Source organism: Silurus meridionalis, chromosome 26, assembly GCF_014805685.1.
Source record: "Silurus meridionalis isolate SWU-2019-XX chromosome 26, ASM1480568v1, whole genome shotgun sequence".
Taxonomy (NCBI): Eukaryota; Metazoa; Chordata; class Actinopteri; order Siluriformes; family Siluridae; genus Silurus; species Silurus meridionalis.
Window position 1 is genome coordinate 2,896,330 of NC_060909.1, and position 72,089 is coordinate 2,968,418.

Sequence of the window (72,089 nt, forward strand, 5' to 3'; positions counted from 1 at the left end):
ACACACACACACACACACACACACACACACACACACACACACACACACACACACACACAGAGACAGACACCGAGAGAGAGAGAGAGACAGACAGACAGACAGACAGACGTACAGCTAGAGAGACAGGGTGATGATGCGAGGTAACATGGAGTCCCTCACGACAATGCCTAACAATCAGAGACTGCTTTTTGTGTACAATGTATAAGATGTGCAACATCTTAGAAAAGAATCTGAGAGCATGTCTGATGTTTCAATACTGTATTTTGCACTTGAGGGTGTTGAAATCTGGATCCAGGGTTTGATTTCAAAATGCTCTTCATCTCTGGCATTCTTCTGCAGTCGTGCACGAAGCTCTGCAAGGACTCTATGTACAAAAGGGGCACAGCTATTATGCAGTCTGGATCCCAGGAAGTGTTTGCTACCTGCTGCTCACACGCAAATAATTGGTTTGGGTAATACTGGGAGAATTTCCCAAACTTTTTTTATTTTTGCAGAAAAAGCACAACTGCTTTTCTATAATTATATGCAAAAAAAAAAAAATCTTTAATTTTTTGGGGATTTGTTATATGCATGCAATCTTTTTCCTTTTTTTCTTTTGTTATTTGCATGCAATCAAATATTGTTTGTTCTTTTAAATTTGTTATATGCATGCAACTTTTTTTTTTTGGCTACATTTCTCGCCTACCCATTGAAAATCCAACCCTTCACTTTTTTTTTTTTAAACCACCCCCCCCTCCCCTCCACCCCAAGCTGAATTAATTTGATGCTATTTTTGAACCTCTGTGTTTCTAAGGGATACCTAATGACGCAGTGACGTCAATGCGGGCCAGCCGCGCGTCGATTGGTTAACAATCCCGGAGAGGGCGGGGCTTACAAAAAAAAACACGGAGAAGGAAGGCAACACCACTGAGGCTTAAGACTGTGAATAGCTGGTGAATCGTGTATAAAAAAACACACACACACACACACACACACACACACACACACACTGCTGCTAATAATAATTCAACCGAATAAAAATGTCTGTATAGAAGCAGAGTTCACTCAGACAAGAAATCCTTGAAATAAGAACCAAGACAGCCCATAATATAATGTATTATAATGTAATATAATATAACAAAATGACATTCTATAAATAGAATCCCTGTGCATGTGGGTTATGACGAGCCATTTCGAGCATCACGATGAGTTTTTTCTGACGTTCAGAAATCAAGTATTGTAGAATGATATCCCTCCTTCATCCCTTCTTCATAAGCCCCCCCACCCCCTTTTCGTGCCTTCCTAAAAGCACACACACACGCACACACACACACACACACACACACACACACACACACACACACACACACACACACACACACACTCAATGGGGATGTCGGGCTTCCCGTTCAAAGTGTCTGCCTCATTGAGAAAAGCGAGCAGAGCTCAGAGCTCATTCACGCAGTGAAGCTCCACACTGGCTGAACTTCTCCAGCCTTGTGCTTGGTCTGATTTCAGTTGAATAACTAAAACATGGACATACCGCGGGTCCTCCAGACAACTCTGTGCGTGAGAAAGGTGAGTACTGAGGATTTCCTTAAGACTTTGATTACACTTAAACCACATTGCAACTTTACACACACACACACACACACACACAGAGTGAGTCTCTGGAATGGTACCTATGCTGTAGCTTTGGTATGACGATTTAAGGTAGTTTTGAGATGTTAAAAAGTGCACGCGCATGTTTCCAGGTAAATGTGTCGCACCAGCAGTGAGCATCGGTACAGATAGTTCAGGAACTGTGTCCTCTTACCCATGTGTTTCTTCTTTTCTAAACTTGTGTTTATCAGAAACAAAATAAAAACAATTTGTTTGTTTAATTATAGCAACTGCGTCTAAAAGAAAAAAGAAAACACCATACGCACACCACAGACTTCTTGCAGACCTTTGTGTCAGCAGGAAACACATAGAGCTTTAATGCACAGTCTTGTTTTGGCTCTACCTCCCCACCCCCACCCCTCCACGCAGCCTGAAGAACACGCAGTTCCAGTCCAGTGTAGATGCTTCAGTCACGACTCGAGTAGAAAACTCAATCACCCCCAAAAAGTCGGATTGGTTGGTTTCATTCGTTCACCAATCATCACTAGGATCTTTACCACTTAAGTCGGATTTAGAGAGTTTCCCGAAAATATTGGCTGAGATCCTGGGAATTCACCGTGAACGGAACTCCACTAACTCCATCTCGCGCGCGCATACACACACACAACACGGGCAATTCGTTGTCACCAATCTATGATTTTGGGGATGAGGGAGGAAACCAAACAGCATTTTTACTTCTAAAAGAGAGAAAGAAAGACCAGAGAGCCTCAGTACCACAATAGCAATGCACACACACTTCAGATTATTTACTATGCTTGTGGAAAACGAAAAAGGAAACAATCATCATCAGGCTGGGTTCCCAAGAAGAGCCCAGTTAGGATGCCAAGATCTACCTGAAGAACCCCAATTGGGAACCTATTTGTAACTGTGTCATGTATATATACATATCCTTGTCTTGTCACGTTGACATCTACACTCTGAGAGTATTTCTTTTGTACCTTTAGTACATCATAATGTGAATGTAGGGTGCCTTTAAAATGATTGAAACAGCCCAAGAGATTTCTTTAATTGTAACATACCTGCTATAATAAGTATAAAAAATTGGCAAAATAGAGATCCTGGAATATACCATACCAAGTGACAGAAATGTGCATTAATTTGTATTTAATGATCAAATATTAGCAAGTCAACATAACGTGCAATGAAAAAGCTGTCTCGGGTTCAGCACCATGGACAGCTCGTGCGTGCTTCCTCCGAACACCATACTAGCCCCAAATCTGCTGTTGCGGGGTTTACAAATGAGTAAATTGTGACTAAGCTGCCATTTTGATTCGTAAAAGAGTCACAAATGCTGAATTTCTGATCAGTCAACTTGTCAACTCTATCGTTGTATGTTCATTTGGCTTTGGCTGTAATATTACATGGTGCACAGTTTATTATGCCTTTATAGAAACCCCTTTAGAACCCTAAATGGTTGTTCTTCTTTGGGGAAACCCTCAAACGTTTCATGTAGAACTCTCTGGGGTGAATGGTAAGAACCATTAACTATTAACCATCCTCAAAAAATGATGTAAAGTCAAACTATTCAGGCTACTGATTGTTTATCATTTAATGGATTATTTCTTTTGCCAGAACCTTAGACTAGATGGGTTTGGCTGACCAGTTACCAGATAGTGACCAACGTAGGCAAGCAACAATCCTATTTAAGCAAATTATTGGTCAAGTACAATTCATGGAATCATTGATAAGTTTTTAAAATTGGAGACAAAGGTCCCAAATGGAGAAAAGATGAGCAGGGGGAATGGGGACTGGAATGGGGGGGTGGGGGGTCCTCATCTGAACGTGACGTCAATGCCTGGTAATGATGCACCCTTGTACAAATAGAAGAGGAAAAATATAGAGAAAAGTGTATTACTTTTGTCTTTTTTGAAACACAACAGCTATCTAGGTTGATTAGACAGATGAATGGATGAATGGAATGGTGTATGTGTGTGTATACATATGTGTAGGGTGCAATAGTCAAATGAACCCTCAAATGTGATTTACTGGGCGTCTGCTCCGTGATTTTCTCAAACCATCCCTGCATTCACATAGCCAAGCATCACGAATATTTAATGCACACAGCTTGTGGGGGAGCCTTTTCCCTTTTTCCTTTTCTCCTACTGGGCTCTAAAACTGTAACAGTGTTTGATCGTGAGCTAAAAATAGCCTCGGATATCACCCGTATGGTGGAAAAAAACTAATACACCTGAAATGTTTCACCTTCTTGCTTTCCAATCCGGATTATAATGCTTTATGATAATTGAATTGGATATATTTCAAACACATACTCTTGCCATAAATACAATATCCCTGGGATAGTGTACTATAGGTGTTGTAGACAGCAGATGGGTTCCGATTGACTGGTTATCCGATCATGACGTGACTGCTCAGTAGGACCATTGAAACTGTGATGCCATTGCCGTTTGTCATTTGCTTCTCCTGTGGATATCTCGTGATTTTATATACCAATATATTTTAGATATATATTTGTGCCCACGTTTCAGAGGAGAAACTGACATTCTGAACACATTTTGCACACTGAAAACCCAGCAAACTTACGAAATCAATGAAGGGTTCTACATGGTTTACAGATTTCTGTAGGGGTTCTACTCAGGTTCTACTCCTCTTAGAGGAGAAACCCTTTAAAGGACAAATCGATGAATATTTTAGGAGGTTTGTGAATGAATGCGGATCGTGTTTGCTGCTTTTGAGTCTTTATTTAACCTCCTTTCAAATCTAAGTATAGATACGTGCGCAGATAAAAATAGAAATTGCAAAAATGATGCAGTGACCGGGTGTCCTATCAAGAGTACGCTTCTGTCTTTTGCCCTTTTAAGGTAGGCTCTGGATCCACCATAACCCTGACCTTACCCTCTCCAGAAACAAGGGGTTACTAAACATGGATGACTAAATGAATTATAGGCAGGTAGATGCAGTTTACAATACAGGTAGTCAGGAACAGGGAAACCGAATGCAATTTTAGGGAACTCAGACTAATTAATGCAATGTTATTAATGCAATTCTAACTCGGTTGTATCTTTTAGGGTAAGTGGCATCATAGGAACCTTTATCCAAACGTCGTTCCTACAGTTCATCCTACAGTTTTTATTCTGCAGATATTCTTATTCTCATAGACAAATGAATATGGATAGCGTCCGATTAAGATAAAAGAGAACATCCTTAATGGTCCAACAATGCCAGTCTTTAGATTTGGTGTCATACACATATTGCTCAGAAAAGCAACACTATGTTTAAATACTAAAACCATAATTGCATATATTTTGGTTTGCTGAGACATAAACCCACATTGATGCAGTTCCTCACCCCAGAGCGTTAGACTTGACAATACAATACCTTGTGGGAAAATCCTATGATTTCCGTTATAAGGGAAACCCGTATGATTCATGGGACGTTGGGATTGAAACACGAGTCCTAGAAGAAAATGTCAGACATGGGTGGGCTGGGTGGCTTTTCCTCGATGCTTTTCAGGCTCTTCTCTCGCTCCTCTGTTTGAGTGCCTCAAGAATTCAAAATGGTTGCTATGTTTTTTGTGTGTGAAGCAATAGACTGTAGTGACGTAAGGTGAAAATATATCACCAGTATTGGATTTATTTGCCCTGATTTTAACGAGAGAAATCGTGTTTGAAGCCGAGTGATACAGTACATGCTTTTTTTCCCCCTCTTGGCTTGCGTAATTTGGCATTTCAATAAACTTTTCATCTTTCGAAAATCATCAAAGATCTTCTAAGAACAGAGATGATAATGAATTTGTAGGAGTATAGAAATCACATAGCCATGTCTGAAATGTAAGAAAACTTTGGATTTATAGGCTTGACTAGGATAAGATTTACAGAGTGGTACATTTCGGTGCACTATTTGAGTGAACCCAATAATCCTGATCACTTTACTCCTGTTTGGGAACTTCTCAGTGCAGCATCCAAACCCAAAACCTGGTTCCATGACTGCTCAACTTCTTAAACCAACAAACGTTTACTGTAAAAACACGAGATTTCAGCTGCAGCATGACTCCAAAGCGGCCTTTCTTCTAACCACACCTTAGTCACAGTGCATGTGTTTTTTTTTTAATGTCAGATGGTCAAGTGATGAAGGAGCATTGACCTGAACTGAGCATTGAGCTTTGTGTTGCGTGCTGAAGTGTGTTTTATGAGCATTACCGACATCCACCTGCAGTAAACCAAGCAGCACGTCTGTGTGCATCTGAAGACTGAACGACATTTTAATGCACAAGATCATTAGATATGAAGCAGCAGCACTTTTGGAGGCAATGCATTTAATCATATACGAGTATATAACGAATTATATATATATATATGTATATATAGTTCATATATATTAATGTGTGTGTAAATATATATACATATACATATATATAGGAAGAGTATTGTATCTGCTTTATGTATAAAGCGCGAGGGCTCGCCATGGGTAGATGGATCAGCCATGCGTTTGGTCTGAGCCACACACGCGTACACGCACGCGCAAGCACGCGCGCACGCACGCACGCACACACACACACACACGCGGGCACGCACATACACCCAAAAAGAAGCGTGTTTAACACGCGAAAGATCCCCGTTTACACGTTTTTCGGGTGGAGGCGGTCATGCCGGTGGCGTGCGACGCGTTCTCGGCGTGCCGTTCGGTCGGAAACGATGTGTCTCGGCGAGTCGTGACTGCGAAAGTGAGTAACGGAGTGCGCGCGCGAGGAGGGGCGCCGGAGACAGATGGAGGGGGAGATCGTGACTGACTGACTTTCACCGGAGGAAAAAAAAAAAAAAGAGAAAAGAAATGAAATGAAATGAAAAAAAAAACACAGCATAAACATGACACAACCTGTGGAGAATAAGAGACGCTTTTTCTCCTCCTTTTTTTTTTTTTTGCATGGCACCTTGGAATCAGGAGAGAGTTAGGATAAGAAGAAAAAAGAAGAGGAAGAGGAAGAAGAAAACGAGAAAAGGGATTGTGAGGGGAAAAGAACAAGATAACTGGATTATTCGTATGGGCTTTGTGGTGAGGTAAAGAGAGAGAGAGAGAGAGAGAGAGAAAGAGATAGAGAGAGAGTTTGTTCTGTGTCTTTCGTGTGTATCCATGTGCTCGCGCGCCTGTAGAAGGTGGGCTTGCTCGTGCATCTATCTATATCTATCTATCTATATATATATATATATATATATATATATATATATATATATATATATATATATATATATATATATGAGATTTTGTGTGTTTGGATGGGGGTGGGTGGGGGTGGTTTGATGTTGGGGGTGGAGCTCTCCAAATATAGCCCGATGTTTCTATTGCATGAGACCTGGAACCTCAGGGGTGTTTTATTTGCGTTCAGAGTGAGAGCAGAACCTATCGGAGGAGCTGCGGTGGTTTTTGGGGAGGTTGTGCATCTCAGATCTTTTGGTCTGTATGCATTTAGGACATTTCCAAGAACATTTTGGAAACCGGATTGTATGAAGCTATCCTGGCAGTGTGCACGCTACATCTTATTAATACTCGACTTCTGCGTCTTTGTTGGGGATTCGTCCAGACCCACCATGAGCGCATGATCAGGACGCACCATCCAGGTAGTGCACTTGGAAAGGTGATGCCTTTTTTTTTTTTTTTTTTTTTGTTAAAGGCTTTAGAATTAAGCTATGTAAGATTTTTTTTTCATCTTTTTTTTTCAAAAAGGGGGGTTCCTGTGTGAGAACGACACCGATTGGTCGAATTTTTTTTTTCTTCACCGGGTTTTGCGCCAATCAGATCGCGCACTGCTCTCTTATTTACTGTGAAGTCTCCTCCTTGGACACATCCATCCATCCAGCCATCCACCGAGTGACAGGAGCACATCCATCCATCGGCTTTTCTCTTCTTCATCCCCCAGCAGGAGAACCTGAGTTACAGTAGGATACGGGAAATGATGATGATGATGATGAAGATGATGATGATGCTGGACATGGTCACGCACTGGGATTTTTTTTCTTCTTGTTATAAAAATGTGTTGCTTTCAAGACCGAACGCAATTGCAATTGTGCACATTTTGGACTGTGTGTGTGTGTGTGTGTGTGTGTGTGTGTGTGTTTGGGGGGGATGTCAGATGCACAAGGCGAGCTCGTGCTCAACACGGATGGATTGCCACTCTTAATTATTATCAACCTGCATATAATTTTCAATTGTTTATTTTTTTTGGACACAAACTGGACATTGACTATTTGATTATCAGTCCTTCACGAATCTTTTTGCGGTCTGGGCTTGCTGTTTATCACAATTCCTGGGAAGCCCTTACCCCAAAAAGCATTTGCGGAGGGCACGAGCGACGAGGAGGCTGCATCACAGTCTCATTCCTACTTCTTCAAACCCTTTGCATCCACAAGGAAAAACCTAAAACATCTGCTCTTGCTTTTTTTTTTCCTTCCTCCACCTTTCCGTCCCTGTTCTCACGCTTCACGACGGTGTGCTTGGCGTGTCAAACCCCGCCTTTGAATGCACGTGAAATCTAATTGCATATGTCCGAAGCGCGCGGGTCTTTGTTCATTAGACGGTATCGTTTCTGGACTGCACGTGGCATAGCTATAAAAGTGCACAAACACACACACACAGACACACACACACACACACACACACACACACACGCGAAAGGACGAACGCAATGCAAAAAGGAAACCGCAGCCTGGTCGTGACACCTGGAGGGTTTTTTTTATGTGTGTATGTATTTTTTCTTTTTTTTTTTCATCCTTTTTTTTTTGCACAGGTTTTATTGCACTCAACATACCCAGCCTGAAACAAGCTTCTTTCCTTCTTGGTCCTGATGGCTGCATTTTGTGCATTTCTGTAAAGTTGGATACTGATTGAACACTTCACTTAGGATTTTCCCAGAGCTTTTCTATCACTGCACACTTGTGTGTCCTGCTCAAACACACCCATTCGGTCATCACAAAAGGCTTAATGAAGTGGTTCATGTTGATGCAGGTGGGACACAGGGAAGTGTGCAGTGGAGGAACCCGAGCTGGGAAAATACTGGCTTCCTGTAAAACTTGTTGCTTAAAAAAACAAAACAAAAAACCCCAAAAAGATTCTATAAGTTTTACTCTAATTTCACCTCTTGTATTATTATTATTATTATTATTATTATTATTATTATTATTATTATTATTATTATTATTATTACTATTATTATTATATATTAAATATCAATTTCTTTTACTCTTTTATATTGTATTATCATAAACACCAAGTTACCAGTTTTTTAGTTACACAGGTAACAACTTTAGATTGCAAATATATATTTATATCGTATATATATATATATATATATATATATATATATATATATATATATATATATATATATATATATATATATATATATAATATACTCACTGAACTGCCCCTTCATTAGATATTCATCAATTAAGTCACACAAACTAAATCACATAAACTTTCTACAAATACACCTTTTGCATGATGTCATAGTTCTCGTACATTTCTTCATTTTCTCGATCTTGAGTGCTAAGTCAAATATTTGTTACACTCTGTGTAATTATTGTTACCCTCTGTTACACTCTCATTGAGCAAATAAAGCAATTCTGATCTGATGTATGGAAACATATGCGTTTGTTTATTTTTTCTCCTCCAAATCCACGTCCTGTTCCTGTTGAAATTTACAGCACTGCTTCGCAGGATGTCGACTTTCACAAAACTTCCAGAATGCAACATTTTCTCTCTTCGTCTTAAAACAAGAGTCAAAGCTTAAAGTTCTACATGCTGTTTAAGATTGTAAAGGATTTTTTTGTTAAATGTTTTTGCTTGATTTTGTGCACAAATAAGTGTAATAACAGGATACAATGTAAGCTGAAGACATCCGACGTCTGCACATGTGTAATACTCTTTTCTAGACTTTTCCCTCCTTTATACAGCAACAGTATTTACTGCTTTAGGAAATATTTTAATACTTAAAAAATCATTTTACATATCCTCTGATCAACACACTTCTCCTCATTCTTACACACCTGGTAGATGAGGTATATACGTAGGTCATGCAAGTACAAATTTATTAATAATAAAGATCATAATTTGATTAATATATAAAGATGGATATTCTCCAAAGACTTAATTTCTTGTTAGAAAAAGCAACAGCATTCCACCCAATTTGAGAGTCATGAACTTTGTTGTGTTCTCTCATGTCTCAAATGTCTCATGCTTATTAGTAACAGAGAAGAAACTTATTTATGTCTTCCAAGATTTTTTTATTTGTTATAAAGACATCCCCAAAACAATGGGGTCTTGGGGCATTTTGAATATTCCAGCTTCCAGCTACGGCGTCTCCTGTTCAGGAGAAAAGTGATGCAAAAAGCAAAACTAAATCTAAAGAAAAGAAAAGAAACGAGTGGTAACCCAACGTTTTTGATTTGTGTGCAGGTTATTCCAGCCCTGTTGTCTGAGCTAGTGGCCATGATGAGGGAGAGAGAGCTTGGAGAGATAGAAGGAGAGAGAGAGAGATAGAGGGAGGGATGCCTGAGCGGACAGACGACAGGAGTTGTCTCTTTTATACCACAAATATAAACCTTAATGCTGAGTATTTCTGTTTGTGATTTCATTTTTGCTTTTTTTTTATTATTACATTTTAATGTCGTTTTTATGTGTCGGTTTATACTGAAGTTTTTATACATCACGTATATTCACATACATACCATTTAATCCAGTGTATAAAACTGTTTTCAGTTTGAACACAACTCAATTAAAGATTTCATGTAAATTATTATTATAGATATGCACTCTGTAGGTGTTTATTAATGCTACTATATGCTATTAATCCTAATGTTACGTTCTTGAAGGATTTTTTTTAACACCAGGAACCATGGCAGATGAAACAGTGAGCTGTTACAGGCATGAACGTTCCACTGAAACCTGAACGTCCTGCTTCTTTTTGGGTGTGTTGCATTCCTTACTCTTTATCAAATCCGTATAAAAAAAAAACGTTATTCGTGCATGTTCGACCTGCGCTGCAGCAACCATGCATTTATCTCATCACGCTTTACAAGACGTGATGCTTCACACGACGACGTGCTGAGAAACCAAAAACAACATTTCCTTTTTATACAGTCTCTTTCTTTCACTTCCAAAAGAACCAGAAATGTTAATTTGAAACTAATTCACTTTTTTAGAGGTTTCATCAGTTCTTTTTAGAAGAATTAGAGTAAAAAAATGAAATGGAGCATTGGGTTTTTCCCTCCGAAGGAACTGAGGAGTTTGTTTATGTCCGAGCTCACGAACATCCCACCTGGTCGTGCAGAAACCATCTGTGCTGAAGCTGTGTGATAAACCACTGCATCACACCACATCACTCCCATTCCACTGATATCCCTCCTCCAAACTAACAAACCACTATATGGATAAAAGTATTTGGACACCTGACTTTTCCAGCCATATGTGACTTTTCCTCAAACTCGTACCACAAACCACATAATTGGATAAAAATATAAAATGCATGAAATCTTCCCTTCAATTGAACTACAAGACTCAAACCTGTTTCAACATGACAATGCTCTTGTGCACATCTCCATGAAGATATGCATCACATAGGTTAGACTGGAAGATCTCCTATAGACCTATAGAGCTCAACCCTATTGAACACCCTTGAAGAACCGGAACGCTGACTGCACCCCGGACCTTCTCACGTCACCTACATGAGCAACCGATTTTACTGGCTGAATGAGCACAAACCTCCAAAAGCACACTACAGAATCTAGTGGAACTTCTTCTCGGAAGAGTGGAGGATATTATAAGAGGAAATATGGAATGGAATTTGTGATTTTATGGTCAGGTGTCCAACCAACTTTTGTCCATAGCGTGTATGTTCAGTGTGAAGATATTTTACCTGCACATTTTGCTAATGAATGGAAATGAAAGAACGTTAGACGTTCTTCTACTGTATTGTTGTGTTTCTTCAAATACAGGCCACTTTTGAATTTGGCTTCAATTAGACGCTCTGAGTGTGTGTGTGTGTGTGTGTGTGTGTGTGTGTGTATTTCAGCACATTACTTATCTTAGTGATTGCTATTGAGTGAATCACTGTATTGTGTCAATGCCTCCTGGGGTAAGACAAAATAAAAACGTATAAATGCAATTATGTTCTCGTTCTCGTCAATGTTGTGACGTGGAATAAATGGAAATGCTCCGACAGAGAAACCGATTCGGTATAAAAATTTATAAATAAAAGCGTCCTTTTGAGTCATGAGACGACGCCTCGATCCGGCGTTCACACGATTGTCGATTGTCGAAACAGGAGCATCGCTGCTACACAATTAACACCAAACCAAACTCACAGAAAAGAAAGTCACAGGAACATTATATATGTTCTACCTTTTAATTCAACATTATATTTATATATAAATAATATATATTTATTACATTTATATATACATATAGACAAAACGATTCGTTCAATGATATACACTGAAGTTTCATATTTTATTGTTGATCTGTATTGTTTTTATATCTACACTCCCTCAAAGTCCCACACGGAAAAACTGAGCTTTTTCAAGCTTTTTGCACACGACAGCTTCAGATCTCATCTGGACTTCTGCTATCATAGTTCTGCCGTTTCAAGCTTTAAGATTTGGTGCATGCTGGAGATGCTTCTCTGATCACTCTTTACAAATTTGAGTTTTGAGACAAATGTGTGCGAAACTGCTGTGTGTGGAAGTCCGACAGGATCAGAAGTTTCTCAAAGCCGGTCATTTGTTACTTAAATAGACGTCACTGTTAAAGTCAGTGAGATCTTGATGGTCTTTTAAGTTCATGTTCAAGTCTGTTTATTTCTCAAGAGCTTTTCACAATGGAAATCAGCTTTACAGAAATTAAGAATGAAAGAGAACGCTGTGTGTTTATCGCTGATGAAGCCTGGGGCGATTGTGTTGAGGAAAAACTCCCTTAGATGTTATGAGGAAGAAACCTAGAGAGGAACCAGACTCGAAAAGAAAACCCATCCTCATTTGGGTGACATCAAGAGTGTGATTATAAATCTTAAAACAATAGAAAACACCGGAGAACCACCGTGAGCACCGGAGTGTGTGATTATTAGTAACGTCCTTTTCTACAGTCTTATACCGTTAATTGATGTTGTGGAACCAGAAGCTACTGAGCAACTCATAAACCACCTGACACTATCAGCTGAGGCTCTTGACCTTTATCTGCTTCTGCTATTCGATCAGCTGATTGCATTTACATTAATGGCATTTGTGGCACTTATTAATTTAATGGCACTTATCCAAAGCGACTTACAGATGAGCAGGTGAGGGTTGAGGGCCTTGCTCAAGGGCCCAGCAATGACTTAGTGGTGCTGGGATTTAAAATTGTGACCTTCTGATCCAAAGTCTAATGCCTTAACATCTGAACAACCCCCTGATTAGGTATCTAATGCGTGGAACTGTAATGGTTAGACATTTTGTGCCAACCAGATGAGAATGGGTTCCATTATAAGTCTGGTTCCTCTCAAGGGTTCTTCCTCATGGGTGTTTTTTGCTCTCCACAGTCTCCACTGGCTCAATCATTCAGGGACAAACTGAGAATTATAAGGAACAAACTTCTATTCTTTATGAGCTCTTTATCTGTGTAAAGCTGTTGAGACAACGTCCATTGTTAAGAGAGCTAAACAAATGAAAATAAATTAATTTGAATTGACGTGTTCCTAATAAATTGTACATATATAAGATCTAAGCTCACTTAATTGGTGAATTCAAATTGCAGGGTTAATTATTTGTCCGGATTTGATTTTGAGAACGTCCGAATCAGCGTCACTCGTCGTCAGCTTTCATGTCTGAACAAGGATTTTGAATCAGATTCATTCCATCGAAATATATGCACATGACCTCACAGATTTGTACCTCAGAGATCACGTGTACCCCTGAAACACTCAGCATTGCACCCGTATCAAATCTTACTTCCTCTGCATTAAAAGGATGATTATTATATATTTATTATTCTATAATAAACATTGCTTTTTTGCGTAAGCATGCACCTTCAACCACGTTATGCCGTATGCAATCCAGAGCAGCAAAACAACCCAAAAATGATGACATACGAGCTTTATAATGATCTCAACAACACGTAGCTCGTAGATCTCTACTTTCCCTATCCATTATCCACTGCTTTCATGTATGAGTTTATTAAGCTCTTGATGAGCTGCGTCAGGTGTGGCACATACCCAAATAATGTCTGATCTTTTAACAAAAAAAAAATCAAACCACAAGATATTTTTTTGGGAAAATGTCACACGTATAAGGTGATGATTTAAGACCCGTCATGATTAAATCTCTGTGTCCTCAGTTTTATTTCCTGCCTGATGATTTTTTTAATATGACTATTAAATGCTTTTGGTTTGCTACATGATTGTATGTGTGTGCTTAAAACAACAACAACAACAACAACAACAACAACAACAACAACAACAACAACAACAACAACAATAATTTATGCGTATGCCTTCAATCATTGACATTTTGACCCCCAAATAGAGCAATATTCTTTTTTATATTTTGTTTGAGCCAAACACTGTAATTAATATGAAATAAACACATTGATATTGTATAAATTATACTTAAATATATTCTAATATATGATCCTGAAGTTTTCTATCTGTGTATTACTTGCTACTTCACTCCATTATCACATGATGATGTTTTACTTTTCATCTCTCTTGCATGCGTAACGCTGTGTTCGGTCGGTGATCCTGTTTCCGCCGAGGCGAACGCCCCTCATCCGTAACATGCTATTTTAAGTGATGCGTTGAACTGAAGAGCTCGCATTGCACATAATGCAATTGTTCCGAGATCGTTGCTTGTGTTTTTACAGTGAGTCAGAAGTGCTAGAAAGCCAGCATGTGTCTGCAGGACGCGCGGCATCAATGACTTTTAAATGCTGCACTCAGATTTCATTTCCTTCAATCACTTCCTACTTCACTCGTTAGATCTCAGGCAGAGAGATTACTCTTATTACACCCTGGTCTCTATGTTCATGGCGTTATTTCGTAGATTACAGGTTCTCCACATGCACACACACACACACACACACACACACTCACAGGTGAGACGCTTGGGGCTTCGTCCATGAGTTTGAGTGAATCAGCTGCTCAGGAGAATTTCCTGTAGTTAAGCTATGACTTGTATTTACTTGCATTCATATAAAATAAGTGCAATTCTATTTTATTCTCTTTAATACTATTCTGTTCTGTTTAACTCTATTTTGTTCTATTATGTTTACTTTTGTTCTGTTCTAGTTTATTCTATTTAGAAAATCCCATTGTGTTTGATTCTATTGTCTTTGATTTCTATTCTATTCCATTTTAATCTATTTTGATCATAATCAAATTCTATTCTATTCTGATCTATTCCATTCCAATTATAATCAATTTCTATTCTATTCTATTCTATTCTATTCTATTCTATTCTATTCTATTCTATTCTATTAAAATCCCATTTTGTTTGATTCTATTTTATTTGATTTATATTCTATTCCAATTATAATAAATTTCTATTCTATTCTATTCTATTCTATTCTATTCTATTCTATTCTATTCTATTCTATTTGTACAGTGTGCCACTCTAAAAAAAAAAAAACCCAGAAAGACGAAAGTTTCAGAAGCTTCATTTATTTCTTTTTACATACGTGACTTTTTAATAATCAATAAATCAAAAAGACAAAAAAAAAAGATACAGCAAAATATTTCGAACATGTAAGACAATTGCTCGACTTATTTTTTAATCGACGTAGACCACATTTTATAGCTGAAGTTCAGTGTTCGGCTATTTAAAAGGCAGATGAATAACTCCACATAAAGTACACTCAGTTTTTAGTGCCCTGAAAATACACAAAAATTTAATCTTACATACTGAAAGAAAAAAAAAAAAGAAAGAATTCTTGAGAGGGTTTCGTGTCTGTAGATCAGGGGTGTCAAACTTAAATTCACAGTGGGCCAAAATTAAAAACTGGGACGAAGTCGCGGGCCAAACTCAATATTTATTGAAAAATTGACTGCAATTGTGCATGTTTTCCGTCTCACCAGATGTGTAATGTTGAACCTTTTTTTTATATGGAAACAAACTTTAGTTTTGCATAAACATTGAATCTGGAACAACCAAAGTTTAATATTATAAACACATGAGAAATTAAATTTGAAATAAAAGACACATCAGTGGTATTCGTTTCATATTATGTCTCTCTCTCTCTCTCTCTCTCTCTCTCTCTAGCGTTTTGAATTCCTTTTTAATGTAAAACATTTTTCACAGGCCAACAACAAAACCAATTGGGCCTGAGTTTGACACCTCTGCTGTAAAGCAACACGACATTGACCTCGGGCTCGAGGCGCGTGAAGGAGAACGTCATCAGGAAGCATATATATTTAATATGTTCATGATAAAAAATGACAGCATAGTTTAGATAGATTTAGCATAGTTTAAATGATTCTAGAAGATTAACTTTATATTTAAAAAAAAGTATAAAATATTGAGCTACTAGTTGGTAGATAATAGTGTGTGTGAACACAGGTGAACACATGTTCAGAAAGTGTATGCAACCTCATTAGACCCATCTGCATCTGAACACACTCCAAAGGAAAAGTCTATCTGCCCTCTTACTCATACACCAACTCTCAGATGTCTGTGATTGGCTAGTCTTGCTCTAATTGACAAGGAGAAAAGCCTATGATGTCCCTTCAATCCAAAGATGGAGCAGATGAACACAGGTGTACACACAGAGAACGTATGTAAACCCTATGGACCCACTTCATTCAGCAGCTGAACACACTGAGAAAAAGTGACCTCTACCTCATACATAAGCTCTTTGATGCCTGTGGTTGAATTGTGTTTCTTTGAATGGCAGGAAGGAGATCTTATGCCATCCCTCAAATCCAAAGATGGAGCAGATGAACACAGGTAAGCACACAGGAAGCAGATGCAACCTCCTTTTAGACCAGTGGCATTCAGCATCAGAACATGTTTAGAGAAAAAGAGGACTATGAGCCCATACACCAACTCATACACCAACTCTCGGATGCATGGGATTGGCTAGTCTTGCTTTGATTGACAGGTAGGAGAGTCTATGACATCCCTCACACCCAAAGTTCATAACTAATTTTGTTCTCTTTGGATTTTAAATAAAAAAACGTTCTTTTGGCTTCTCACATTAGGATCCGCATGTTTGATTTGGCACATGTTTTTACGATGGATGCCCTTCATAATGCAACCCTCCCCATTTATCCGGGCTTGGAACCGGCACTAAGAGTGGCTGGGGTTGGTTCCCTGACCACTAGACCACCAGGGATCTCTTTGGATTTTAAATGACTCTGTTTTTTTTGTTTTTTTTTAACAGGATTCGAACCATGACTGTAACGTAAATGCTTTTTTGTTTGTTTGTTTTGTGTTTGCGTAGTTTGAGAGCGTTTGGCTGCACACAAAACAAAATATTTTGGTACAGATTTACAGTAAAATATTGGCACTCACTGTACTGTGTTTTTACAGTTTATAATTATTATAAACTATATTTTAAATGTATTACCCAATTCAGTATCCTACTATAATATTGTCATTGTATTGTATTAAACTGTATTATCTACTACAATATACTGTATATTTTATTTATAAACAGCATCATTTTAACATTTAAAACATGAGATATTTCGCAGAATAACATAAGAAATAAAAAAATAAAATGAGTTTTAAAACATTAGGTTTTTAATAACAAAGCACGGATTATTTTATGGAGGTTTAAGCAGAAAAAAACTGTATTTTCTGGGTAGATTTGTAATGAGTGCCCCCCTCAATCCCATAATGCAATGTGTTCTATAGTGTTATACTGTATTAGTAAAACTTTCTTTTGTTTTTTTTTAAATATCTTTTTTTTCTGTTATTCCTTTGGGTTGCTTGTTCTACAGGGTGTCCCAAAAGTCTGAAAAAAACAGCTTGATCTTGGTTTTCAACACTTACGATTTTTGATTTTGCCAACTCTGTGTGTGTGTGTGTGTGTGTGTGTGTGTGTGTGTGTGTGCCATCTCAATCATCCCCAGCTTCCTATTTCAGCTATGAGAATAATTAAAATTTTGTTAAAGTCACTCATAAAATGATATCTGAAATGTTGAAAGGCATTTTGCTTCAAAATGTTAATTTCTTTGTATGTTTGGAAACGTTTGGGGACATCCATCATGTTTATAGATACACGTCTATCATTTATTTGCTTTATTTTTTAAGAATCCATTTTGGGGTATTTGAGTGATCAATATCACACTGCAGAATATTAATCTAAAGACCAGTAAAACACCGGTACTGTAATGCACAGACCCAATAAGTGACATAAAAAAAATCTTCTCCAACAGGAAAAAAAGGCAGGAAACACTGGGCATTTTGAGACTGACGAATTATTTGAATGTCTACATTTAATGAACGCTAGAAACGGCATGTCGAGCTTTAATTACAGGGTATTATCTTAATTACCCTGAGGGAAAATAAAAGAGTACTTGCTTTACTTGTATGTGTATGCATGTGTGTGTGTGTGTGTGTGTGTGTGTGTGTGTGTGTTGTATTTCATACTACATTTACTACATCATTTTTGCCACACTACTATTTGACAGCTTTTATATATATATATATATATATATATATATATATATATATATATATATATATATATATATATATATATATACATACATACATATACATACACACGTTTTTTGGAATATGGAAATAGGCATGCAACAGAATGAAAAAAAAAAGAATTCAGGAAAAACAAAACAATGTTTTTCTGAAAGATTGACACGACTGAAACACCATCTCTCTCCAATATCCTAAAAACAGTACAAAACCATTGTTTCATTGTTTTCTAATGTTTTTTCGTGCTATAAGATAAACCGAGAGACAAATATTAGGTGTAAAATTTGTGTTTTTGTGGGAAAAAAATAAATAAAAAATTCATCTCTTGATCAATAGTTCGGTACAATAACAAAATGATTAAATAGAATCATAAGAAATAAACGATAACAAGTACAAACAAACAATAAAGAAAAAATGAAAGAAAAGAAAAGAGTGGTAGTGAATAATATAGTAATAAATATATTACTATACATAGTTAAGCGTATTGACTAAGGAATTACAAACTGGTTAACAATCTTTTACAGAAATATATCTGAAATCATGATGAAATATGAGCACAGATGCTGTTATAATTACAATATGTGTATATGAGTATAATTGAATCCATGCATATTTCTCTCATTGTGTTGTATCTGTTATATGTATCATTAATTTACTGTCATGAATAATCAAACAGGGGTTTCTTCTGAATTGTTCTAAAGAAAGATATTGAAATATGATTTAGAAATAAAAACTTTTTTTTTTCTCTTTATAGAATCTGCTATTTGACCAAAATTGCTGTAATATTAATAATATTTATTCTGGTATTCATTCCAGCTTTGTCTAATTTAAAATAGTGTCTGTAAACATTTGAATGGACTCTGTTTTAGATTTACCTGGGTGTTTTTTTCTTTTGTCTGGTTTGTGCCGATGTGGTAAACAAGTCTGGCCACAGTCTCAGACTGCTACAAAACAGTTCGCTCTTGTTAATTATGAACTCAGTGCTGTACGTGCGCAAAAGTGTGCCGTTCGTGTCTTACAAACAATTTTCTCCCGTTTTTATCTCAAAAATCATGAATATTTTGTTAACTAGTGGTAAAGCTGGACGAGAGAGATGCTGCAAGACTACAGAGAAAAGAGGTAAAAAAGATCAGTAGTTGATCTGATCTTTATTTTATTGCATGCTTTCAATATATTTAGCAAATATATTTTTATTTAGAAACATGAATTAAAGTAAGGATCATTAAAAAAATATCATCATATCATTATATATATATATATATATATATGTATATATGTGACATATAATAAAATAGATAATAAAATAAGCATCAGAAGTAAAATTAGACTGTTAAAAAAGATTGATTGAATTGTTGAATTATAATATATACATTATAATATTAAAGAACGAATGTACTTTATGGTGTAATTGAATATACATCATTTTGATATATTCTGAAATAAATTAAAAATAAAATAAATATTATATATTATTGAATTAAACATTTAGTAGAGTATCAAATCCCTTTGTTTGTTTTTTTTGTGTTTTTTTTGTAAACCATTGTTTTTGATGTTGTTATTAATATAATATATTAACTATAAATCTTGACTGAATCCCTACAATAAAAATACAATAAAATTTAATTGTTGCAATGCTTTTGGGAAAGATTTAAAATGCAGTGAATATTTATACAGTAAATATAAGAGATATAACACGTTTTAATAAATACTAAATGAAATGTGTGTATGTACATACTGTATGCTGTCGATGCACTCACGTGTAAACATATTAACTATATAGTAAAACTAAGCACAATTTTGCAGAGACGCAGACAAAATCTGCAGCCTCTCAACATGCTTTTCTCCACCGATTAACTCTTTAATTACTAATCAAATATAAATATAGGAGTTAAATATTTTTGTGAACATATTAATCAGTTATTTCTGTAGACTGAATAAAAGCTTAATGGTTTCTTCCAACCCATGTGGACTTTTTAATTTATTATCGCAAAATAATATATTAAGCATAAAAGTAAAAATAAATACACAAATAAATAAACAAATGAATTTCATTGTCATTTAATTTACAGCAGAAATACTCCAATATTAAAATGCTTTTTATTAATAATTGTGTTTTTTGTTTACACTAAATATATGACTGTGTCCTGTACTACTTGTATATGGCAATAAAATGACAATAAAAGCCACTTGACTTGATTTAAAAGATCTAAAACAGAGGTTAAGGCTGAAGTTGACCTGTGATGACCTTTGATTTAATGCAACATGATATATATATGAGAAGAGGAAAAAATGGAAATACGTCATTGCTCTAGATTTCTATTTTTATTAACAATTAACATACTATTTTTTTGTTTTATTTTCAAGTCGTTAAAAAATGTCAATTGAAAGGAAATGTAGAAAACATAAGCGAATCCCAATTTGGGAAAGAAATTGTGAAGAAAAAGTAGCAGCTTCATTTCTTTTTCATTCGAGCTCAATGATATTACAAGCCTAATGCTTTACTGCTTATAGTTTGAACAACTGTATAAATCTATTGTACTATAAAAAGGATTGTTTCTATGTTTTCACTGTCTGTAAAACTGTATTGGTTAAGTTTTATAGTGATATATTTCTAAATATTAAAAAATCATAAATTAGAGGGAAAAATCTTTACCTTTAATTTTAATATAATACAAGTTGGTGTTATGCAAATTTTACTTTTGGCCCTCAATCAACCTCGATTTGTGTCCCATTACAATATAACATAGCAAAAAGCTTGGACACATCTGGTCTAGTAGATCATTTAAATAAATCTGACACCCATGTGAAAGCATTAAAGTTCATTTTTAAACCAAAAATATATAAATCTCATAAGCACAGACACACAGAAGAAGCTTTGCTCTTTCACAACAGGCTTAAAAGTGCAGGTGTGACGTTACAATGCTTGTAACACGCATTTATTGCATTTAATGATTAATGGATGATTTTTGGACAAAACACACACACACACACACACACACACACATACATGCATAGGTGTTCAATAGGTACAGTAGGCTCTATAGCAGACCACTGATATACTGTATATTATATATATATATATATATATATACAGTACAGACCAAAAGTTTGGACACACCTTCTCATTCAAAGAGTTTTCTTTATTTTCATGACTATGAAAATTGTAGATTCACACTGAAGGCATCAAAACTATGAATGAACACATGTGGAATTATATATGGAATTATATACATAACAAAAAAGTGTGAAACAACTGAAAAATGTCATATTGTAGGTTCTTCAAAGTAGCCACCTTTTGCTTTGATTACTGCTTTGCACACTCTTGGCATTCTCTTGATGAGCTTCAAGAGGTAGTCACCTGAAATGGTCTTCCAACAGTCTTGAAGGAGTTCCCCAAGAGATGCTTGGCACTTGTTGGCCCTTTTGCCTTCACTCTGCGGTCCAGCTCACCCCTAAACCATCTCGATTGGGTTCAGGTCCGGTGACTGTGGAGGCCAGGTCATCTGGCGCAGCACCCCATCACTCTCCTTCTTGGTCAAATAGCCCTTGATGCCTTCAGTGTGACTCTACAATTTTCATAGTCATGAAAATAAAGAAAACTCTTTGAATGAGAAGGTGTGTCCAAACTTTTGGTCTGTACTGTATAGTCTGTTGGATGTTGCATGAGTCTAATAAAATATAACAGTCTTACATTGTAAAAGTTTCTGGTGAGATATATGTTTTTTCCCCCCTCTCTATAATAGAGATTTAATTCTACCACAATTTGGACCGTGTGTGAAAACGTCAGACTCGTTACCTGTTTCCTCTTCAATCACATATAAAAAAATAAACACGTGTGCTGTGTTATATGTCTGATTTATTCTGTTATACTGAGATTTGAGATGTGATTATGTAATTAAAGGATCATATCTCCAGTCTGCTCCTTGTACACATAAACCAAAGGTTGTCTTATTACCTCCTTCTTCACCGTCTCTTCTCTCAGCCCCTGATCTTCATTCAGACTGTTTGTATCTTGTGTAATTTGGATATATATTTGTTATAATTCGTTTTTAAGGCCTCACAGGTTCAGTCTGCTTGTGTTTAAATACTGATTTAAATACTGGGGAAAGTGTTTTAGACGACAAGAGAGAGAGATTTGTGTTGTGAATGAAATACAGAAGATACCTGCACATCTTACTGGTGGAAAATTACCATTTAAATCCCTGCTGTTATTCACTAAACACTGTGGAAATAACATGTTCCTTTCTTTCTTTCTTTCTTTCTTTCTTTCTTTCTTTCTTTCTTTCTTTCTTTCTTTCTTTTTCTTAATATGCATTTGTTTTCTTTTCTTTCTTTTCTTTCTTTCTTTCTTTCTTTCTTTCTTAATATGCATTTGTTTTCTTTTCTTTCTCTCTTTCTCTTTCTTTCTTTCTTTCTTTCTTTTTCTTAATATGCATTTGTTTTCTTTTCTTCTTTCTTTCTTTCTTTCTTTCTTTCTTTCTTTCTTTCTTTCTTTTTACTTAATATGCATTTGTTTTCTTTCCTTCTTTTATATTTTTTTATCCTTTCTTTCTTTCTTTCTTTCTTTCTTTCTTTCTCTAATATGCATTTGTTTTCTTTCTCTCTCTCTTTCTTTCTTTCTTTCTTCTTTCTTTCTTTCTTTCTTTCTTTCTTTCTTTCTTTCTGTCTTAACATGAATTCCTTTTCCTTTCTTTCTTTCTCTTTCTTTCTCTCTTTCTTTCTTTCTTTCTTCTTTCTTTCTTTCTTTCTTTCTTTCTTCTTTCTTTCTTTCTTTCTTTCTTTCTTTCTTTCTTTGTCTTAACATAAATTTTTCTTTCTTTCTTTCTTTCTTTCTTTCTTTCTTTCTTTCTTTCTTTCTTTCTTTCTTTCTTTCTTTCTTCCTAACATGCATCTTTCTTCTTTCTTCTGTACTTTACGTGATTCTGCACATTTAATTTTTAAGGCCCGCCTTCTACTCAGACCCGCCTGTAAAAATCTATTTTGAATGACATAACTATCATCCAATCAGAGCTCGAGAACGGCACCACGCCACTCAGTAACGCGTGCTAACGCGGAAGTAAGAGGCGAGAAGTTTGATGGCTGAATCCCAATCACATTCCTGGCACATATATAAGTGCACTACGTAGGGAACAAATACCCTTCGCTATTGAGGACTATATAGGGCACATATATAGGGAATAAAGCGGTGTTTGGGATTCAGCCACACGGACAATCTGAGCTCTTGTTGCTTACATTGCCTGCTTGAACGGAAATTAGCTGGTAGCTGGAGTTTCTTCGAGGCGCACAGACGCTCAGGTTGTAATCATGGAGGCTGCAGATCTTCTCAAGCAGGTTCAGGTGCCCTTGTTTTGGGTCGGGGCTGTGACAGTGGCCTGGGTGTCCGTGTGCACCCTGTACCGACTCCTTTACGGCCTCCGCGTGTGGGTCCTAGGAAACGGGAACCTCATCAAGTCTTCCAGACTCGGGAAATGGGCAGGTAAGGAGGCAGGTGGACTGATCCACATACCTGCAGCACAAGGCAGCATGGTGTTCCTTCACTCTGTAGTGAGGTCATGCTGACTAGAAGTGTACCATCAAAGTGGAATCATTCACAGCAACAACAAAACTCTAAAACAATAAATGTTCCATCATTTCTTTTGCAAAAACGTGTTCAGTATTAAAAAGTGGTCCAGAATGAGACCCTTGAATGCATAAAAAAAAATATAAACTACTTCTTCCTTTTCACACACGCATCTGTCTGTATTCGGTTTATCAGTCGATTCAAATATTTTAATATCGCATAATTGTCATCAGTTAACTCGTGATTGATCGCACATTTTTATTAAATTAATACTTTTCAGATTTTTAATACTCAACCCTGAGCGTGAAGACAAAATATTAAATGTTTTAAAGTAATTACGGCGTTTTAAATTACTTTAAATCATCAGGACACCGAACGTCAATTTTGCTGTGTTTCTACACGGACGGTTTTAATTGCCGGATGTGTGCATCACGGCGGATTTTGGTGCTGGATTTAAGACGTCAGTAAAACAAATAAGTGATTAAAAATTCGGAGAGTTTATTTATTATTTTTATATCTAAGTAAAGGAAGGACGTCAGAATAAAAATTTTTGTGTTGAAGGTTTTTATTTTGCCTCGTTTATATTAATTTATTTTAATTTTAATATAATGAAAAGAATTAGTGCCGTTAAAATGAGTTTGCGTTAATATATATATATATATATATATATATATATATATATATATATATATATATAATATAAATAAATATATATAAATAAATAAAATTAGGGTTGCATTATTTTTTGATAATTGATTAATTGGATGAATATTTTTTCCCGATTGTTTGAATAAAAAAAATAAATAAAAAAATAGATTTTTTTTATTGGAATGTTTTGCTTAGTATAACTATATAAAACCCAAGTTCAAGGTTCAAGTTAAAAGTGTACTTTTGAAAAATGCAAAAGCCACAGAAGTTCTTTATTATAGACATTATAAAGTTTATAGTGGCTGCTAGTTGAGGAGGGTATGAAGGATTTCTCCTTCCAACTGATTCACTCATGCTGGTTGTTTCTTTCTGTAAACAAACAAAAGATAAAACAGTGTTTGTGTATTACAGGGTGAACCCCCCTCGCGGGGGGGTTACGCTCTGTGACCACTTACGAGTAACAAAAAATGTCGAGGTTTTGACTCTTATTTTAATGGTTCCTTTTTCGAAGAAATTTGAATGATTTGTCATAAATGTTTTATTTACTACTTTAAATGAATAATACAATAATACATAGTTTTTCAAGCATTTTTTAAAAATGTATTAGTGCAAACTCTGTTTTGGAATGTTACACCGAACTTTCGAGCCACTCGCGGCTTCTCGTGAACTATCAGATTTTTTGCGAGTTACTCTTGAACTTGAATGAAAAGTCGGCAACTATCGAGGTCGCGAGTGTCAAGGTCGCGAGTATCGAGGTTCCGCTGTGTATATATATATACATACCGACCAGACATTATCTATCTATCTATCTATCTATCTATCTATCTATCTATCTATCTATCTATCTATCTATCTATCTATCTATCTATTAATTAGAGCTGCAACAACTTGGTGACAATGAAACTCGTTGTTAATGAATGCGAAATGCCGGACAGTAAAGGGGCCAGTTAGCAGCAGGAAGTGTGCGTCCCAAGTCATCCAAAACCTTAAAAGCATTTCATTTTAAACGCAACAAAGAAAACTGTACCTGGAAGTTATGTAAAGTGGAGTTTGTGTGTATGGAATCACCACAGTGATGCACGAGCACATGAAAAGAAAACACACTGGTGTGTTTCTATTCTCTTTTTATAGTATTTGTTTATTATAGCAGTGACTTCAATGTTTGTATATTTTAATTTCTGCATATACCATTTAATTATAAAACATTATATAAACATTCAATTAATTATTCTAGATGCTGATATCACCGCAAATGAAAGTGTATTTTTTTTAACAAAAATTGTGAAAACAATGTTGTATGATATTTTATATAGGTTTTTGTAAGCATGGTTGTCAACTTGCCATCTACAAAAAAAAACAATACAAAAGTTGATTTACACAAATTGCTTCATCCTCGCTCACTTTTTCTTCATGGAAACAACCAGCATGAGTGAATTTGTTGAAAGAAGAAATCCCCCCCCCCCCATACGCTTCTCAACTAGCAGCCGCTAAAAACGTTAAGATGTCCAATAAACTCAATATGTGGCTGTTGCATTATCGTTTAATAAAGTTATAATAAGCAAAACATCGAATTAAAAAAGCTCATTATCCGATTTATCGAAAAAAATTAATTAATAATAATAAAAAATAATTGGCAGATTATTAAATTTTTTCAAAATAATATTTATTTGCAGCCCTTATATAGGTGTGTGTGTGTGTGTGTGTGTGTGTGTGTATATATATATATATTTATTTATTTTTTTTCCCCACACACAATTATATATATTGTCACTATGCACCATCTTTCTTCTTTCTCTCGCAGTCTGTCTACACTGACATTGCATGTAGACGAAATCTGATTCATTGTTCTAATTCCACGAGATCAGTAGGATCACCTCATGATCTCCCTTCACCGAGGTTCAACAAAGTGCAGCAGTGAAGTTCAAAAGTCCGCTTCACCTTGCCGTCCTCTGGCGTCACGATCATTAATTATGTTTGCGTAAGAGTTGTTTATTTGTACGCTGTCTGATCATATCTTCAACTCGTCCGTCCGGTGCAGACACCGGTTTAGTTATTCGAGCTAAAATGAATCAGATCCCTGGTGACTGATTGGTCACTGATGTCTCGGCGGGTTTAATCGTGAGATGATTAGTGGCTTTTAATTAGTAAATTGTAAACTTTGCAAAGCTTTACAAAGGAGTCGGAGGAACACGAGTCCCAATCAGGACCTTATTTCTCGTTCTTTTCTTTTGCTTCGAAGGATTTTAACATCGGGCAGATTTGATTACACGTCACGAGTTCTTTTTGAAGAAAGTAATCTAATTCTGCTCAGAAATGAGGGGTATATGACAGGAAAATGACTGCAGCCATCATTCACGACTAAGGAAGAAATCCTCCGTAATAAATGGAAGGAAATGATATTGAGGTAAAAGGGTTTTTTTTTCCCTTGCCAATTGTACAGTGCAGCACAATTCTGTCTTCGAATATTCCATTGATATTTCTGGACTAGAGAGGTTTAAGGACCTTGCTTAAGGGCCCAACAGTGGCAGCTTGGCAATACCGGGACTCGAACCCCATTCTGTGTGGTGTTTCTCTTCCTGTGTTACTCCATGTGTCTGCTTTCTCTGGTTTCTTGCCGCCTCCTGAAAGCTAACGGAACCTCAGGAAGGTAAAAGGCGATTCTAAATCGCTTTATTTGTGTATGAGGGTGTGAAGGTGTGTGTACATGGTGCATCTACCACACCCTTGACCAGGATATAGCTGTTACTAAAGATAAGTGTATGAACAAATATGGTAATAATAGATATTATAAATATGTTAATATTTGCTTGTGTCCAATCACATCAAATCAAATTCCCTTCTGTACTGTAGTGCTGAGATATTTGGAGCTTCCACTATAATGGGTTGGGACTGAGCAGTTAGGGGCCGTGCTCAAGGGCCCAGCAGTGACAGATTGGCAGTGCTGGGATTAGAACCCATGGCCTTCTAAATAACTTATAACTGAGCAGTTAAGCTTTTAAGGGCCTTGTTCAATGGACCAGGTGTTGGAGATTTTGATTGCTGGGATCAGAACCCATGACCTTCAAAATGATGTGGTTATTTATACAATTTAGCAGTTGAAAGTTAAGGGCCTTGCTCAAGGGCCCAGGAGGGGTAGATTGGCAGTGCTGGTATTAGCACTCACAACCTCCTGAGCATTCAGACTTGCCAACCAAGACTTGACTCACTTACGTTTTTCACATTTTGAGCCTTAAGGGGACTTGCTCAGGGGCCCAGGAGCAAGGAATCGGCACTGCTTGGATTTGAACTCATGATTTTCTGATCAGAAGTACATCTTTACCACCGAGCTACTACTTCTCCTAGCATTACCATTTATGGCATTTGGCAGATGCCCTTATCCCGAGTGACCTTGCAGTTATCTGAGTTAGACAGCTGAGCATTTGAAGGTTAAGGCCCTTGCTTTAAGGGCACAGAAGTGGCAGCTTGGTGGTACTGGGATTGAACCCATGACCTTCCATACTAAAGTCCAACATCTTATCCATTCAGCTGCCACTTCTCCTACCAGCACTACCCACAGTACATGTTCCGTAATACTGTATCCTCTTGTACATGTGTTTTCAGTTTGACATGTGCATGCGTTATGAACATATGGCCTGTTACATGGAGACCCCTGGCTGTGGGATTGAGTAGCACTTGTGAAAATCAGTAAGCGTTTACACTTGGCTAAAAAAACCAATCCTAAACAGCTCTATTTTCAGCTCGTTCCTGACAGGTTCTCGTGATGTGTGAATTCCCTTTCCGTTTATGTTTCTGCTTTTGTGAATGAAGGCATCTGAAATCACAGCCTGTAATTGGTTGGTTGGAGGCAGCGACGCGATTGGCCGTGTGAATCCGTGTGCGTGCGTTTGTTTATATCGCTCTCGTGATGTGCACCCTCGCTGCCATGTGCCCCATCACCCCGTTCTTGCACATCGTCCCATTCAGCTGAGCTGCTTTATTCTCCATCTGTCCTCCCAGTCATAAAATAATGTGTGCTTCTCCCCTGCTGTCCCTGCATGAACACACCACACACACACACACACACACACACACACACACACACACACAGTTCTCTGTCTTCAGCTCTTCTCCATGCTCCGTCATCAAAAGCCTTATTTATTAGGCACAAACGTGACCATGGGCCTCAAGGCCTTAACTGTTGGAGTAAAAGATTAGTGGGAACTGAACACTTCTTGATTTTTATACTTTCTGAATTATTACACTGTTCCAGGACCAAACTCAAGGAATTGCATATGGAAAGAGATTTATTGATCTACAGTAGTCACTCTAGGGGATTTGAGAACTCAGAGTTTAAGGCATTGGACTCCAACCCCAGCACCACTAAGCTGCTGGGCCCTTCAGCAAGTCCTTGAACCCTCAACTGCTCAGTTGTAAGTCACTTAAGATAATGGCGTCTACCAAATGCCATAAATGTTCATGGAACTCCGGTCAGGGTTGTGGTGGATCTGTAGTTTATATTAGAACTATTCTATACTAAACTGGGTGATCATTCACCCAAAATGAATGCTGGCTCCATCACCATACACACGCAATCAGTGTAGCTGAGAGACAAGCTGGGAACCAGGAGAAAAACTAAACTTCTCATCTTATCAATCCTCTGTATATTCTTTACCCACCAGCTCTACCCTTCTTACAGGAAATTTTCCATTGTCTTGCTTAAACATATTTCCTCAGGTGTAGGAGATCTATACGAGGTGGTATCAAAAAGTTCAGAGACTAGTTTTGTAATAAGTCTGCACGCACAGTCACAGGTAGCACCGACCTTCATAAGATAATTTGCCAAAAGGCACCGTCCTGTGTACATAGGGAGCTGTGCAACTGGTGCTATTCGGACCACGTGCTCATCGAGCTCTCGTCACACGACAGTTTCTCACTGGAAACGACATGTACCCACCCTACTCGCCAGATTTGGCGCTTGTGGCCTTCGCCCTCTTCCCTAAGATGAAGTTCTAGATCAAAGGTCACCGTTTTGACACTGTTGCGGAGTTAGTGGTTAGTGGGCTGGAATTTCGACCTTCTGACCAGAAGACCAACTTTGAGAGAAAGGGTCTTTCTCAAGGACCCAGAGTGGCAGCTTAGTGGGCTGGGATTTGAGCTCATCGCCCCTCGCTGTTTTTTCCTCGTTTCTCCACTTTTTTATTCTGTAGCGTGCATTAACCTGTACAGATTACTCCAGAGTTTAGCAGGTGGTGCGTCAGTAATAATTGTCCGTGGTGAAACACAATGCTCCGTGTTTATTTAAATGGACAAAATTTTTTTTTTGTATGCAGGTTACTCAGGGAATCGTTTCAGCCCTAGATTTGAGCTCACGACCTCCTGATCAGAAGTCTAAAATTGAGGGTGGCTGGCTCCAAGTGGCAGCTTAATAAGCTGGGATTTGTGCTCATGACCTTCTGACAAGAAGTCCAACATTCGAGGGTTAAGGGTCCTGTGCAAGGGTTCCAAGTGGCAGCTTTGGGAGCTGGGATTTGAGCTCATGACCTTCTGACCAGAAGTTAGTTTTAATCACTGAGCTACTACTCCAACTCAAGATCTTCGACTCCAAACCATGTGAAGCATATTTTCATGGAGGTAGGTAGCAAAGCTGCTGGAACAGTCCGAGTCCCCTCGTTCAAGTGAAACGTTCTCATCGGTCATCACTGATCGGTATTTAGGAACCTTTCTGAAAGCATCAAACGCATCTCGAGCTATTTTTAGAGAAGTGAATAAAGCGGTCGAGAAAGGCACATGGCATCCCATGCTATTTAAAGCACGCACGGCCCAGGGGACCCTTTCAAGCCTCGTTCGCGCCATCCAATGAAGAGCTCCCTTTATTATGTAACGCTGCAGACATCCAGGGACAGAGAAAGGCTGGCACTTCCAACACCCATTCACACACACGCACACACCCGAAAAAGTTATTTGAGTTGTTTGAAAGGAGCATGGTTGCATCGGAGGAGAAAAAGCACAATCCACGTGGACGCCACATGTACCCCCTCCTGTGAACGAGGCTATGTTTATCCCAGCACTGTTTTCTGTGGAACGGACTGCTATCTTTCATGCACCAGAGGACAGTGAACATTCATTAAAACAATCAGCAGCTGGACACCTGATGCATGAGCCCGTTTTTACGGTTTCCTCTGTAGCCTGCGTTCTCTGCGCTAGGGGAAGATGTGACACTGATCCTTGTTGGTATTCAAGTGCCGCAGCCGATCCATACGAGGCTGCAGCGCCGGCCTGGTATTTTTAATCTCGTGTTCTTTTTTTAGCCCTCAGACTATTTTGCAGCAGCAGCAGCAGCGGCGATGCGCGCTCAGAGGGGGCATCCTCACTCTTCACAGATCATACTAGAATAGATTCCTCCTTTTTTTTTTTTTTTTTTTTTTTTGAGGAGAGTGAAATCTTTTACTCACCTGCTGTTGGTTTCAGACAATGCATTAATCTGCCCAATGCCATAAATGTGGTAAACGTATTATTTTATTGCCTGGTAGAAACCTGCATTCTGAGTGCTCTTTAGTTGGGACCAACAAAGGCTCAACAGAGGTTGTAGTCACGAAGCTCCCCCTGCTGGGGCCCTCGAGCAAGGCCCTTAACCCTGCTCAGTTGTATGAAGGAAATGATGAAAGGTGCTTTATACTTGCCACATGTACATTACAGCACAGTGAAATTCTTTTTTCGCATATCCCAGAGATGTTGGGAAGCCGGGGTCAGAGCACAGCGTCGGCCGTGATACATCAGACCTGAAGCACTGAGGGATAAGGGCCTTGTTTAAGGGCCCCAAGAGTGGCAGCTTGGAGATACTGCAGCTTGAATCCCTGACTTTTTGATCAGTAACTCAGAGCCTTAAACACGGAGCTACCACTTCGATGGCTGGAATGGATGGCTTGGTTTTGGGAATGAGTGCAGTTCAGGGCTGGGCAATTACATTTATTATACCAATATCGTGATTCCACTTTTCTGAGATTGTGTGGACACAACAACATCTCAATGTTCTTACATCATGTTAAGAGTTCACTCAAGTTACAGTACTGAGCATGGATTTAGACTGTAATATCAACAGTTTACTACAATGGCTGAGGACCACAGGTTATTTTATCACCTGTTCCTGCAAGGCAGTGATGGAACTGTCATGAACGGACTTTCGATGATGAGGACGGTTTCTGTTTTGAGTCTGGTTCTTCTCAAGGTTTCTTCCTCGTGCGGTTTCGGGGAGTTTTTCCTCACCACAGTCGCCACTGGCTCGCTCGTTAGGGACAAACGTATGATTATAAGGAATAAACTCGTACATCCTTTTATAACCGCTGCATCTCTGTAAAGCAGTTTTGATTGTGTTAATTGTTTAAAGACCAATACAAATAAAAATGAGATGAATCCATTTGTCTGTTTGGTTTTTCGACTCTTCTGCTTATGTGCATCGACGTGAACGTGCGTCTTCACCCTTTGGATCTTTGATCTTGGTTCGATCGTTGAATATTCGGCCCAAATTTACGCGGTGACGTTACAGCAACGAGGCATTTGCACGAGATCGTGATCTCACATTTTTTTTCCGTAATGAAAATGATCTGAACGCATGCAGAAATTTCCCTCGCCTCTAGCTGTGTGCCACCTCCCCTTCTCGACTGTACTCTGTAGTTGCCGCTTGCCTTTCACTCTTCGTTCTATTTTTAGCTGCCCCCAGCATCAGTCCTCACTCACCCCACCCTTGTCTTGTTGTTCGTCAGCCCTCCTTCCTCCCTCCTTTTCCACACACTCTTCTCCGCTACTCCAGTGGAAGGCAGAGCACTCATGTGAATCTTTAATCAGAGCTCTGCCTCCTATGACACGAACCATGGCAAGGTCAAGGAGGGTGACGCGAGGGCCGTGCCCCCCCGACGGCAAGGCGAGGCTCGGTCACGAATCTGAGCTCTTCTCGCTCTTTTTGTGTCAAGGCAGTGCTTCTTCAGCCTGTCTCTTTCCATGGCTTCGCTTTCAGCTATTTATTTATTTATTTATTTATTTTTACAGAGGTGAGCAGCGAGAGGGGGTGATGGAGCAAATGGCTTAAAATAGCCCGTGTTGTCTTGGTAAAGCAAGGACGACCGAGCAAGAACGGCCGAGGAGCGCTCTCGCACTCGACATCCTGTTAGCACTTCATTCCCCCAATTCCATTTCCAGCTCTCCATTTCGGGGGACTTTGCCCAACCAACGTGGCACGTCATGCTGACGTCAGAGATACGCATCCACGTGTGGGTGTGCGCCGTAATTGATTACATCCATAAATGTAGTAATATAATATTCTTTTCCTCATCACATTAAAATGCCATTTACGATAGGTTCAGGAAAGGAAACCATGCTGTTAGTGGATTTTTCCATGCCGCTACCGTTTGTGGTTCTGTGTCACGCTACAAGTAGTTAATGTGTCATTTCTCGAACTAACTGTTTCCTCTCATTTTTTTTTTCCGACACGCAGTCGTAACCGGAGCCACTGATGGAATCGGAAAAGCCTATGCGGAGGAGGTAAGATTCCAGTATTTCATTTAAAAAAAAAAATTTCTTTCACAGGAAACACAATGAGTCATGAGTGGAGAGGTCTTAGTGGAGGACTTCATTCTAAAACACAGCATATAAAGCGCACACCCTTTCGACATCGCTGCTCATTTGTAGATCTCGCATCCTGCTTACTTCTTACCATCAAGTTTCGTCTCTGTCTGTCTATCAGGTGGTACCAAAGTTTCAAAGGAATAGCTCTGTTTATTTATCTACGTTTACACTATCACCTTCAAAATATTCCCCTTACACCACAATACCGAGCTCCCAGCGTACCTGCCACTTCTATGTTCTGAAAGTTGTTTTTCTTCAAAGCATCTCGAGCACCTTGTGTGTTTCACGGTGGATCTCTGCAGTGGTGTCAAAACGGCGACCTTTGATCTAGATCTTCATCTTCAGGAATAGGGTGAAGTCCTCAGGAGCCGAATCTGGCGGTAGGGTGGGTGCAGAAGTGAGATAGTGTTGTGTCCGGCAAGAAGAATCTCTGTGACCGGGTGCAAATGTGGTCTGAAAAGCAGACGTGGGTAACGTACGTGAATAGAACAGCACCAGCTGCACAGCTCCCGATGAACACAGGACGATGTTTTTTGGCAAACTGACTTATGAAGGTCGGTGCTTCCTGTGACTGTGCGTGCAGACTTGTGCTGCCATCTGTTGGTGTGTTACGAAACTAGACTTTAAAATATTATATACTAATATTTATTGAAATTCTATTAAAAAAATATAAATTATATATATATAATATATTTAGTAACGTGCGATTAATTCAGCACACATTTTTGTTAATAAAAATAAAATGCAATACATTTATTTACGACGTCTTCGAAAACCTCCATCGAAAATGTATTTCAATCACTAAACATTTTTTTTTTTTTTTACTGATGCGCCAAATCTCAAATCAAGCACCGAAAACTGCCCTGATCCTCCTTCTTCCCTTCTTCTTTTTCGTCGTCATTATTGATTCGCATTCTTAAATAGAGCGTTACTGCCATCTACTGTGGTGATGGATCAGAAACATATCCCTATTCCCCAGACCAAAAAAAAACCCCCGCTATGATCCACACATCCGGCAATTAAAAACGTCCGTGTGGAAACAAAGCAAAAGCTCCGTTTGGTGTCCTGATGATTTACGCAATTTAAAACACCATAATTACTGTAAAATGTTTACAGTACAGGAGTGCCGAATTATTAGGCAAGTTGTATTTTTGAGGATTAATTTTATTTGAGGATTTAATTTGAACAACCATGTTCTCAATGAACACAAAAAACTCATTAATATCAAAGCTGAATATTTTTGGAAGTAGTTTTTAGTTTTAGCTATTTTAGGGGGATATCTGTGTGTGCAGGTGACTATTACTGTGCATAATTATTAGGCAACTTAACAAAAAACAAATTCATACCCATTTCAATTATTTATTTTTACCAGTGAAACCAATATAACATCTCAACATTCACAAATATACATTTCTGACATTCAAAACCAAACAAAACAAATCAGTGACCAATATAGCCACCTTTCTTTGCAAGGACACTCAAAAGCCTGCCATCCATGGATTCTGTCAGTGTTTTGATCTGTTCACCATCAACATTGCGTGCAGCAGCAACCACAGCCTCCCAGACACTGTTCAGAGAGGTGTACTGTTTTCCTCCTTGTAAATCGCACATTTGATGATGGACCACAGGTTCTCAATGGGGTTCAGATCAGGTGAACAAGGAGGCCATATCATTAGATTTTCTTCTTTTATACCCTTTCTTGCCAGCCACGCTGTGGAGTACTTGGACGTGTGTGATGGAGCATTGTCCTGCATGAAAATCATGTTTTTCTTGAAGGATGCAGACTTCTTCCTGTACCACTGCTTGAAGAAGGTGTCTTCCAGAAACTGGCAGTAGGACTGGGAGTTCAGCTTGACTCCATCCTCAACCCGAAAAGGCCCCACAAGCTCATCTTTGATGATACCAGCCCAAACCAGTACTCCACCTCCACCTTGCTGGCGCCTGAGTCGGACTGGAGCTCTCTGCCCTTTACCAATCCAGCCACGGGCCCATCCATCTGGCCCATCAAGACTCACTCTCATTTCATCAGTCCATAAAACCTTAGAAAATCAGTCTTGAGATATTTCTTGGCCCAGTCTTGACGTTTCAGCTTGTGTGTCTTGTTCAGTGGTGGTCGACTTTCTGCCTTTCTTACCTTGGCCATGTCTCTGAGTATTGCACACCTTGTGCTTTTGGGCACTCAGTGATGTTGCAGCTCTGAAATATGGCCAAACTGGTGGCAAGTGGCATCTTGGCAGCTGCACGCTTGACTTTTCTCAGTTCACGGGCAGTTATTTTGCGCCTTGGTTTTTCCACACGCTTCTTGCGACCCTGTCGACTATTTTGAATGAAACGCTTGATTGTTCGATGATCACGCTCAGAAGCTTGGCTATTTTAAGACTGCTGCATCCCTCTGCAATATATCTCACTATTTTTGACTTTTCTGAGCCTGTCAAGTCCTTCTTTTGACCCATTTGCCAAAGGAAAGGAAGTTGCCTAATAATTATGCACACCTGATATAGGGTGTTGATGTCATTAGACCACACCCTTCTCATTACAGAGATAAATTATATATATATAATATATTTAGTAACGTGCGATTAATTCAGCACACATTTTTGTTAATAAAAATAAAATGCAATACATTTATTTACGACGTCTTCGAAAACCTCCATCGAAAATGTATTTCAATCACTAAACATTTTTTTTTTTTTACTGATGCGCCAAATCTCAAATCAAGCACCGAAAACTGCCCTGATCCTCCTTCTTCCCTTCTTCTTTTTCGTCGTCATTATTGATTCGCATTCTTAAATAGAGCGTTACTGCCATCTACTGTGGTGATGGATCAGAAACATATCCCTATTCCCCAGACCAAAAAAAAACCCCCGCTATGATCCACACATCCGGCAATTAAAAACGTCCGTGTGGAAACAAAGCAAAAGCTCCGTTTGGTGTCCTGATGATTTACGCAATTTAAAACACCATAATTACTGTAAAATGTTTACGAGTACAGGGAGTGCCGAATTATTAGGCAAGTTGTATTTTTGAGGATTAATTTTATTTGAGGATTTAATTTGAACAACCATGTTCTCAATGAACACAAAAAACTCATTAATATCAAAGCTGAATATTTTTGGAAGTAGTTTTTAGTTTTAGCTATTTTAGGGGGATATCTGTGTGTGCAGGTGACTATTACTGTGCATAATTATTAGGCAACTTAACAAAAAACAAATTCATACCCATTTCAATTATTTATTTTTACCAGTGAAACCAATATAACATCTCAACATTCACAAATATACATTTCTGACATTCAAAAACCAAACAAAAACAAATCAGTGACCAATATAGCCACCTTTCTTTGCAAGGACACTCAAAAGCCTGCCATCCATGGATTCTGTCAGTGTTTTGATCTGTTCACCATCAACATTGCGTGCAGCAGCAACCACAACCTCCCAGACACTGTTCAGAGAGGTGTACTGTTTTCCCTCCTTGTAAATCGCACATTTGATGATGGACCACAGGTTCTCAATGGGGTTCAGATCAGGTGAACAAGGAGGCCATATCATTAGATTTTCTTCTTTTATACCCTTTCTTGCCAGCCACGCTGTGGAGTACTTGGACGTGTGTGATGGAGCATTGTCCTGCATGAAAATCATGTTTTTCTTGAAGGATGCAGACTTCTTCCTGTACCACTGCTTGAAGAAGGTGTCTTCCAGAAACTGGCAGTAGGACTGGGAGTTCAGCTTGACTCCATCCTCAACCCGAAAAGGCCCCACAAGCTCATCTTTGATGATACCAGCCCAAACCAGTACTCCACCTCCACCTTGCTGGCGTCTGAGTCGGACTGGAGCTCTCTGCCCTTTACCAATCCAGCCACGGGCCCATCCATCTGGCCCATCAAGACTCACTCTCATTTCATCAGTCCATAAAACCTTAGAAAATCAGTCTTGAGATATTTCTTGGCCCAGTCTTGACGTTTCAGCTTGTGTGTCTTGTTCAGTGGTGGTCGACTTTCTGCCTTTCTTACCTTGGCCATGTCTCTGAGTATTGCACACCTTGTGCTTTTGGGCACCCAGTGATGTTGCAGCTCTGAAATATGGCCAAACTGGTGGCAAGTGGCATCTTGGCAGCTGCACGCTTGACTTTTCTCAGTTCACGGGCAGTTATTTTGCGCCTTGGTTTTTCCACACGCTTCTTGCGACCCTGTCGACTATTTTGAATGAAACGCTTGATTGTTCGATGATCACGCTTCAGAAGCTTGGCTATTTTAAGACTGCTGCATCCCTCTGCAATATATCTCACTATTTTTGACTTTTCTGAGCCTGTCAAGTCCTTCTTTTGACCCATTTTGCCAAAGGAAAGGAAGTTGCCTAATAATTATGCACACCTGATATAGGGTGTTGATGTCATTAGACCACACCCCTTCTCATTACAGAGATGCACATCACCTAATATGCTTAATTGGTAGTAGGCTTTCCAGCCTATACAGCTTGGAGTACGACAACATGCATAACGAGGATGATGTGGTCAAAATACTCATTTGCCTAATAATTCTGCACTCCCTGTATATTTAGAAAAAAAAATTGGAATTAGAAGTTTTTGAACCAGGCGAGCTCGTTTCGAACCCCTTGCCGTTATTTACGATTGTTTATTATTATTATTATTATTATTATTATTTAGCAGTGGGAGTGGTGCACAACGAGCATTCACTGTAAAAACCATGACGATGGCTCCTCACAATGGCAGCTCGATACTCTCGCCTTTGAAATTCCTCGCACTACTCTACTGCGCTATTATAATTAATAGCAGGGCGTTCAAAACGAGCTCGAACTGGTTCCAAACTATCTCCAATGCCCCAGGGTCACCAACTTTTAGATCCGAAATTTCCCTAAGTTAGACTTCAGTTTACTAATCGTAAAGCTGAGCAAACAAAATAATCAATTTCATATGTAGGTTGAAACCCAGTCATGAACTAAAACAGAAACTGCTTGTATGCACTTTAAACTGGGTGAGGAACAGCCAAGCTCTGCTACTAAGGTGAGGGTGTGGATGACAGTTTCATGTCACAGGTCTTACCCCATGGCAAAACTGATCACAGCAACAAGACAGGGAAGTTCTACTGCATCACTGATGTGATGTCAAAGATCTCAAAGCAGACTCGGTTTTAAAGATGTCCTCTGCAAGCTATTTTGAATACAAGGAAATGGGCAGTTTTGAGAAGTGCAGAGGAAGTGGTCAGCCAATGAAACTTAAAGCAGCAGATAAGAATCATGCTTAATATCCTTTCAAGATCGGAAGTTGTCCAGCAGCAGTGCCATTAGCAAAGAATGGGTGGACACCAGTGGGATCTGGGTACACCCATTTACTGTCTGGAGACGTCTGGCCAAATATGGTGCTCTTTGAAGAATTGTGGTTAAAAAGCCACACCTCTGAAACAAGGCTAAGCGACTTACGGGTCTCTGGTCTTTAGGACTGTTGAGTTAAAATCGGAAATATTTGGCTGTAGCAGGAGGCAGGTCGTTTCCTGAAGGGCTGGACAGCGCTACAATAATGAGTGTCGGCAAGCAACAGTGAAGCACGATGGAGGAGTCCTTGCAAGTTCAGGGCTGCATTTCTGCCATTGGAGTTGGAGATTTGTTTGGGATTAATTACATAATTTGTTGCATAGAAACAAAAGGAACATATATGCGTCTCTCAAAAACAATAAACGTGTTTTGATCAGACGTGTAAGTTATTAGCACGTCTATTATTCCCACCATGCCTACAGGCAATACAAAAAACACGCGCCGTAACGTGTTGTAATGTTGGTTGTGTTTTCTTCCTCAGCTTGCACGGCGAGGCTTTTCCATCGTCCTCATCAGTCGTACTCAGGAGAAGCTGGATGAAGTGTCTAAAGCCATCGGTACGTGCTTTTTGATCTTCCGAATTCACGTTAACATGATTTTGTGCTTTTCTTCTCATTTTATTCACCAGACTTCAGACTGGATCCATTTCGGCCTGCGCTAGAACCACTTTCATCATGTTCCACAAAGCAAAGCACTGTGCTGTCAGAACTTATTAAACTTGAAATATATTCATCATCCAGTTTATACCCGCCTGATCATTCATGCTGCTGTTCCATGGGCTGATCTTGCAGTTAGACTATGAGCTGATCATTGCTACTCCATGAGCTGGTCACTCAGATATTTCGTAAGCTGATCATGCAGATCACAGCTGTTCCATGGGTTGATCAGTTATTCCACGAACTGATCGTGCAGCTGTTCCATGGGCTGATCGTGCGGTTAGACCATGAGCTGATCACGCAGTTATTCCATGAGCTGGTCACGCAGGTATTTACGTAAGCTGATCATGCAGATCAGTTATTTAATGAGCTGATCACTCAGCTATTCCATGGGCTGATCACTCAGCTGTTCCATGGGCTGATCGTGCAGTTATTCCATGAGCTAATTTTCGCAATCATTTAATCAGCTAATCACCAGGCTATTGCCTTGCGCTGATCACGCAGCTGTTCCATGAGCTGATCATGCACTTATTTCATGGGCTGATCATGCAGCTGTTTCATGGGTGGATTGCGCAATTATTCCATTAACTGATGACGCGGTTATTCTATTAGCAGTCAGATAGATATTCCATGAGCTGATCATGAAGCTATTCCATGAGCTGATCTCACAGATATTCCATGAGCTGATCTCACAGATATTCCATGAGCTGATGAAGCTGTTTTTCTTTGAGCTGATAGAGTAGTTATTCCATGGTTTGATCATGCAGCTGTTCCACGAGTTGATCACGCAGTTGTTCCGCAGGCTGATCACGGGGCTGCACTACTGTTTATAATACCATGCAGATGCAGGCCTACAGCTTCAGAATGGAGAAACCAAAATCTCACCAACTTAAACCTGTATCTCTGTGGGCTTTGACCGGAGCAGAGGTTGACTCTGGTACAAGTAGGTTTTTTTTTCCTGTTCTTGGCTGACTGGATGGTGAAACCAGATGTACACAATATGGGTAAAAGTATCGAGACACCTGACCTTTCCAGCCATATGTGGTTCTTCTCCAAACTGTTAAAGAACCACAAAGTTGGAGGAACACAATTGTATAATTAATCTGAGACCCAAACTTATTCTAGCATGACAATGCTCCCGTGCACAAACAGAGCTCTGTTAACTTCTACTTTAGATCGGTTGAAGTGGAAGATCTCCTATGAAGATCTGAACTAACCCTTCTGAATAATATATGTCAGTGCTGACTGCACCCCAGGCCTCCTCATCTAATCTACATCAGGACCTTACTTTACTAATGCTCTTGTATCTGAATCTGAATGGAGGTTTGTATAAGAGCAAATGGGGACTAAATGTGGAATGGGATGTTCATGTAGAAGCACAAAAACCAATCTTATGGTCACGAGTCCACGAACTTTTACCTCTAGTTTATATGGAATTAGTGGAAAGACTTGAGTTTCCAGGGATTTTTAATAGATAACTATAAGAAAAAGGGCCGTTGTAGAGCGGATCTAATAAAATCATGTCTGAACTTCTTCTGAAGCTTTTACCCAACCAATTTGAGATCCCGAAAGAGGCGGTTCTGAAGCCGTTCGGCGTTCGAGTAGAGAATATGTTGCGTTTCTGAATTATTTGCTCGAACTTTAAATGCTGGAGTGAAATTGGTTTTCGGAGGTGCACCTGAGCGAGCAGCAGTGGAGCTGAGGAGAGGAGAAGAAGAGCACCACAGTGCACGGCTGCGGCTCGTCATGCTGAGCAGAAGGGGCTCGGATCAAACCCGAGCACAAAAACTGTCCTGGGTTTATGTTTAAGAGGTGTGTGTGTGTGTGTGTGTGTGTGTGTGTGTGTGTGTGTGTGTGTGTGTGAATGAGAGGGTCTGCTTGAGCATTGTGAGTGTGTGTGTGCGTGCGTGCACTAGAGAGAGAGAGAGCTTGGATGCGAGTGTGTGAATGAGGGGGTCTGTGTGAGCATTATGAGGCGTGTGTGTGAATGAGAGGGTTTGTGTGAGCATTATGAGGCGTGTGTGTGAATGAGAGGGTTTGTGTGAGCATTGAGAGTGTGCGCAAGAGAGAGAGAGAGCTTGGATGCGAGTGCTTGTGTGAATGAGTGACAGTCAGTGAATGAATGATGCGAGTGTGAGTGAATGAGAGGGTCTGTGTGAGCATTGTGAAAGCGTGTGTGTGTGTGAATGAGGGGTCTGTGTCAGCATTGAGAGCTTAGATGCGAGTTTGTGAATGAGTGAGAGTCAGTGTATGAATGATGCGAGTGTGTGTGTGTATAAGAGCGTTTGTGTGTGTGTGTGTGTGTGTGTGTGATTGAGAGGGTCTGTGCGAGCATTGTGAGAGCATTAGTACGTGTGTGTGTGTTAGGGTCTGTGTGAGCTGTGTGTGTGTGTGTGTGTGTGTGTGTGTGTGTGAGAGAGGGTCTGTGTGAGGTGTGTGTGTGTGTGTGTGTGTGTGTGTGTGTGTGTGTGTGTGTGTGTGAATGAGAGGGTCTGTTCGAGCATTGTGCAGTGTGTGTGTGTGAGTGAATGAGAGGGTCTGTGTGAGCAGTGTGTGTGTGTGTGTGTGTGTGTGTGTGTGTGTGAGTGAGAATCGTGATAGAGGGAAAGAGCTGTGTGTGTGTGTGTGTGTGTGTGTGTGTGCGTGAATCGTGATGGAGGGAAAGAGCTGCTTGTGTGTGTGTGTGTGTGTGTTTGTCTCCTTTTGCTGAATGAGTTCGATGTTAATGAACTGAGCTATTTTTAGCACGGAGCTGAGAGACGGTCTCGCTGCATGACTGCTGCAGCACTGAGGGACACTCGCAGGTAGAGGTGCATGCTGGGATACGTTCTGGAGGACCATGTCGGAGCAAACACACTTTTTTTTTATTCTTACAATCATGAACATGTGACAGAAATCATTTCACAAAACAACAGTCTCTTACATTGACACTCAAACACAGCGCTGTCCTGTAGGAGTCTGTCTGTCTGTCTTTCTGTCTGTCTGTCTTTGTGTCTGTCTGTCTGTCTGTTCTATTTGATTCCATCTGTTTTTATTTGTTTATTTTACATTTGTATACATGGTAAATTTGTTTGTTTATATTTATGGAATTTTTATTTAATTAAAAACAGTAATTTCTTTCTACTAATTAATTAATTAATGTTTGTTCACTCATTTATTTGTTTTTGTTTATTTCTATTTGGCTCCCGTAAGTGTTTCTGAATGAAGCAGGACAGTGTGTTCAGTGTGGGTATAGATGAACGGCGTGAATGGAGGCCTCTCTCTCTCTCTCTCTCTCTCTCTCTCTCTCTCTCTCTCTTTCTCTCAGCCCCTCTTTACTCCATCTCTCTGTTTCACTCCTGCCTGCTTTTATTCTCCTTTCAACACCCCTTTTCTTCTCTTCTTTCTTCTTTCTTTCTTTCTTTCTTTCTTTCTTTCTTAAATGTTTTTCTCTCCCCTCCCCACCCCATACCCAGTTCTCTCTTTCACTCTCTCTTTTTTTGTTTGTTTATTTTTTCCCCCTAGCTGTTTTCCTCATATCTCCTTTGTGTTCATGTCCGTCTACTCGTCTCCTGCTTTCTGATTGTTGTGTTTTGTCCATCAGGATGATAAAGGCTGGTGTTGGAGTTTGTGTTTGTGTTAAACGTATGTGTTGTGTTTCAGAGAGAAGCTACAACGTCGAGACCAAAACCATCTCTGCAGACTTCGGCTTGGTGGACATTTACTCCAGGATCGAATCTGGACTTGCTGGCCTTGAAATTGGGATCTTAGGTGGGCTGAATGTGTGAGCGCGTGTGCGTCAGTGTGTGCGTCAGTGTGCGCACGTGTCAGGGTGTGCCTCTTGTGTTCCTTTCCTGTTCCTCTAGTGTCCACTTGTGTTCCTCTAGTGCTCCCCTCCCGGTTCCCCTCGTGTTCCCCTCCTGTTGCTCTAGTGTTCCTTTCGTGTTCCTCACGTTTTTCTTTACTGTTCCTTTCCTGTTCCTGTCATGTTCCTCTCGTATTCCTCATTTGGAACAGAATGTTCTAGGCGTGGTCTGTGTAAGTGCTGTCTCTTTTTTCTTTTTTTTTTTTTTTTTAAATCGTGGATATTTTCACTACAGTCGGAATGTTTTCCTTTAATGCCCGTACTCTAGTGTTTGCTGCCTCCTGCTGGACCTGAGTTGAACTCATCAGTCTCATCTTCTGTCTCTCCTCCAGTGAACAACGTCGGCGTGTCCTACACTTACCCCGAGTTCTTCCTTGACATCCCAAACCTCGATAATGTAAGTAGTGATGACCTGTGCTGAGTAAATACATGGAAATGCATCGTTATTGATGTTTCCTATGGATTCTTGGTGATCCAGGAGCTGCTCGTGAGCTCAGGGTTTGGTGGCACACCCGAGGTTAAGATTCGTACCTGCTTTTTGAACATCCCATTCCACATTTAGTCCCCATTTGCTCTTTCTATTAATCTCATTCTCAATCAGATACAAGGGCATCAGTAAAGTCAGGTATCAAAAAGGGTGAGGTGAAGAGGTGTGGGGTCCTGTCAGCATTTGCATTTATTGTTTAATAGGGTTGGAGCTCTATAGCAGATCTTCCACACCAAAACCATGTAAAGCAGATCTTCATGGACCTGGAACAGGTTTGGGCCTTCTAGTTCAAGTAAAGGAAAAAATTCATTTCACCGCATTAGAAAAATCAGGTGTCCTATTATTTTTGCCCCATTTACAGATCTTTATGATCTTTATGATCCTTAAATTATCATCTTATTCACAAGACTGAGCAGTTGAGTTTGGTGGTGCTTAGATTTAAAGATCATAACCTTCTGTTTATAAGTCCAATGTCTCAACCACTGAGCTACTGTACCATAACATTATATGACTCTGGCAGTCAACAACATGCATCACACAATCTAACAACTTGTTTTGAGAGTTTTTAGAAGTTGTAGCTTCTCCCTTAATCCTTAAATAAACTTTAATGAATTGAACATGGGGCAGAGTAAATCCTGCCCCAAAGGTCCTCTCTCTGCTCTTATTGTCATTCCCCTGTTTGAGCACTAGGTGGCAGAAATCTGTGACCTGCTAGATCAATGTAAATATTGTCATCTTGAAAGGTGACCAATCAGAATCAATGAAACATTAGTTTGTATCTGTCAAATCGAAACATTTATTTTGATTATTCATAATCATTATTGAAACTGAATTTTAAATATATTTTTTGAATCGCATATATTACTTGAAAATTAACCCCGTTGAATTAAATCTTAGCCTGACCTGCCAAACCGGATGCTTAATAAACACTGCTGTGTTTCTTATTCCAGTTTATCAACAACATGGTCAACATCAACATCACCTCAGTTTGTCAGGTGAGTATCGCATCCCTCGCATCCCGATAAAAACATTTCGACTCAGATTCCGATCAGATGTTATATACTAGAGGTCGACTTATTCATCGGTTTTGCCGATTAATCGGCACCGATAGTTAATTGTTGGAACTATCTGCTAAAATCCATACTGATAGTTTTTCCGGGTTTCGTTATGCAGTACAAGAGCGGCCTCTAGAGGTGAATCACAGTTTTTATTCATTCATTTTGGCTGTGTTTGGCGCATAACTTTGTTTCAGTTTGCATGCATGCCTTATTTTCCCTAAGTATTTATTAATATAAACATTCATATTTATTTCATTAAGCACATTTTCATGATTCAGTCCTGTATTTTTCTTTTTGTAATAAAGTTCAGTCCTTTTTTTTTTTTTTACATAGGATTTTATTATAATTTTTTAAATCAGTATTTACTTTAAAATCGATTAGTTGATTAATCGGTTATTGGTAAATACAATCTAACTCTCCCAAACCCCTCGATAAATGTTGTAAAAATTAGGCACACAGGTGTTCAAAATTCTTCAAGTTCTTTAAGGCGTGAACCCCCGACCTTCTGATCAGTAACGCAGAGCCTTAACCACTGAGCTACCACTTTCTCTCGTCTGAGAAGATGTTCCATAGATTTTCTGGAGATTTGTGCTCATTCAGATGCATTAGAGCATTAGTAAAGTCATTGCTGGTTGGTGTGGTGCAGAAGCCTGGTGTTCACTCTATAGCAGGAGATCTTCCACTCCAAACCATGTATAGCAGGTCTTCATGAAGCTGGAGCTTTGAACAAATGGGCATTATCATGCTGGAACAGGTTTGGGTCTCCTAGTTCAACTGAAGGGAAATTCAATGCTACTGCATCCAAAAACATTTAATACAATTGTGTGCCTCCAGGTTTGTGGTCACAGTTTGGTGTAGAAGCACACATTGATGTTCTTTTCTTATCTGGAATATTGGAAGTAATTTAACATTAAATTTGCTTGTTCTCTGACGCCACCTTCTGGCCGAAAAAGCCGCACAGAGAAGCACTCATCTTTACCATTCTTTACTGTTGCTCAGAGTTCATCGAGTTGTACTGTTGAGATTTTATTCTTCTGTCTGTCATTTTTTGCAAATCTGGATTCTTTATTTCTCACCTTCTTCACGTCTTTACCCCAGATGACTCGGCTCGTGCTGCCCAGGATGGTTGAGAGGTGAGTTATTACTTTATATGTATCAGTAACGCTCGTATATATTTTTTTTTTTTGCCATCTTGTCTGAACCATTCAGGGGTGAATGTATACAAATTCCTTTGCAGTACAATTCAGAACAATGTTTTCATTATTATTATAGTATTCGTGATCGATATATAGCCGAAAAGCTGAAAGCTCAGTGTGGGCTGACACAGAGGACCAAAATAGCGCCATCTATCGATGATTTGCGCATTCTGTCTCTTTAGGGATTAAGCGTGGTTCGGCTTTTAAAAGACGTGTGGAAATCAAATAAAATTTCACATCACAGCACAACGGCTTGATACCGTAAAGAGAAAATGCAATGACTGTTGAGGGGGAATTGAACTTGCAATTAGTCACCAGAAGAGGGCGCCGAGCTGCTGTGTGTGTAAGCAGGGGTTCGACCGAGCCTTTGAAAAAGGGGTGTGTGTAAAAGTGAAACCTGAAAGCATTTTTGAAGACTTTAGATGTGTATTAAAGAGTTAAAAAAAGAAACAGAAATTGAAAGTAAATCATAGTGTGGATGTTATGTGATGGGAATAGAGTTTTCCTGTCCTCGTCTGCGCTGCGTCTTTCCCCCCTGTTAGGAAAAAAGGGAAACACGCTAATCAGAGAAATTATTAATAAAAAAATCGCATGAATGCACACTGACTTGCACCGACTGCAATCTCTGCTGTGTGCCGCCTTTCATTTCAGGTCTAAAGGAGTGATTCTGAACGTCGCCTCTGCGAGCGGCATGTACCCCGTTCCACTGCTCACCCTCTACTCGTCCTCAAAGGTAAGTCCACTCACTCGTTCATTTACTCACTCGTTCACTTATTTGTTCACTTACTCGTTCACTCGTTCATTTACTCACTCATTCATTTACTCACTCATTCACTCACTCGTTCACTCACTCACTTGCTCGTTCACTTACTCACTCGTTCACTTACTCACTCGTTTACTCAGTCACTCACTCGTTTACTCATTTACTTACTCACTCGTTCACTTATTTGTTCACTTACTCGTTCACTCGTTCATTTACTCACTCGTTCACTTATTTGTTCACTTACTTGTTCACTCGTTCATTTACTCACTCGTTCATTTACTCACTCGTTCATTTACTCACTGCTCACTCACTCGTTCACTCACTCACTTGTTCACTCACTCACCCACCCACTCACTCATTCGTTTACTCACTCACTCATTCATTTACTTACTCACTCACTCACTCGTTTACTCACTCACTCGTTTACTTGTTCACTTGTTTACTCGTTCACTCACTCGTTCACTCATTTGTTCACTCACTCGCTCACTCATTCGCTCACTCGTTCACTCACTCACTCACTCGTTTACTCACTCCTCACTCACTCACTCATTCATTCACTCATTAGTTCACTCACTCACCACCACTCACTCGTTTACTCACTTACTTACTCGTTTACTTACTCACTCGTTCACTTACTCACTCTCACCCACCCACTCACTTACTCACTCGTTCACTCACTCACTTACTCACTCGTTTACTTACTCATTTACTCATTCGTTTACTCATTTACTTAATCATTTGTTCACTTACTCACACACTCACTCGTTCACCCACTCACTCACTCACTCGTTCACCCACTCACTCACTCACTCTTACACTCACTCGTTCACTCACTCACTTACTCATACGTTTACTCACTCACTTACTCATTACCTTGCATTCGTTTCACACGCACACACTCATTCCCTTGTTTACTCACTCACTCTTTCTTTCCTTCATTCAATTTTACTTATGACACTTCTGCTTAATAAACTCTGTTTTGAGCTTCGCATAAATCAATCAATCATAAATAAACAGACAAACCTAAATGTCAGTTTTTGTTGAATTGATGTTTAATTAAAAGTTTTTTTTTTTTTGGTGTCGTATTTCCTTCGCCCCTCCACCTCCTCCACCTCCCCTACTGTCTCCGTTCCTGAAAAAGTCTCGAGCCTAACTAACCATGAAGGCCGTGGAGAATCCTTCAGACTCGTGACTCGGTGCTTAACGTTTTACACTGTGCGCGCTCGACAAAACTTAATTCAATTTTAAACTTTTAACTAATTCAATTATTTCATTAACCCCCTTACAAAAGCATTCTGAAGTTAAACCGAGTGTGTTGGAGCGGAGGAAGGCGAAAAAAAAATCTTTCAGCAGCAGGACCTGAAACAAGCGTTCGCATCACGAGATCACAAGACTTTCCAACCCACCGTGTGCAGCACTCCAGTTCTCGGGTCACGGTCTCGTCTCGTCTCGTCTCATTCACCATCAACACACCCCTTTTTATTCCCCTTCCCATGTGTGTAAGATCGTCTGGGACTGTCACGATTTTGTACTATTTTGTGACTTTTTTTTTTTCTCTCTCTCGATATTTTCATGGTCACAAGCTGAAGTAAATGAAGAGACATAAAAGGGAGTGCAACCTCGAAAATCTGTCCACAAAGTGGGAACTTTCACCTCAAAAAACTTTACATCAAATCTCTGCACTTATATGGAACGTGAAAGTTTTTCCACCAGCAAGTTCAAAAGCTATGAATGTGTTTATTACACCATGTAATACATACACTTAATTATCAAAAGTTTACGGACACCTGGTCATAAGTACGGAATGTGCTTTTTTGAGCATCGCGTTCCGCATTTAGTCCTGATTTACTCATAGTTTCCTCCAGTCTTCTGGGAAGATGTTCCACTAGATTTTGGAGTGTGCTTGTTGACATCATCAGCCACAAGAGCGTTCGTATAGTCAGGTAGTGATGTAGGTGAGGTGAGGGGGCCTGGGGTGCCGTCAGCATTCACATTCATCCCTAAGGTGTTCAATAGGGATGAGATCACAGCTCTATAGCAGGCCACTCAAGATCTTCATCTCCAAACCAAACAGTTCTCATCTTATTATACCGCGCTCAAAGGCGTCCTGTATAATTGTGTGCCTCCAGGTTTGTGGTAACAATGTGGAGAAAAAACACATATGGCAGGAAAGTTCAGGTGTCCCAATATTTTTAGTCTATAAAGTGTCTGAGCGATATTAATGACCCCCTTTTGCTTTTTCACTTTCTCTGCGTCGCGTATGCCACCCTCCAAAACTCAAATGGAATCGCAATCACTTCTGTATTTGCTTTTCCGATGCCTTGCGTGTAACAGCTGTCAATCATGTTTCAGGGGCGGGACTAGAGTATTGGGCGTGTTTTTATTGGGAAGTGACGTCACTCACGGTCGACGGTCAACAGGGGAAATGCCAGTAATAGACTTTAATATAGAATCGATGTTGCTGAATGTTTTGAACGATGGAGACAAAATACAATTATATTCTGTTATTTGTTCAATTATTAACAAATTACAACATACCACCCCCAACACTGATCACCATTTCGTAGCAGTGTAAAAACATTTACATACGTACAGGTTGATACGAATAAATAATGATAAATGAACGAATAATATAGATAATAAAAATATAATAAACAGTATACGGAAAGGGGATTGTTTACAAAAATAGTATATAAATAGCAAGTTCCTATTTGGTGAGAATGAAGCTGATTATGTAAATAGAGCTGTTTGGCACAGGGTTTTATTTCTCCTGCACAGCGATTTGTTTAAAAAAAAAAAAAAAAACAGATGCATGTTTTACTGAAAGACTCTTCCTTTCTTTTTGTTAATACTGTTTTAATTATTTGGCCAGGAATACACACACACAAATTTTTTTTTTTCCCCCTGGAAACCACGGGCAAGCTGAATAATACCGTGTGCACATGACTGGTGCCATTCACTGTGTTTATTGTTGAGCCGCTGCATGTTTTTCTCCATTTTTTTTTTTTTAAGCCTCATCTTAACATCGGAATTTTCCACCTATTAAACCAAACCAGGTTTGCTGTACATCGCGTCAGTCAGCTTGGCGTTTCTCCCACCGAGCATAGATATACAAAATCGGTCAATTATGTCTAATCATATATCATTATGCAAATGTGCTGCTCTGTGCATGCTCGGTTTTAAAAGAGCAGGAGAAAACTTTGGTTTATCCGGATGCTTCAGGACCAGAGACAGCTCCCGAACCCTGCATCATGCAGTCAGGAAAATTGTAAGTTAGTAGCTTTTGTCCGACTTCGCTGTCTCTCGCCCGTGAGCAGCAATTGTTTTCTTAGAGGTCGACCGATTAATCGGGCCGATTTTTCACCATTTTTTTTTTAATTAATCACCGATTGTGCTGCAGATCAGGCCATTTATTAACACTCCCTTACCAGCAGGTGGCAGTAATCTGTATTCCGCGTCCAAACAGGGAAACCGGAAAAGGTAGAACCCAGAGCTATAATATAAAAAGCAAACAGCGTTTTCTACCTGCCGCAATCATTACTAACTAATTCATGTAGTTTTCAATCGTGTTTCTAAGTTGCAAAGGCGAGAGCAAGAATGACAACAAGCATGTTCCGTTTTTTTCTCCATTAGCTCATTAGCTAATCGGAGTTCTCTTTTTGCCAGCGAGCAACATGCAGATTTGGTGAAAAACAGCTGATGCCATCCAAAAAAAATAAACCAACACTCGAATACCACTTCACATTCCCTCGATGGCCGACCGTCAGCTTGTTGTGTCTTGGGCTGATACTAATTTTGGAGAGAGAATGAGAGTAAATATTTGGAACTGTATTGATAGTGAGTTTTCAACCAGCTGTAGTTTAGGCCTGGGGACCAAAACCTGCTAACAAGTGCACTGGATCACGTCTTATTAGATTTTATTAGATGAAAGGGGGGAAAAAAGGAAAAATCGGCCAAAAATATCGGCATCAAACATCGGCCGCCGGTGATTTCGAAATATCTGCATCCGCCATAGAAAATCCCATTTCGGTCGATCTGTAATATTTGTCGAGCAAATATATGAAAAATCATGCAGCAGTCAAAGCCGGCCAGACTGTCCGACTTCAGTGTATCTTAGCAACACCCATGCAGCACGTGATGTCATCGAGGCTGTCCCCGCTGGCCTTTTCATGGACAAACGCTTCCTCGCAGAGCGAGCGACGGAACAGCAGCAGTTTGTCACCTGCAGTCGTCAGGTCCACTGAGCACGGGGATTTACTGTCGATGGACACAGTAAGAAAATGAACAAAGCACAGGAAAGGAAAAATGAACCGTGATGGATAGGGCTGTACTGTGTATTTGTGCAAAGCCGTTATCTTTAAAAGATTTTGTGTCTCTCTTTTGTTCATTATTGCCTTTTAGAGCTTAAAAACACTAAGGGGGGCTAGTAGTGTTTCATGCATTCTGAGTCTCTTCACTGTTGTAGTTTCACGATTGACGTGACAATTTCTCTACTTTCTGGTGCGTATAAGGTTTATTTATTCATTTATTTTATTTTTTATGGAGTATGGAGACATCATGAAGTTCAGAATTCCTTGAATAGACATTTTTCCCCAAATTATCACACAAAGTAAAAGCAAGAGCACACACCCATCACCGTGCTTCATTCGGTTATGGAAGTTATTCTTTTAATTTTGATGATTTTGACTTACAGCTAATGAAATCCCCAAAAAAAAAAAAAGTTACATATGGGAGACTCGTGGTGTCACACGCTAATCAACTCATTAAATCCAAACACCTGCAAAGGTTTTCTAAACCTTTAAATGGTGTCTCAGTCTGGTTCAGGCTACACAATCATGGGGTAAGACTGCTGACTCGACAGTTGTCCAGAAGACGATCATTGACATTGGCACATGGTGGGTGAGACGCAAAAGGTCATCGGTAAAGAAGCTGCTGTTCACAGACTGCTGTATCCAAGCACATTTATGGAAAGTTGAATGAAAGGAAGAAATGTGGTGGAAAAAGAACCAGGTAGATCCAGGTTCTCCTAGATCAGTATAAATGCAGTTATAAGAGGGGTGGCCAGTGGGGTGGCCGTGATTATGTCTCCTGTCCCTCCCACCTCTCTGCTCCACCCCCTAAGACTGGATCTGAGTGATAGCCAGAGTTCATTTAAGACTAACGTTTTTGTTTCTGTTTTATTTATAGCGATGTCGTAGCTTGCAGACGATTGTTGTGCAAACGCTTTTTAGCTCCGCCCACAACAGTTTTCGGAGCGCATCGTTACTTTTATCTTTAGTTTAATCAGATTTCTAAAAGAAAGAATTTCTGGAGAAATTGTGTGTGCATGTCATGTCCCCTTTAAAGTTTGGAACAAAGCCGGGTGAAAGCAAGAAAGTATTTTGTTTTATGTATTTATTAATTATTTATTTATAATTCCTTCTTTCAATACAAAGTTTATCTTGTTAAATTGCCTGTCTGCATTTTTTTCCCATCAGGCTTTTGTGGATTTCTTCTCTCGTGGACTGGATGCTGAGTACAGAAGCAAGGGCATCATCATCCAGGCAAGAGAAAACGTGCAAAAACAGACTAGCGTTGTCCTCATTAGATGAAAAATGTGCGGACCTTCCTTATCTTACCTGCCAATCATAGGGAGATTAGGCAGTTGTGGGGGTCTGCAGGATCATGTATGCAGAAGAGTGTAACTAGCACTTTTCTCTGAGGTTGTTCTGTGATTTTGCATGATCAGAACAACCTCCTCCCTCCCTCTAACTGAGGCAACTGGCGGCCCGTGGCAGGACCATGTCCATCTGATCACTGAAAAAATTTTAAGATTGCTTTCAAATTAGGATATTAATTCTCCAACCAGGAGAGGGCGCTAGTTTCTGCCAGTTATTATAGTAATTAAAATTATGGTGTAAAACTAATTAGTAGGATATGCGCCCTACTGAGAACGAAAGAAAAATTGACCACAGGATTCTCATTGAGACAGTTTGAGACATTAGGGATGTTGTCTTAAATGATCTATAAATGAATGTTTTCGGGGGGAAATATATGCGCCGAATTGTTTTTATATTCAGAATTTTATTACTATTACAATTTCTTTTTTTAAAACAATATTTTACCCCCTACAAAATGAAAATGGTCATCATTCTCAATCAGTTTTTAGATGCATACATTTGCTAGTCATGTAACAAAGTCGGCCGTTTGAATGAGCAGAACTGCAGAAATGTACTCGTTACATTAACATACGTTCCATCAATAAAGTGTGAAATGAGAAATGATGTAAAATATGATTAATAATCGTGCCCCCTGCTATGAAGGAGAAAAAAATGCTGGCCATCACTATGAAATGTGATGCTCCTTTTCCTGTTCTAACTGAATGATACGTGGAAATTCTGGGATTTGATCTCACAACCTTCTGATTGGAAGTCCAGTCCAAAAAAACACAGTGAGGATCAAATAAATTATTATTTTTTTTTTTATAAAGTCTGTAATGTTCTCTCTGATGTAGAGCGTCCTGCCTTTCTTCGTCACAACCAAGCTGAGTAAGATCAAGAAAGCATCTTTGGACATTCCCACTCCGGATCGCTACGTGGCATCGCAGCTGAGCACCGTGGGTCTTCAGACTCAAACGAACGGCTACCTGCCCCATGCTATCATGGTGAGAACGTGACCTGTCCCGCACAAGGCCAACTGTCTCGAGTTTTTCAAAGACTGAACCCTGTGTACTGGAGGTGTAACGGTGCACGAATTGTAATTCAGCGCACACGTGAAACGAATACGATTTAGTTTTTAGCGCATGTTTGTTTAGTCTCCGCCTCGCACTTTGAGTGCAAATGTATCAATACTCCGAAATAAGCAGAACAGTTCAGTAGATCAAATTATTTTTTATAGAAAATAAAATATTTAAAACGGAAAACACACTCAAACTTACACACATCCGTGTTTTCCCCGAACGGCGTCTGACAAACAATTTTATTGAATTTCTTCATTTTTTTATTAAAATGTAATTCATTTTTTTTAATCAATTTATTTCTGTGCAGCCGATTTAATCCATCGCTCTGTTTAATCAATCGAATAAAATAAGTGTTTATTTGATTTATTCAATTTTTATATATATATTTTTTTTAACCAAGCAGGCAAAAAAAAAAAAAAAAAGACAAGCAATTTTGTTTGTTTTGTGTCTTTTTTATGTTCGAGGCAGAGATTTTAGATTTGAGATGGGTTTTTTTGGTTGCAGTGTGGCGTTGCATCTTGTACTTGGATTTAGCATTTATTTTTGTTTGTAATTATCTTTTATTTCCTACAGCAGCATTAGTGAGAATATGCTAATTAAAGATTCTCATGTATAACAAATGAGAGCCATTTTTTTTTTCTTCTGATCTTTTGCAGGGATGGGTGACCACGTCTGTACTTCCTGCAAAACTGCTCAACAGGTACGTCATGAACATGGGCCTGTCTCAGCGTGCACGCTACCTGAAGAAACAGAAGCAGGGCTGAGAAGATCAGGACAGGTGGACTTCAGAGTGGAGAAGAGTAGTGGACCAACCAAAAATTTCCTTTTTTTTTTTTTTTTTTTTTTTTTCCTGGTGACGAAGGTTGTCGATTCGTGGACATTCCTGGTTGTCGATTCCTTCCAAGCTTGTCGATTCCTGCTTCACTTTTTCTGATCAGATAGTTTCTTCTGGCTTGTTAGAGTTCAGTATTTTGCATTTATTTCAGTTTCTTCAAGGAGACGCGATTTTATTAAATATTATTAAATATTTCCATTTTAAATCGATTGCATTTGTATTAAACATTTCTATCCTGGATTTATTGATCGAAAAGGATTAAAGTGTGGTCATTACAGAAATTTTTACATTAACACGTACAGAAAACACAAAAATGTGGTATTTAATTATTAGACTAGGTTTTAATCCTGGACAAATTTCAGTCTAATTTGGTCTCAAAGGAGCAGTTTGTCTTCCGCTCTGAGAAGAACTAATATTTTAATGAAAACACAGACATTCCTTCCTAATTCCACACTGATCCCCCTAAATTTCCATTTTGAAAACTGTGCACTCATTAGGAGTCGCTTGAGGAGCGAAAAAAGTGCTGCTCGTTTAACGGCCAGAAAAAAGACGGCGTCAGAATCCTAAAAACAGAAATGATCTCGATTTTAGCAATATTATAAAAAAAAAAAAAAAAAAACACTTTAAAGTAAATGATTATTTTGTGTCTAGACACGTTCCTAAAATCCGCCGCAGTGTTGACGGCACAAGAACTTCCAGTTTGTGTTCGTTTTTTTACGTCTTGCTTTTGTGTAACACTTTTATCTTCTACACTATATGGACAAAAGTTTGTGAAGACATGACCGTAAGAGTTATACGTGTTTCTTTGTGAACATTCCGTGCCACATTAATCCTTATTCCCTAATATAATAATCTCTACTCTTCTGGGAAGATGTTCTACTGGATGTTTGTACAGGAGGTGAGGTTGAGGAGGCCTGGGGGGGTTTCCACATTCATTGTCCAATAGGGGTTGAAGCTCTGTAGAAGGAGATCTTCCATTTCAACCTATGGAAAGCATATCTTCATGGAGCTGAGCTTTATTCACAGGAATACGATTGCATGCCTCCGAGGTTTTAGAGGTTGGAGAAGAAACACATGGTTGGATAAGTCAGGTGTCCCAATACTTTTGTCCATACAGTATGTGTCAATTGGGGGATTGTGTTTCCCCCCTTATGCTGTTAAAGCCATGTTGTACTCTGATGACTGATTTTGTTGTATGTGCTTTTGCATCGCTTTAAATGTACTCAATTATTTTAAGGCATTTAATTGGTAACTCGGGGTGACCGTGTTACTAACGTGGTGTAGTGAGGACTTACTGAGCCGAGAGGAAAAAATGCTTCCATATTCTCTTATTAAAGTTTCACACATGTAATATCTTGACGTCTGAGGTACAGCTAGTGATGTTATCAAACTTGCAGAAATAAACTGGTACGCTTCATTCACGTTCTTTTAGAATTAACGTTCGAATAAAATTTTTGGAAATCTTATCGTTCGTTTATGACATTTGCTGAAATGATTATTTTTGCTAAAAATGAAAAAAAATCCAATTTTTAATATAGAAATATAGCTTATAATTATGTTTTGTTGACAGGATATGAGGCAGCGTATGTCTGTGGTTTCCAGAGGTGGGTCATACCGGTACATTTCACCCCTTGTTCTTCTGTACCTGAAGCCATCCCACCTCTTAATAAAATCATTATGACGCCACGGTTAAAGAACCTGTCAGTATTGTTTGTAGAGCATGTTCTCTAGCAGAAGCATGCTCTAGAAATAATATTTCTTTTCCCTATGATTGTCCAGCTTTTCTTGAAAAGCTCGTCTTGGAAACGGATATATTTCAGCTTGTGCAGTTTGCGACAGATGCAGTTTGCGAAAAGACCAGCAGCCGATGCTGTCTAGCTACACTGTCCCCTGCCAACACCTTACAGTCTCCAATCTCCTTCAGGTTGCATCTCCTACATAAAACATAGTCCACCTGTGTGCACCTTCCTCCACTCTTATGTCACCCTATGATCCTCCTTCTTCTTAAAATAAGTATCTATCACTCCATTTCCGTCCTTTTAGCAAAATCTACCACCATCTGCTCTTCCACATTCCTCTCTTTAAGGCCATACCTACCCATCACCTCCTCCTTATAATTCTCCACTCTTCTGGGAAGATGTTTCACTAGATTTTGGAGTGCGCTTATATATGTTTGTGTTCATCAGCCACAAGGATGTAGGTGAGGAGACCTGGGGTGCAGTCAGCGTTCACATTCATCCCGAAGGTGTTCAGTAGGGATGAGATCAGAGCTCTGTAGCAGCAAGATATTCCTCTCCAAAGCATTTAAACCAGATCTTCAAGGAGCTCACTTTGTGCACAGGGGCATTGCCATACTGGAACAGGTTTGGGTTTCAAGTGAATGCAACATTTTGTTATAGCGCCATCTAAAGACGTCCTGTAGAATTGAGTGCCTTCGACTTTGTGTTAACAGTTTGGAAAGAACCACATATAGCAGGAAAGGTCAGGTGTCCCAATACTTTTGGCAATATAGTGTGTATTTATAGAAAAATGGCTCTTGGTGTTCAAAAGGTTGGAGATCCTTGCTTTAGGTAAACGCTAAACATTCTAGAAATATATAATATTGCAGTAGGTTACAGCATATAGTAGTCCTGTATTTTACCATGAATATTATTTATTTTACCGAGTGCTTGTTCTTCATATTAGTATTTGTGGACTGATGTACAGTAAGACACAAAGCCTTACAATCTTTCAAAGATATTCCAGTTGACCAACATGCTTCTGCCTTCCTGCTCGGTAAGCTAATGAGACATGGACCTGTGTTATGGAGGAGAGCAGATGGTATGGCAAAGGTGCCAAAATCAGCTCCAAGATGGCCATAGCAGTGCATGCTTTCACTGATTCAACTCATTAGCTAATTAACGAGCCCTCGATGATCCGAATTAGTTATGTTACCAGAGCGAAGAATTGTACAGGGGTCACTCAGGACTTGAGCAGAACCCATGTAAGGGAGCTGAGATCATTTCTATATTGGTATGCATGACAACAGAGACAAAGCAGATCCAGACTCTAGACGATTATACTCGAGTCCAAGGACGAGTCCTTAAGAAAATGAATCGAAAGCCAGTCTTCTCTGATCAGCAAGAAATAGTGGAATTGCAGTAAAAAGCGGGTGAGATGGAAATCAATTGTTTTGAGCAGAGTGGAATTTTTTTCATTTATATCCACAGTTTATGTCACAAGGCCGAATGTGCAGTACATCAATAACCCATTTTTAATCTTTTGGCCTGTCTTTCTCTTCTTCCACACAATCCCTCGACATCATTAAAACCATTTTTTATTGAGTTAAATGTTCTGATTTACATGACAGTCCAAGCTGTTGATTCCCGACTCAAAAAAGTTTTATATTATCGCCGATGTTTTTTTCTAAGGTTTTACTAAGCCGTGCAAAACTATTTGCCCCTTCCTGTTTTTTTTTATTTACTTTTTTTTTTTTTTTTTGTCGCATTGAAATGATTCGAAACCTTTAAGCAAATTTTTCTTTTGCACAAATTTAACCCGAGTAAATACAATACGCAGTTATTAATGGGAAAAAGGTGTCCAGACCTGCCTGGCCCTATGTGAAAAAGTAACTGGCCCCTAAAACTAATAACTGGTTGTGCCAGCCAACAACTGCAATCAAGCATTTGCGATAGTCTTTAACATCGCTGTGGAGGATTTTTATCCCACTCTTCATTGCAGAATTGTTTTAATTCAGCCATATTGAAAAGTTTTTGAGTGTGAATGGTCTGTTTAAGGTCAAGCCACAGCATCTCATCGTATGAATTTAAGTCTGGACTTTATCTAGAAATGGTTGAAATGTTATATGGCAGTAAATCTGAAGCTTTTTTTAATCAGCCTTAAAATCGAAGACATCTCCCTCTTGCCTTTAAAGCATTTTTATTATTTTACCTTGATTCTTTTCCCCCCCCCAAATAGTTCCTTTTAAAGTTTCTTCCTTACACCATCTCAGGGAGATTTTCGTTCACCACAATCACCACTGGCTCAGTCGTTGGGGATAAACTTACAATAAACAAACCTTATAATCACAAAACTTATACATTCCAAGTTTATAACCACTTTTATCTCTGTAAGGCTTCTTTGGGACAATGTACATTGTTAAACGTGCTCTACAAATAAAGTGAATTATAGAACTGATAATTTGTATATTATTGCCATTATTTTTTATAATAATATAATATTATATTATTATATTATTTTATTATAATATAATAATAAAATTATATAAAAATGAACGTTTTACTGTAGGGAGATTTTACTTAATGAAAGATGTGTATTAGTTGAGCCTGAAATACCCAAAAGGATAAGCAGAAATGAACAGCGCAGGCTCTTAGTAGCTTCAATTCCATGTAGCTTGAAGCTGTTGCTTTAACCAATCAGATCGCAACTTGCTTACTCCGAGGCCCCCTAGCAGGCGTTTAGTTACATCTGCGTTTTCAGTTACGTCTGCAGTTAAGTCCTTTGATTGGATGGTCAGAGGGCGCAATTATCAGAGCTCACAATCTGTAGCAAATCTCAAATCTATTTGTGTGGATTTAATTGCTGTTTTTTTTTTATTCCACAACGGCTGACAAAGGAAAGTAATCAATTTAGTAAGATGCACTTGTTAAACATGCTCCTGAGGCTCCAGTGACCACTGTTCCTGCCCCTCTCCCCTCTGTGGATCTTCCCACATCGTCCTGGTCTGCCCCTGGATAGTGTTCTCTTCAACTGGAGGCCACTCTGTGCAGCTTGGGACGGTTTCTTATCAACACCTTGGGTGGTTCCATGAAATTCCAAAATAAGAACGAGAGCTTTGAGAATGGATTCGGACTGTAGTTAATGTCAACAGTCTGCTACACTGACTCAGGACTACTTTTCGCTTCTGATCACCATCAACACTGTACCCCGCAACATCGTATATCTGCTACAAATGGACATTCGGTGCAACCCAGATGAGGTTGAGTTCCCTCTTGAGTCTGGTTTCTCTTAAGGTTTCTTCCTTATGCCATCTTGGGGAGTTTTTCCTTCACCACAGTTGCCACTGGCTCGCTCATCAGGGACAAACTTACTTATAAAGAACATATTCAATATTTTAATCACCACATTATCTGTGTAAAGCTGCTTTGATACAATGATCATTGTTAAAAGCGCTAAACAAATAAAAATTAATTGATTTGAATTGAACTTACAACTACATTTACAAGACGGACCTTTCAAGAAAAGCTGGACATCATCAGGAAAGGTCGTTCAGAACAGTTCAAAACAGATGTCAAGCTTTTTCATGGACCGTTTATACTTTTGTTTTCTCTCCTGTAGAATTTGCACAAAAACACATCTTGCCTTCATTTAAAATCCCCAGGAAAACCGTAATGCACTGGGAAAAAATTATAGGGGCGATGCAGCTGTGGCTACAGTGAAAGGAGAATTGAATTGTTTTCATTGTGTTTCTTGCTTTAGTAATGCTATTTATTCTCACTGTATGAGACTCCTGTCTGAGATGCAGCGCTCCATTATACTGTGTTTCTCTAGAATATTGATGGTATCTATAGCCGTGGCGTCAATATGATATTAAGAGGTGGATTGATTCAGGTAGGACACCACTGAAGGCCTGGGTGGAAAATGCACGACCTGCCAAATTACAAATCATAAAATGGCAGGAGTTTAAAAGGAGCATGGTAATGGTCAGTGAGTGCTAGGAGACTGGATGGCAGAAGCAACTGCCTCACAAGTAATCATGTAGATTAGCGCAAGAATATTAAATAGCAGGAACAAATGTGACGGAAATTTTAATGTAAAATGCAATCTGTAGCGTTTATGCACAGAAATGCTTTTTAATTTGATAATTGGATTGCGCGGTACTTTGACATATTGTCTATATAATGAACTTGGTGCGACTGAGATGCTGCTAAGCCTCAGCAGCTTAACTACAAAGGCAAGCCAGAAGGTAGAACAGGCATGAGAGCACCCTGAGACATTAGCTCCTCTCTGCTCCAACGTCAACAATTAGGAGTAAGAGTGAGATAAGAGTGTCACAACAACATCTCAGCCATTCCACAGGCACCTTCATTCTTTATGCACATGAACCCACAGATGCACACTTTTTTTAAAATACATCTAAAAGAACAAGGAAAGTTTTCAGCTTATAGTCCTAAAAATGAAAACTAGGACACTTAGCTGGGGGTTTTGCAGGAGAACAAAAGTTTCTCTATACTGAAGTTTTTTACATTTTTGCTTACTAACAGAACGCATGATAAATTTGAGCATGGTAATGTGTTTTTTTTTTACTCAGATACTCCAAGCCAAAAAAAAGGAAAATCACTTGCAGCAAAATAGATCAGTAGCAGGTTTTTGTTAATCAACACTGGAAGCCAGCTCAGTGTTTAATTAAAGCCTGATATTATCAGGGTTTCTTGTTCTAATGCTGTTTAGGTTGTTTAGGTTCTTACTGAAATTTCCAGACAGAAAATGGTCAATATTTGGCCATTATTTTATAGACTGGAAGAATGCAATCCCAGTATAATGGGATGTTAGGGTTAACACCAAATTTATCAGGATTTAACATATTTGACAGCTGGTTTCTTGCTGCCTAAGTACCCTATTAAATAATATAAAAAGCATTTATTAGAAAAATGTTGTTTAATCTTCAAAAAGTATGCACACAAACCACTCAGGATGTTTTTTGTCATTTGTTGTGGAAGAAACATACAGTTGATTAATTAACATGCCATGTTTTGAAGAAAAAACTCCTCCCAAAAGAAGCATATGTAATGAAAATAAGTGCTTCCAGTACCGAGCCTTGTGGGTCACCACATTACAGATTACCATTAACATACACTATGTTGGCAAAGGTTTGCAGACACCAGGTTATAAGTATAATGTGTGCTTTTTGAGCATCGCGTTCCACATTTACCGATTTGCCGATGATTCTCTCCACTCTTTTGGGAAGATGTTCCACTAGATTATATTTTGGAGTGTGATTGTGGAAATTTGTGCTCATTCAGTTACAAGGGTGTAAGTAAAGTCAGGTACTGATGTAGGTGAGGAGGCCTGGGGTGCAGTCAGTGTTCCAGTTCATCTCAAAAGTGTTCAGTAGAGTTGAAATCAGAACTTTATAGCAGGCCACTCAAAATCTTCTTCTTCAACCATGTAAAGCAGATCTTCATGGGGCTGGCTTTGTGTACAGTGGCAAAGCCATGCTGGAACAGGTTTGGGTTTCCAAGTTCAAGTGAAAGCAACATTTTATTATACTGCATCCAAAGTCATCCTATTTTGTGTGCCTCCAGCTTTGTGGTAACATATTGGAGAAGAACCACATGGTCAATCCACATACATTGGATGCTTGTGAGTTACATTGGGATGCAATACAGTGAGTGTATGATACGATGTTCAAATTTATAGCAGGTGGTATTTTTGCATGCGTTTTTTTTTTACCTATTAATTGTACAAATATACAGATATTCTGTACTGTAAATGATGAGAGATTCAACTGTTTTGCAAGTTGATGTTGAGGAACATTATTCTGAAATTTTTCCACAGTTTGTACATAGTCTTTTACAGACTTGTGAAGCTCCGCCCATGTTTACGTCTGAGAGACTCTTCCTCTCTAAGATGCATTATTTATACCCAATCATCTTTCTGACCGGAGAAACATTTTGCAACTGTTTAGGTTTAATAACTTTTTTTTTAGACTTTTGTTGCCCCGTCCTGACTTTTTTTGAGACGTGTTGCAGGCACCAAATTCGAAATGACCTTTTTTCTTCCTTAAAATGGTACATTTCCTCAGTTACAACATCCTGTATGTTTTCTGTGTACTGTTGTGAATAAAATATGGAATTCACATTTTACACAGTGTCCCAACTTTTCAACTTTTTTTTTTAATAAAGTTCTATATCATGCAAGCATTTGAATTGGGACAAATGATCATTTTAGCAGGTTGTGAAATTATTAAAAACAGCACTCTAATTAGTTTTTAGTTTTAACACTGTTGTGATGCAATATGCATTATATATTCAATAACACAGTGGTATTGTTGCCTCCTAATGATTAATAGCTGCAATTGGCACAATCACTACAATCCCTGGTGCGTTATAACTTATACCATATAACAATGCAGAACATTTCTTATTTTTAGTTATGTAAATGTAGAATGAGAGATATGTATTAGTTTTTCCATAATAGATGCAAGCAGGCATTTGTATAATTTCCTAACATTTTGTAATTCTCTCATGCTCTAATTTTCTATAATTCTCTCTATCTCTCTCTGTCGCTCTCTATTTCTCTCTCCTGCTCTCCCCTGCAGCCAAAGGCCATCTGTGGCCTTGAAATAGAACTGGAGTGTCAGCTCGGTTGGTACACCCACGCAGTCTCATGGCACAGCTCTTCCTCAGCACATATATGCCCATTATGCCAAAGGAAGATGTTGCTGTCATATATCTTCTCCGAAATTCTGCATGATCTGAGATTCATCTCTCACTTTCTAGTATCCCCGACAGCCAGATAAAAATGAATATTCCCTCTCCGCCCCCTGTCAGCTCCACACCGCATGCTGTAGGACTTCCGGGGAGGGGTGAGAGACATTCCGGAGGATCCGGTATGGAAATCGGAAGTGTGGGAGCGCAGCGAGGAAGGAGGAGCTGGAGGGAGATCAGACACGGAGGGAGAAGTGAGTGGGAAGCACTGGTCTATATAAAGCTCCTCTAAAGGCTGCGAGTTACAAGCATTCAAGACAGCGAGGACTGAAGCTCACTGGTTTCTTCTGCTTCCAAAGATTTGAAGACCAAGCTTTCGAGAACCGTCTTCTCAGCACCTCAACTTTGTGGACTTTTCTGCAAGACCTCCGTAGAAGAATCTACAAGGTTTTTTGCTGTGACTACTAATAAGGATCAGTAGCCTCATTAAGGATGACCCAGTTGAATGCTTTGGCTTCTCACCTGCTAGCTCTGGCCATGGAGGAATTCCCTCAACCTGTGGGAACTCTGAGGGCCTTGGAGTGTGAGAATGGACGGCCAGGGCGGCATCACGACGCCCGCTTCATTTGCAGTAAGATCCCAGAGGACGTGAATGAGGAAGGGACTCTGGATGAGGATAGAGCACACCGATGCTTCCAGCAGTCTCTGGAGAGTCTGCGAAGATGCCCTCAAGCATCAGTGGTTCACCTCTCAGGACTTCACCAGCATCTCCACACACAGCAGCGTGGACTCTAACGAGCCTCAGACGGCACAGAGGAACTCCAAGGGATTTTATTTTATGGGAAAAGTCAGGGTAGTTGCTTCACAGTGAAGCCAGACTGACTAATCCCAGTGAGATTTGTCCTGAGATATATATATTTATTTATTTGTTAGATTTTGACAGTATTTGGACAAAATCTTAATTTTCTATATCTTCTGATCTTCTACGACGTTGCTTAGCCGTGCTTAATGCTCCACATGCTCGGTCACCATATGTATAGGGAAATACAGCTTGATATATTTGCCAACAAAGACTATTTTGTCCTGCAATGGAATGCCGTCCCGTCTGCAAACCCTGTCCACAAACGCTGAAAAAAATGAATGAATGAATGAAACTCTTTCTGAACGCTTCACTTATAGAAAACCTTTTTTGTATATTTCTGACCTGTTGGAATAAAGTGCGAACAAACAACTTTTGTCTTTGTTATTTAAAAGAAAATCTTCCACTCCTAGCAGACAAATATTCACTGGAATGAATGCATAAAAAAGCACATTAGATTTTTGGTGATAATAAGCTCCCTTGAATAGTACACGCCTACTCATCTTTTTTTTTCTTTCAGGCCTCGGCTTGTCCTCGCTGGAGAAAACGCGATACTAATGGAGGATGAGTAATCTTATTGCTTAGCACACGAAGGCAACCAAATTCTCCAGTCCCCGCTGTGTAGGTGGGCTCTCCTCCGTAGGAGGATCAGGATGTGTGGAATACAGAGGCTAGACCCAGAAATAATGCACGTTTAATTTTGTATTTTTTTATATAGTTATTCAGGTGATATGAGGTCAAATAAATACCAGTACCTTAAATTTTTGTCAGCGTCACGGGCCGTCTTTACTCACATCGCAGGGCTTTAGTCGTTAAATTACTTCTCAGCAGGCATTCAGTGCAATCGTTTCTCCGAACATCACGGAACGTAAACGACCTTCGCTACGTCTCCTGTCCAACACGGCAGATGGTTGATGTTTGAGAATCCGAGCCATGTTTTTATTGGCGTCGAATCTCTCCTCATGTTTTTTTTTCTCCACGTCTGATTCCAGATTTGCTTCAGCTTATGACACCACGCGGTGATTAACTCTCGCCGCCTCTTTTGAACTGTAGAGAAAATGTCAGATAATTACATCCATTCCAAATTCGCCAGAAAGTCTGAAGAGGAGTAAATATTGAACTTCAGAGAAAATAAACATGCGCACACACACACACACACACACATAAAAAAAAACCATGTGGAAGTCTTCATCTGTGTTATACAAGCGGTCTGAACTGCTTATTATTCGAAGATTGGCGATAAGATTTTTTCCTTAAATTGAAGTGATTGTGATTTTTGATAGAAATGTTGGTAACACTTTACAATAACGGTACATAAATAAGCACAAATTCGTGTGAACGTTTGTTAATAAATGTATTAACACTTAATGTGAAGCTAAGTGTAACTTGCTCTATGAGAAAGAGTATGAATTTAAATACATTACAAACACCATCGGATGGCGCCGAAATATCCTTCGCACGATGCTTTAACTCATCATTAGTTCATAATTAAGTAACATTTAGTTTACATATTAGTACATGCTAATATATGTACAGACACCTTGCGAACGTGTTACGTTCTGAACGACCGTTCGTAGCATGAATTTGTTCGTAAGTTGTTACTGTGTTCGTAATTGATCACGCATGTCTCCTAATGTTTTCCTAAGAGCTATAAATACTATCAAATAAACAATAAAATATACTAAAAACAAATCGAAATGATCGAAATACTGTATACAATATTTTGTTTTAAGTAATAATAAAAAAAATAATAATAATAATAAACAAAAAATGTACGTAAAACAATTCGACTCCAAACTAATTTCACTTTAAAGACAAGTTCGTTTGTATACGTTTAAGTGAATGTTCGTAAATTGGGGGGCGTCTGTACTTTTATTGTAAAGTGTAACCAAAATGTCAACTCGCACATCCAATCAGATACATTGTCGTCGCACCAACGGAAAAATAATTAAGAGACAATATTGTCTGATGTAGGTCCCTGGTGGTCTAGTGGTTAGGATGCGGCGCTCTCACCGCTGTGGCCCGGGTTCGATCCCCGGTCAGGGAACCAACCCCAGCCACTCTTAACGCCGGTCCCAAGCCCGGATAAATGGGGAGGGTTGCGTTAGGAAGGTCATCCAGCATAAAAACATGTGCCAAATCAAACATGCGGAGGATCCGCTGTGGCGACAACTAATGCGAGAAGCCGAAAGAAAGTTTTTATTGTCTGGATTAACCGCTCTCGTGTGAGAGCATTCTGTGATTGACTGTAACCTAGAAATAGCGTCTAACATCACAGAGACGGACGGTTCTTCGCGTCAGGACGACTTCGTGCCAAAGAAAGGTAGAAACGTTTCCTCTGTGGTCTGGAAATGGTTCGGATTTGAGAGGTCAGATGATGAACAAACTTTTTTTCAAATGCAGAATATGCCGTTGTAAATCCATCGCAGCAACACTAATTTATTCCGACATTTACGACAAAAACGCATCAAGCTGAACAGGACGAATACTCAAAGCTATAATTACTTTTAAAAACACGATTTTAAATTTGCTTGATTGATTTTTGGATTTGACTGAAATAATGGTTAAAATGGGTATTTCCTTACACTCAGAAATATTGAATTCAAACTGCACAATATTTGTTGCATATTTCAACGTAATCTTCCTTGAAGATATGCAACTTTAAATTTGTTCTACTTTTAGTTACACAATGTCGTCTACTCTATTTATGGAATGACCACCGAAAATACAATGTTCCTCAACCAGATGGTTTTTTTAAATTACTAATAATGAGAATGTTACTTCAGTCATGTTGTTGTAGTGATGTTTTAAATTGATTAGTTACACATAAAAATAAACCCATGAATCAGTCAAAAAAAGCCCCAAGAGCCCGTTTTTTTTTGGGAATTTGGAAGCCCTTGGCTATATTTATATAGGAGGACCACTGGCCTCCTTCCCTCCACCTTTCAAAATAAAATAAAAAAAAACACATGAAACAAATATTTAAAAATTCTATCCGTTTGATTTATACACGATTTATCAGTACTTTTATATATTGGCTTAAATTTGCATGTTAATTCAACTTTAACTAAGGACAACATTAAAGAAAAAAAAAATTCTAAGAAAAAAAAAAGTTAAAAAAAAAAGTTTTTAATATTCAAAATGTATGCACACAAACAACTCAGGATGTTTTTTGTCATTTGTTGTGGACGAAACATACAGTTGATTATTTAACATGCCATGTTTTGAGGAAAAACTCCTCCCAAAAGAAGCATATGTAATGAAAATAAGTGCTTCCAGTACCGAGCCTTGTGGGTCACCATCATTTACTTCAAAATTCAATATTTGTACATTTGAAAATACGCAACCAGGTTCTGCATTGACATTCCTATGATTTATGTCCACTAGGAAATAAAGACATTTATGATGAATAACGGCTGAGCTACTAGTTTAAAGATTAGATCTAAGGGTCAGTTTGAGCTTTGACCACTGGCCTCCTTCCCTCCACCTTTCAAAATAAAATAAAAAAAACACTTGAAACAAATATTTAAAAATTCTATCCGTTTGATTTATACAAAATCTATCAGTACTTTTATATATTGACTTAAATTTGCATCTTAATTCAACTTTAAACAAGGACAACATTAAAGAAAAAAAAAAGTGAAAGGTCTCCTGGACCAGTCTTTTTCTTCTTCTTCTTCTTCTTCAATTTAGAAAGTCACTGAACAGTCGATCAGCTGATGCAAAGCGTCATACGCTCTCAAACTCTAGAATAAACTGCCTCTAAATAATAATCCATGTTCAAATGAGGTGTCGTTTTTTTTTTTTTAATAAAACTTTATAATCGAAATGACATGATGGCGGCTGCATCACGAGTTTCTTTGCGTGTCCGTTTAGCTTTTTGCTTAGCAGCCCCCGAGGGATGCGTTAGTTTCGGCGCCATCGGGTCACAATGCAGAAAAGTTTGATTTTGTTCATCACTGTAAACAGACATGATGCATTCAGAGGGCCAACATTTCAACAGTGATAATAACTGATTCCTCATCAGGTGAGTGACAGATATTTTAATCACATCGTTTAATTCATATCCAATAGACAAAGACCCTAGTCTTACGTTACCCGTCTTGATTGGAGGCCACGCCTCCATGCCCGTGGCCCTTGTCTATTGCCTGCTCTGCCTATAGCCAACACTGGTATGCGGTATGTACATATTTTTGCTTGTCTGCATTTGTTTTGCAGGTTCTTCTGATCCCTTGCCAACCCCCCCTGAGACCCCCAGAACCTTTTGCATCCCTTGGTCTGACAAAAAAGTAACTACAAATGTAAAAAAAATATGTTTTTCACTGTAGTTGCTGCATAATTCATAGTAGTTGCTGAATAATTTGCTTTTCCGATGAATATTTAATCGTAAGCCAGAAGTGTACGAGGTTACCAGAGCTGCTTTTCATTTTCGACTGCACTACGCTGACCTGTGGCACGGGTCATTTCAGAAATCTGTCAAAGTCCACACACACACACACATACGAAGTAAGGATTTGCGCAGCAGAACATGAAGGCACAAGGCGGAAAATGGCTTAATTATTCATGCAAGGCAGGTGCGTGGAAAGCTACTGCGCTGCCATGATAAAACAGGGCTTATGGAGGGGTGCTAGTATTTGCCTGTGCATTATTAATGTACTTCACAACAACCTGTTAATGGCTGCGGTATGTCATAACCAGTCATCAGCGTGCTTCTAATTATATTTTCAGCCGGCTATTCGGTACGACGGCACGCTATTCCAATTCCATCTCCTTCCAAGTGAAAAATTTGCATTGTTGATTAATTGTGTCATTCCATGTTGCTGTAAGAATACCTGCTCGTTTTCTCATTCAACCCAAGTGTCCTTTGTTTAAACCGTTTTTTTGTTATTCTGCTTTCTTCTGCTTTCACACCTGTTGAGTGGAGCATTTCTTTCCATCGGGTGTCACTGTTGTCTCGTCAGAATTCCCATCCAGCTCTTTCATGAGCCTTCTGGCCCATGTGTTGCTATGACAAAGACCTTCAAGTCAACTGTGATGCATCATCTCTGTGAAGCAAAGAAAAAACTAAACAAAAAAAGAAACACAAGGATCTCTTCAAAAAACCTCGACTTTTTGAGTTCACTTCAGCCTGGGTTAAACTGGCTTGAACCTCATGATAGAGAAACACACCAAAGCACCCAACAAAGTCTCAAGCCATGGATGATGATGTAAAAAAAAAAAAGCAGAGTGCAGTGCTACGCTTTGATAATGGAGCCTTTCTGACATGCTGTCAAAATCTGCACAAAGCTTCAGTCATATATGGCTTTTTTTGGGGGGGTAATCTGCGTCGAACGTTGATGGATGGCTTTGATCACAGGCTCGAGTCCATTATGAGGCGGAGGAGAGAGGTTAATCTATTCATTATTATAGGTCACTCTTTCCACCACCCCTCCACCCTTAAACCGCCAACCTTTCATCCATACAGAAGAATTATTCAATGTACCAATACTGAAAACTAATAATCGCTATACACAGCATACAGACTTGCTTTAAGGGTATATTTAATAATTGCTATGGATGTGCATCTCCTTAACTGAGGCCGGCGCGATTCGCATCTCGATGCATAGCAACGATAGGATACGTTAGAGATATGAAGCAGCTTCCGATGCGATATGATTCACCCCTATTACGATGAAGTACGATTCGATTTTCATTTGACTCAACGCAGTGTAATACGATGCAGTGGAAAAACTAAGATGCTAAGCAATTTAATATGGTACAGATATTTCACTTTCGTTCTTACGCATTTTGTAGTGCAAAGAAAAAAATACGAAACAAAACCAGTTTCTGTTCTGTCTCCAGGAAGATGCAGCTCTACCTCTGCCATGTCAATCTATATTCTATGTGACTCTCAGTTTTACGTGAGATTCACGTAGCAGCAGTTTTTCGGGAAACCGTTTAGTGAGGAGAAATTAATCCAAATATAAAACGTTGTTAACAAATGATTGGTCATTTTCGAAATCATAAAAGTATATTTTTGCTTCTATTCCAACTACTATTAGTTGTGTGTAAATAAATAATTTTTTTTTCCACTGCAAACATGTTAAAAATGATTTATCACGATACAAATGCCAACTTTGTATCTGATGCGCACCTTTTTTTAAATCGATGCATCACATGGTCAAATCTTAGCGTCCCTAATAAATAGGCAAAGACAAGAGGGTTGTCTGCTGTCTTGCACATAAACAACACGCTTATATTTGAACAACTGTAAATCCTTGTACCGTGTCCCTCTTTGATCAACTGTTAATACACAGTAACCGGACGCTATTCTTTAAAACGAGCCGTTCATAAATTCCACGTTTCACCTCAGAGGATGATATCCGAAGTCTTCAATTACGCTGCTTCTGTGGCACGCATTTATTTAATCCATTAGCGCACTCTCCTCTGTTGACCACGCACATCCTTAGGGGAAAATAAAAATGCTTCACAATACTAAGATCCCATTTTCTTCTAGTGTTTTTTTTCATTTTTTTCTTTTTCCATTACAATTCACCTCGTCTAATCTGAGTCCTGAGCATATTGGCAGGGACGTTTCAGAATAAATTGAGTGTGAAGATTGAAAGGAATTAATGTGTACTTGACTATGAGCAGAATGCTCTCTGCTGTAGAGTGAAAAGGCTCGGTGACAAGGACAGGGCTTGTACGGTGATTTGTACATTAAAGGTTGACTTAGCAAAGTCAATAATTGCTCCCTACTCTAGGGACGTCTCTGTCTCCAAGCAATCAACCGCCTTTGTTCGATAGAAAAGACCAGAAGACAATTTCCAAAACAAATAGTCTCCCGAAGGCCCTTTCTTGACCACCATGAAATTTCATAGACTGTCAGGCATTAGCTGAAGTGATGCCCTATTTTCCTATTCAGCAGCCTTAGTTATGACTTGGCTGTCAAATCGACCAGAGAACCAACTAAAGTGGACGTGACCAGGTTACTCCAGTGTGTCCACGTACTGAGCAACATGTCTGCTTCGAGTTTTTTCTTTCTTTTTGTGGAGGGCATTATTATAGCATATTAAACATTATACTATACATTATACACAATGTCTACCTACATATTATAGCTTGTACCTCAAGTCGACTCTGAAATGATTGCCACCTGTAAAAATGATTCATATGGGTAAGGAACATGAATCTTTTAGACATCATCCATATAAAGGATATATATAAAATGAATAAAACATGCGGGAAGTGATTTGGGTGGCACACTGGTGTAGTAACTTGTGTTGCTCTCCCACAGCTTTTGTTTGATTCTGAACTTAGTGTGTGAAGTTTTGCACATTTTCCACCAAAAACACTTCTTCCTCAAGGTTGTCCTGTTAATTTCAATTCCCCAAAACCGTGCTAATAGGCAGATTAGCAACATTGCAGTTGGGTGAGGTAATATAATATATAATAATATTACTGTGCTGAAGTCATTTTCTGGCTACTTTCTAGTTTTACTGAGTATCAAAGATATCAGCGACTTTTACTCTCTACTCAAATACATTTCGATGCTTTTTACTTCACTCTATTTTAATTGACAATCACCGTTATATGAACATTTTGCACCTCTGTTGAAGACGCCATTGAGGCTCAATTCTGCTTGTGAGCGACTTTTTTAAACACCGCTGACCTCGTTTTTAGTCCAAAAAGAGCTCGAATAAATTCCAAAAACTTTGAGAAGCAGCTTTTGTTGAAGTTGAATAAAAATATTGGCCTCTCTCTGAGACTGAGAGCTGCATCAAATCACAGTCAGCTCTGAATATTTGCTTTAACTTTATCTACACTGATAACATTGTATTTGTCCATTGAACACTGTTTTTTTCTACTTTGTGACACGATACTGTCAATTTATTTGTGTACATTACATTTACATTTGTGGCATTTAGCAGACGCCCTTATCCAGAGCGACGTGCAAAAGTGCTTTAGATCTCTAGTAATGAATAAATCTACACTGTACGCCAGATTACAAACTTAATATAAATATAACTCTTGAATTCTACAAATTTGGAAAGTGCTATTTTAGGTATTTCAGGAAGAGGAAGGTCTTCAGTCGTCGCTTGAAGATAATCAGGGACTCTGCTGTACGGACATCTAGGGGGAGTTCATTCCACCATCTCGGTGCCAGAACAGGGAAAAGCCTTGAAGTGTACACACCTCTCATTCTGAGAGAAGGAGGTACCAGTCGAGCAGTGCTGGAGGATCTCAGACAGCGTGGTGCAGTGCGAGATGTGATGAGGTCTCTGAGGTAAGATGGCGCTGGTCCATTTTTGGTCTTGTAGGCAAGCATCAGTGTTTTGAATCTGATAAATGCAGCTACTGGAAGCCAGTGAAGGGAGCGCAGCAGTGGGGTGGTGTGGGAGAACTTGGGCAGATTGAACACAAGTCGTGCAGCTGCGTTTTGGATCATTTGCAGTGGACGAACAGCGTTCAGAGGAAGACCTGCTCGCAGAGAGCTGCAGTAGTCGAGTCTTGAAATTTGTTAATTGAAGGTCCCTTTTTAAAAGATTGCTTTACTACTTTGTCTTTTTTGTTGGATTTTGTTGAAGTGTTGAAGGGAATGTTGTGTTGATGGTTAATGCAGTGTTGAGGTGTACAATTTGATTTGTATTTTAGCAAAATAAAACCTCACAAAGCAACTGTTTTTGTTCTTGGTGTTGAGGACTGGTGCATCTTCGAGCCTATGTTCAATCTTCTTCTTTCTCTTCTTTCAGGTTCTCCCATTAGGGGGCGCCACAGCAGATCATCCGTCTCCATACCCCCCTGTTCTCTACATATGCCTCTTTTAACCCAACTTCCTGCATGTCTTCTTTTACCACAT

The 72,089-nt window shown here is 39.1% G+C and overlaps 1 protein-coding gene and 1 non-coding gene across 2 annotated transcripts; both read left to right on the forward strand.

Annotated features, from left to right (window-relative positions):
- Positions 1 to 23,440: 23,440 nt before the first annotated feature.
- hsd17b12b (hydroxysteroid (17-beta) dehydrogenase 12b) lies at positions 23,441 to 55,428 on the forward strand. The gene is made up of 11 exons (XM_046840481.1): positions 23,441 to 23,748; positions 32,948 to 32,994; positions 38,887 to 38,962; positions 42,704 to 42,811; positions 43,238 to 43,302; positions 44,343 to 44,387; positions 45,549 to 45,583; positions 46,298 to 46,379; positions 51,887 to 51,952; positions 52,903 to 53,052; positions 53,784 to 55,428. The coding sequence occupies exons 1-11, from the start codon at positions 23,577 to 23,579 to the stop codon at positions 53,889 to 53,891; spliced, it is 954 nt and encodes a 317-aa protein (XP_046696437.1). The 5' UTR covers positions 23,441 to 23,576; the 3' UTR covers positions 53,892 to 55,428.
- Positions 55,429 to 65,225: 9,797 nt separating this feature from the next.
- On the forward strand, positions 65,226 to 65,297 carry trnae-cuc. The gene has a single exon. It is a non-coding gene; the product is annotated as a tRNA-Glu (tRNA).
- The last annotated feature ends 6,792 nt before the right edge of the window (positions 65,298 to 72,089 follow it).

What these genes read in the sequence shown, in the direction of transcription:
- hsd17b12b (XM_046840481.1), top strand. Translation starts at nt 23,577, where the DNA reads ATGGAGGCTGCAGATCTTCTCAAGCAGGTTCAGGTGCCCTTGTTTTGG. An exon ending in ACATCACCTCAGTTTGTCAG is followed by an intron (nt 44,388 to 45,548) that starts GTGAGTATCGCA and finishes TCTTTACCCCAG; the next exon opens with ATGACTCGGCTCGTGCTGCC. An exon ending in ACCTGCCCCATGCTATCATG is followed by an intron (nt 53,053 to 53,783) that starts GTGAGAACGTGA and finishes GATCTTTTGCAG; the next exon opens with GGATGGGTGACCACGTCTGT.